Source organism: Nymphaea colorata, chromosome 5 (assembly GCF_008831285.2).
Source record: "Nymphaea colorata isolate Beijing-Zhang1983 chromosome 5, ASM883128v2, whole genome shotgun sequence".
NCBI classification, from domain to species: domain Eukaryota; kingdom Viridiplantae; phylum Streptophyta; class Magnoliopsida; order Nymphaeales; family Nymphaeaceae; genus Nymphaea; species Nymphaea colorata.
In genome coordinates, this window is record NC_045142.1 from 10570183 (window position 1) to 10641123 (window position 70941).

Here is a 70941-nt window from a genome sequence, read left to right on the forward strand (position 1 = left end):
TAAGTTTCAAATTCTCTTAGATTTAACTTTATATCCAAAGGAATAAAAGTAAGCATGGTGCTCTTGAAGGAGGGGATAAAGGAGGGGATAAGGATAAAATAGTCTTCGTACTCATCCTAAGCATTATCTTCAAAAAGACTAGAATATGTATTTGGGAAATAATTCATACTTGTGGAAAAAATGCTACTTACAATGAAATTAAATAATATGAAAAACACGAAAGTTCAGGATAATTTAATAGCGTGGATATGAAGGTTGACCCAATCCAAGTCTTTGAATAAAGTAGAAGACTAGAAGCTTCAACAGCAGCAACTGCTGGGTGCATTCTAGGAACATGGAGTGGAGTTAAGAGGGATTGGGCATCCCCTCAGATTTTTTGAAAAAAAAAAAAAAATTATTGCATTTTTTTTATCAAAATTTTGAAATTGTCCTCTGTAAAAGTTTTGAAAACATTGTTATGTCCCCCATTTCTACAAAACAAATTTGAAAACAGAAAAAAAGAGCACTAAGGTGCTCAAAGAATAGCAAGTTCTCCTTTTTAAGGAAACATTAGACAACGTCCAATTTTGATTCTAGAATTAGAATTCTAAAAACAAAATTCTACTTCAAATTGGAAATTGAAATCAAAAGTCCAAAACTAAGTTTCTTTTATGTTTCATAGGCTCTGGAATTTTGATTTTACAATTGAAAATGACATGTTTGATAAATAAGACTTCACATTATAGAATTGACGAACCAAAACATTGGTGACACATGCCCTAAAGAGCGATGAAAATTTCTAAAACTTTAGAACCATAATTCCACCTCTAGGGTAGAATCACAGTTTCAGAATTCTTATTTAAGAATGAGCCGATAATTCTGGAATCAAAATTCTTTGTTTGATAATACAACTCATTAAACATGCAACCCATTTCAAGGTCATTACCTTTTGAGGTTTCTTTAGTAATAATTTGAGTAGAAGAGTTTGTTTGTTATGGCATTTCAACTGCGATGGTATAATATGTTTGAACACGTAAATTACCTTTTAATTCTAATTTGAGAACTAAGATTTTTATCTCGATTCATAACAATCACCTATACCTGCTTAAACTTGCCTATTCTGATAGCACCCTCCTTGACCAAATTTTTTTTACTCTTAACGTTTTCTGATTTTGTTAGAACTCCTTGGGCTTAAAAATTGGTCAGCTTAAAAAACGTGAATATATTATAAGTTGGATCTCCTGATATATTTTTCGATTGAAAATGATTATAAAACTATTTTTTCTGAAGCATTCAAACTTATGCTAAACGACAATGATAAAAAAAACAAGCCCATATTGATTATTCGCATATGCATGGGATGTACGTGACTTTAAAATAGAGAATATGTCACCAGAATATGCTGAACTTCTTAATAAAAAAACAAAATAAATGATAATTAGCCACTTGAATTAAGGTTCATATTGTGAAAAATAGGCGGTGATTTGAAAATCTACGGAAAATTGAATTTTTTTCTGGTATTTTACTGAAATCTAGCCCTACTTGTGTAAATAAATTATATTTTTAAAAATAACAAAATCAATTCTAAAATTGCAGTTAAGAGAAAAAGAGAATCCATTTTCACTAGAATTGATGAGTGCAATAATAAACAGACGTTCTTTTAGGCAGAAAAGCGAGCCGTGTACTGGAAATAAATTGTCGATCGGTTTTGTGTCAAATGACGAGTTTGCCCCCAAGCCAACATAGATGTCCTTTGATCTAATGTCTTGGGGTAAAATGGACCTTTGACAAGCATGAAATCCCAGAAAGCGCGCCTACTTTCTATGCATCGTGGCGCGTCCTATATAGAGCCAAACCTCCACTCATCGCCTCACTCTTCGCTTCCGCTTCCTCCTTCGCACAGATCTTTCTGCCACAGAAAGACGAATTTCTCTCTCCCTTCCTCTTTCCCGGGAAAGTTAGGGTTGGTTATTTGCCTTTGGAGGATCAGAGCCACGTCTTGCGCTTCTCCTCGTGAGGCTCTTTCTTTTTCCTCTGCGGAATCGGCTTTTTTCTGCATGTTTTATTCGTCGACTCTCTTTTCTCCCCTGTTCATCAAACCTCGCGTTTCAAGGATTCTAATCGGACTTTGCTTCTTCAAGTGCTTTTCTCGATTGCGTCATGCGTAATCATCTCCGTAGCGGCATCGTGGAATAGTTAAGTAGCACTCTTGGCGGATCGTCTTCCGTTTATGTACGAGATCCCGATGCTTGATCCAATTAGCAACTGTTCTACGATTTTTTAGTTCAAATCGGGAAATTATTATTTAGAGAAAGAGATTATTTTGGTTAAATTTGCTCAAGGTCTTGCTTTTGCTTGGATCCTAAGCAGAATTCTTAGCGGAGGGGTCTGCATTTTGTGTTTCGGGGCTAGATCCGCAGAACGGGCTCCATTCTTTTGGTGGAATGAAGTCTCCCGGAAGAATTGTTGATTCTTTGTAGTATGGAGGGTTTTCTGATAACAATCTCGGTAAAATCGGCCCTTTTAACTCCAAGATTCTGAAGGTTAAAATTCTTGATTTTTTTTCTCTCCAACTGGACGGTAGAATCTGGAACTATAATTTTTTGACACTTTTTCTTTTTGTATTTGTATTGAAAATTCGAAATCCGCACCTTGTGCTTCTTAGGAAACTAATAATCTCGAAATAAGGTATGTCAGCAGCTTCTTGACGAAGCTTTAATTCCCCTGCACGAGAGACGGAGGGAGGCATTCCTTGCTCGAATTTGCGGCAAACGACTTTTTCCGTCTACGTTCAGAATGATTTTGCGAGGTAACTTGAGTGAGGGATAATGGTATATCGCCGTACCTTGCACAAGAGCGCTAATCTAGTATCCACCCCCACTGTGTTAACTTTGTAGCGGTTCCCTGGGCCTATGACGCAAAGTATTTACAGGTTCGATTTCATGTCGAGATTTAAACTGTGGGAACCCTGTAATAAATACGGCGAACACGCCCTGTCTGCAGTTGGATGCAACTGAGCAATTTGCCCGTACTGTCGTTTTCTGAATTCTATAATGGCAGGCTATAGCAACACGGAATCCCGAAAATAAAGGTTTTAATATTTGGATGGCTGGTTTTAAGAGAAGAAGGTGGGGGCGGGGGGTGGTAGACTTTTATATGCTGAAATAATCCTGGTCATTGAGAGCCAGGAAGATCTTTATCCTTTTTTTGAAGCCTTTAGTTGTGTTTCAAACGTCCAGAACCCCGCCGCGTACTTAACACCCGCAGAATTCCCGTGAAAACTTTTGTTTGGTTTCACGTGGGCGTTAAGTGTAATTTTCCCGTCATGGCCTTACTGTGGTGTGCTAGTTTTGCTGTTGCCTGATTCTTTTCTTCTTCTTCTGATGTGCAGTCGTTTGTTCTTTTATGGTCTTTCTGATTTGAGTCTTATAATATATTTTCCGTTAGTTGATGATCTTGTCTAACTTGCATCTTTACGTTAATCGCCAACGTCAGCTTACGATTTTGTCTAATTCTCATATTTAGATTAATCGCCATCATCAGCTTCCAGCGTCTCCAGATTGACTGCATTGCTTGCTGTAGTGGCGATGATGGGCGTATCTCAAATCCATCCTTCAAGGGGTCGACCATGCGATTTGTCCGTGAATCTCCAGCCGAGTCATGGGCTGAAGCACAGGGTGGCCACCGCTTTTCTGGGGGCTGGAAACTTGGCATGGGGAAAGAGTGAGGTGACAGGTTCCCAATTGAAGATGCCCTTCCAGAATAGGGGGAGAAAAAGAAGTCCCAAAAACATGACGGTTACGTCGGTGCTTGCTGATGTTACCAAAGAGCTAATGGTAACCGACTCTCTCTATCTCTAATTTGTCCTTTATAGTTGCTCACAAGGTGTTCTACTGTTGGTTGTTTTTAGCTACAAGTTTTTTGTCATTAAAATTAATGTAGTACGGAGATTTTCATAAACTTCGAGGTCCACATTTTATTGGCAGATTTCTTGTCTTTCCCCAATCTCCCTTATTTCTGTAGCTATTAGCGGAAACCGTTACAGGCGACCTTCTCTCTTAAGCTTCCGTACCTAGTGCTGGTTTCTATATATCTCAATTATGCTCGCTTTCCTAAAGGAGCGAAGGTCAGGATCCAGCAGAACTATGTTCGGACACGCTGTTCAGGCTTCAGGCCAAATGTTGTTAAGCCTTGTTCTCATGAATAGCCGAAGATGTATTTGGCCTGGTTAGTAAGCTTTCACAGTTTTGTTTAGAAGAATTATGAAATAACCGAGGCCCAAAAGTGGGGAAGGTGATGACAGAGTACCCGGCGAGTGATATTCAAGTCGGTTCTTCTTCAGGTGCTGGATCTAATCTAATTGCTCCGCGAAATCTATACATGTCAGCGCTTATTACCTTCCTAATCTAATACTTCGTTTCTGTCAAAACTAGGCTATCCAACGATTCCCTAGCTGTAGCCTGACTTTCTTCTACTGTGGAAACGGGAGAAAGAAGCTTCTCTGTGAGGAATACTCCCCTCTTCTTTAGAAGTTCGGACAGGTGGAGAAAATAGTGGATAATGTTTTCCATTGTCCGTTCTACTGTAAGGTCTTTATTGGCCATTCTCGATTCCAACAAGTGAACGTTGTAGTGATGGAGTTTGAACAGTTATAAAACCTATCTGCAGTCATTCGCACTATTCACTTTGCTCGATAGGGTATCTGCACAATACCCCTTCTTACTGTCCAGTTTGACTGTGATTCTCAGCAGGCATACAAGAAGACAATGGAGTCGCCACATGCCCTAAAAGGACAAAAGAAAAACTGAAAATTGTGACTAATGTAGTTGTCTTATAGTTAGTGGTTGCGACGGGATATTATTCAGTATTGATTTGGTGTTTCTGCAAAATTCTGATGGTCAATTCGTGGAGATAAGTATTTTTTGTCATAGTATTTTTTTTGTTATGATTTATGAAACAACGTTCAAAAAACAGATAAGTATTTTTTGTCATAGTATTTTTTTTGTTATGATTTATGAATAAGTATTTTTTGTCATGACTTAGCAACAATGTATATTATTCTGTATTTAATTGGTGTTTCAGCAAAGTTCTGATGGCAAATTCATGGACAGAGAACCTTACATGGTATTTTTTTTGTTATGATTTATGAAACAACGATAAAAAAACAGGAGTATTTTTTGTCATGACTTAGCAACAACGTTGAAAGAACATGTGAGTTCAGTAAGGGCAAAGCCCATACTAGAAAATATTGTGATAACATTGCTGATGGCAGCTATGACAAGTAAATGTAAAACATTGCAGTAATAGTTTCTTTCAAGAACGTATCATAGTAATGATATCTTTCTGGAAGGCTTCTGGAAAAGGTTTCAAAATTTTTGCTTCAATAAGAAACTCTCAGGAACTCAGAAAGCCAAAAAAATATAAAGAATAATAAAGAATTTGAAACTATGAACTTTTTCCACTAACATATACAAGGAAAATAATTAAAAGAACATGAAATTTTGAGTTTTCAGTTAATTTTCTTACCAAAAAATTACAAACATTCAGAATAATTTTTTAAAATTCTAAGAGAAACAAAAATAAAAAAGAAAAAGAAAATATACACTTAAACTACATGTAGAGGAGGGCTTATATGGATAGGAAACTGTGGATCATAATCCATCAAAAGCCGGTCTCCTTAGTAGGTAGCTGAACCAAATGCTGTGTGGGTCATAATCCATCAAAAGCTGATTAGTCTTCTTAATGGATAGCTGAATCAAATGATCTGCATGCAACTGTTGCTCTCTTCAAATTCTTTTAGATACTCATAGCAAGAAATAGCTTATGATAGCTTTCACATTATAAAATGCTTGGCTTATACTTGAAATCAGAACATTCATGCCTTTAAGAAAGGTGACAGTTGATTTGTCTCAGATATCTACCTGCTACAAAAGGAACTGGGGTCTCATATGGAAAGCTTGTCTTGAGGGGGTCTACCTACTACAAAATAGACAGCAGAAATTTATAGTCAGCATTATCTTCATGGATCACTTGATCTTGTCTTGATATGGTGATGTCAAAATAAAAAGCCAGATCCTCTAGAAAAAGAAAGAAATCTTTCTGCTGTGGGGTTTAGTTTACGTCCAATTAAGATAAGGAAACTGATTTGGCCCGTATGAGAGAAGATCCTATTGGAGTTGGGATCTAATGATTACTGTCCTTTGGTCTACAGAATTATGAAAATGTCCTGGGTCACAATCAAGCTTACCTGTCGGCTGTCATTGATAAACAAATAGAGAACTGATTTGGCCTGTAGGAGAGAAGATCCTGTTGGAGTTGGGAACTAATTGTTACTGTCCATTCTCATGGTCTACAGAATTATGAAAATGTATGAAAATGTCCTGGGTGACAATCAAGCTTACCTGTTGTTGATAAACAAAATATGGGAGCCAGTAAAATATCTTGCCATCAAGAAGTCCAACGATGTGCAGGTCTGTTTCTTCAGCTCCATGTACGTCAGCAGACGAGGTTGTTTACTCTGGTGCAGGTTAATTAGAAAAGCAATTTAACCATGATACTCGACTAAGATGAAATATAAAGCTCACTATTAAAAATTATACATGTTTACTGAGTTTGAATTCCATTGAAGTAAGATGCTGGATTAACTATTCTTCTTGACATTTTCCTTGCACGGTCTATTTGAAGTAACATTTCTCATTGGTTAGAGTAGCAGTTATAAGCTTGCAAAAATCTATGCCTTATGGCTTTGTGATGGCATTCTTAGCTTTTGTTTCAGATTTTTCCTTGAAACTGGTCTTTGCATAACGCAGCAAGAAAACATTAAATTAAGAATGTGTATCCACAGTAAATGAAATTTATCTCAACCTGATCACTAAGATACCAGGATGCTCATTGTTGCAGTTACAGTGAAAGAGAAAAAAGATTGTCTTGTCCCTGATTTGTAGAGGCTTGTAAAAAGGTGTTATAGTTCATCCAGCATCCAGCAAGCTATATGCTTTGATTTTTCTATTTCTCTAAACTACTTGGGATATGATTCTGCAACCTGGCCATGTATTGCGTACTTTAAGGTCAATTTGGGTACATATCATAGAAGTAGCTTTTCACAAAACATAATTATGTAGGAAACTTTGTATTGTAACAGAGGTGTTGAGAAAGCAAAAACAAGTTTTTTTTTTTTTGCTCGATCTGAAAGCCTCATTTTTTGATTTATGTGCTTCACTTTTGTTTGGATGATGATAACTAGGCTCTTTGGTAATTTAATCAACTTGATGAATGAGACAGAACATGTTAAAAATTTGGTTTGTTTTCAATTCCGAAAAACTGAATTTTCGTTCTGCAGAAGATCGGGTTGAACAGGTTTTTTGTCTTTGCTTGCACTTTGGTTTTCTCCAAACCAGATTCCACACTTAGTGTTTTTGTTTGATTGACAATAACTAGGTCCTTTGGGAATTAAATAAACTTGATGAATGAGATGAACAATTTTAAAACTGTTTATTTTCAGTTCTCAAAAACTAAACTTTCATTACACAGAACCTGGGGTTGGATAGATTCTTTGTTTCTACTTGAAATTTGGTTTCCTCCAAACCAGGTTTCTGAGAAACTCAGTCTGAGGCATCTCCGAAACATACCCCAAACCAGGTTACCTTTTGTAACTCGGTTTTTCACCCAAACTCAGTTTATAAGTGATTATGTGGATCAGGGCCCATTTGGATGGCACATGATACACCCTGATTCAGATGACAATCTTTCAACTTGGTTTTGACTGTAGAAAATCAGAAACTTAGTTGGGGGATGAAAAAGCTGCTTTCACCCATTTTTTTGAGAACTGAGTTTAAAGCTTTAAAGCCACTTTTGTTAATATTTTAGTGTTGCCAAAACTTGATCTCATTTCATCTAAACAGGCACAAAACCCAGCTTTAGTTTTAAATCTGGATTTTGCCATCAAAACTGGGTTTTTAAGCAGGTTTTGGTATCCAAACAGAGCCGAATTGCTTTCTAATGAGGATGATAGGCTAAAGAAAAGATGAAAAATAAGCTTAAAAGCGAGACACGTAATTAAATTAAACAACAGGTAACAGTCCATGACTGTAATCAAGAGAGGAATAGGACATATATCTTTATCAAACTATCCAGTCCAAAATTTGCTGGATAACAAAATATCACTCAAATGCCAGAAGCGAATGAATAGCAACTTTTCTGATAAATAATTAACTCAATCACAAGAAATTCGAAAAAATTAAATGTTCTATGTCATTTACTTGTTTCATTCTTCTTCATAAATTTTATCTACCTGCATTTGGTAGAAACCTTAAGTTATTTTAGGATTGAATGCATGAATTTTCTTCCCTTTATCTTTTGCCTGTTAGCACTTTTCTTCTTGTCTTTCCTGTTGAACAAGTTATTCTTTGTTTTTGTGCACGTGACTGAAGAACTTCCAAGCACCAATATTTGGAAAGCAACAGGCAGACCCGAAGACAGTTGCTTCGGTAATACTAGGTGGAGGAGCTGGAACTCGTCTTTTTCCTCTAACTCGTCGAAGAGCAAAACCTGCTGTAAGGAAGTACCCTGTGCCCATCTTGTAATTGTCTGGTTGTCTCGGTATTCTTTGGTTCGTTTTTAAATTTCATACACTGAGGCAACAGTTGGTTATGCAGGCAAAGTTTTAAATGATTCTGTCTCAGGTGGCTGAAATGTTTGGTTCTTGAAATTGTACCTCTTAGTTGTTTTTCTCTGTCATATGAGTGCTGTAGATAGGCTAGTGCAGCTGAGTTGGGTGCACACCACGTGCTCTGTTCCCACAGACCTTTCACCCCTTGGAAAAAAGTGGTCAGCACAAGGCAATTTTCCTATATAGGAGCGCCTCCATCCACACCCTGAACCCGCCACCTGCACTTGTGTGACATATCTTTTTTTCTGCAATACCATCTCGTAACAAAAAAAGAGATTGCTAAGATGGTACTGTCACAAAATCCTACAAGATGAAAACTTTGCTTGTTCTTGAAGCATAAATCCGCAAAAATTGTATGATAGTTGAGATCTAACCATGGGTTCCCCCTGATATGGACATTTTCTGTATTGTTCTTAGGTGCCAATTGGTGGGTGCTACAGGCTTATTGATGTTCCAATGAGTAATTGTATTAACAGTGGAATTAATAAAATCTATATATTGACCCAATTCAATTCCCAATCACTGAATCGGCATCTTGCTCGTATATACAACTTTGGGAATGGCGTAAACTTTGGTGATGGATTTGTTGAGGTACGCCTTATTCAGACAATGTTAGTTGTAAAGTGGCATGACCCATGCTACTTTAAGATATTTCACCAGTTTGAGAGAATTTAATTTTCTAATTTTATTGGTTTATTCTACGTTGTTTTTCCTTTATATGATTAAGGTCCTAGCAGCTACTCAGACACCAGGTGAATCGGGTAAAAGGTGGTTTCAAGGAACTGCAGATGCCGTAAGGCAATTCGTTTGGCTCTTTGAGGTGTGTACTGTATATAGTCTATACATACTACATAGTATCTACTACAAGCATGTGCTCATAGTATCTACTACAAGCATGTGCATGTCCATGCCCTTAAAGGCATACTTGGCATGTATTAATATTTAGATCTCTGAACATGGTACCTTTTAATGCTTTGGAGGTCATTGCAGGACGTTAAGAATCGACACATAGAGAACATTTTGATACTTTGCGGCGATCATCTTTATCGGATGGATTACATGGAGTTTGTGCAGGTTGTGTGGATGCTCATCAATACCCATATGTGAATCCTGTTTGATTTATTCTGTTATTTTTTTTTGTACTTTGGGTTGACATTAATTCTTCTTGACATGACTTTCTTTGCAGAATCACATTGACAGTGGTGCTGATATATCAGTTTCTTGTGTTCCCATGGATGAGACGTAAGCAATCAAGATGCTAGCATGTGACTGAATCCCATCATGTTTATCTATTTAACATTCCACTTTTCCTGCAGTCGTGCTTCAGATTTTGGATTGATGAAAATTAATGAGACAGGACAAATTCAGAAATTTTGTGAAAAACCAAAAGGGGACGATTTGACGGCCATGGTATTCAATATGCTTAATATATCCTTTCTTTTTAGCTATCTTAAATCCATACTGCTTATAGATTGGGATTTCAATATTTCATTTTCACAAGGATCTTTCTTGATGCAGCAAGTGGACACAACTGTTCTTGGGTTGTCTCCTGAGGATGCAAAGCAATCTCCTTATATTGCATCTATGGGTATATATTTGTTTAAAACAGATGTTCTGCTAAAGTTGCTGAGGTGAATCTCTTGTTAATATTTCTATTTATATGTATGAAAAGGATTTATCATTTAAGTATTCTTGCCTGATTCTGCTAGAGATGCCAAGTACAATTGATGCATATCAAATAAGAAGGATGAGCACAACTAATGCAGCTAAGCATGCACCAGAAAGTTAAATTTTGAATGATCTTAGTGACCTTAACACACATGCATGATCGTGCAGCTGAAATGGTGGAAAGTTAAAAGTGTTGTTGTGAAGGAACACCAATATCGTTCTTTTCTAAGTGAAGTCATATTCTTGTTACAGAATGATTATTATGTCCCTGGAGCTCTTAATTGGTGCCATGAGGGTACAAAATGTGCAAAAGATGATGAAAAATTGTCGGTGAGCATTGGGCACAAGCGGTAGTTCTTCCAAGATATTCTGAGTGAAGAGAAATATTTGATGTCAGTATTAAGGAATGTGCCCTAGTTTCAGATGTTGCTAGCTGCTTGTTGAGGGGCTTACATGAGTACATTTTTCTAGTGGACCCTCTTCTTCTTCAACTGCTTGGATTGGATTGTTATAAACAACTCATGTCTGAATTCTTCAAGACAACTTTAACAAGCAAGACCTGATCTTGCATACATGACTGAAGTTACAGGAATATTACCACTTTTAAATGAGGTTCATGGATTGTCCCCGTGACAAACACAAGGATTTTTTGGAGCGAGGGACAATGTAGTTGAGAAAGAGAGAGAGAGAGAGAGAGAGGGAGGGAGAGTGCTGAACCAGTAAATATGAGCTTGCTACCTGTGTCTTTGTCGTAGTTCTTAATTTGGTTATCCATACAAAGACACATGATTTCAATGATCAATCATGAATATGCTTGTAAAGATTATTAGATTAAAATTAATCATGGAGCTGTTAAAATGGACATGGGACCCTACTGAGATGGTTACGTCTTCTCCTGTGATTGAGCCATATGAGTGTGCACGATTGGTATGACCAAGTTGTTGTAAAGGAAGCTTTTTGTATGACCTGCTGACTCCAAAATCTTATCATATGTTGTTTTGGATCCTGAGAATTTCCTGTTCCTATCTAAATGAACTGCCTTTTGAAGTGATATGTTTTATATTTATCATAATAAACATGGCCGTTGTCTTTGTATCCATTTGATGCAACACTAGCAGCGATTCTATGGTAAGATAACATGTATTTTTTTCTCCAGGTGGCGATATCCAACTGCAAATGACTTCGGATCTGAAATCATTCCTATGGCTACTAAAGAATACCATGTGCAGGTAACTGATTCTGCAAACTCTTTTGTGCTGCTTGCTTTTTGCAATGGCTGAGTATTTTCATATTCACAAAAAAGGTAGCTTTTGGTTATAGGGATAGTTTTTTCCTCTCTTCTGCAGGCATACTTGTTTAATGATTACTGGGAAGATATTGGGACCATACGATCTTTCTTTGATGCAAATTTGGCATTGACAGATCAGGTTCTTCATCCTATGTCTGTTTATCATTTTTCTTTTTTTCTTTTTCTTTTAATGTATGAGTTGACAGTTTTTCTTCTTCTGATCAGCCTCCTAAATTTCACTTCTATGATCCTCTTAAGCCGATCTTCACTTCCCCTCGATACCTACCACCAACCAAAATAGAGAAGTGCAGGGTATGGCTGATTGTTGTATTTTTGGAAATTTTGGTTTAAGTATATCTGTGTTTATGTGATTAATTAAAAGCATCTGCAGGTTCTGAACTCCATCATTTCACATGGATGCTTCTTAAGGGAATGCAGTGTTGAACATTCAGTTGTTGGTGTGCGTTCAAGACTGGAATATGGAGTTGAGCTGAAAGTGAGCTTGCCAATATCAGTGCTATTTTTTTTTTTGCATTTTTTTTTCATTTATGTGTGTCGTGCCTGAATTTGAATGTGCAAGATTATCTGATATGCGTAGTGAATGACAGAAGCACGTTGAATCACCTTCAATGGAATATATTTTGCTGCCTTCATATTTAATCTTGGCTGTCGAGAATTTTTATGTAACTTCATTCAATTGTCCTACCCAGTCCTGTGGTCTTGAGCAGCTTGTTGTCCTAGCCAGTCCTGTGGTCTTGAGCAGCTTGTTTTTTTAGACTGTTCAGAAATACTAAGTTGATCGCCCCTTCTTTTCCTTTATTCTGCTATACCCAGTCTGGGAGTTATTCTTTTGTTTCCAGAATTAGCTCTTGATTTTCAAATTTGACATAATTTCTAATGGTAATTCATACTTAGGCTGTACTTTTTCCTAGCCATATGTCTGTCTGTTATTTATTCTAATGGTATTTTAAATGTACTTCAGGATACAATGATGATGGGTGCAGATTATTATGACACTGAAGCTGAAAGAGCATCTGCTCTAGCTGAGGGCACTGTTCCTCTTGGTGTAGGAGAGAACACCAAAATCAGGTTCTGTGGTCAATATTTAGTTAGTGAACTTGGCATGTGGTCTGTTATTTGGCATCTTATAACTTATTTCTTTCTTTTGTTCGTTTCAGAAACTGTATCATTGATAAGAATGCAAGAATTGGAAAGAATGTCGTCATTGCCAATACTGATGTAATCTCTCTCTCTCTCTCTCTCTCTCTCTCTAACTGTAGCCTGTGTCATAAAGCAGATTCAACATGGTTAAATTTGATTTCAGTTAGTGTTGGAAAAAGATATACATTTTCGTCCAGCATCATGCCACAAAGAAAATCATATAGTGTGTTCATGTCTATATGCAGTTCACAATAGAAACTTCAACAATTGAAAGATAAACCCATCAATGTTCTTGTTTGCTTGATCCGATTTTAGCATTCAAGACCTGTTTTACTCTGTCTAAAATTTGGTTGCTTTTTCCAATTGAAGTCTGCTTCAATAATTGAAATATTTGATCCATAATATAATGAAAAGTTGTCATGCATAATTGCATGTGCCCATGCCCCATGGGCGGCGCAATATGGTATATTGCAGCGTTTAGATGATGCTACAACATAAAGTTTAATTCTGATATTATTTGAATTTCGTTTACGACAATGCAGAATGTTCAGGAGGCAGATAGGCCAGCAGAAGGTTTCTACATACGCTCAGGGATCACTGTGGTGCTGAAGAACTCTACCATCGCCAATGGAACCGTCATCTAGATGTGGCCAAAAATGGGGAACGTGATGTCTCTCTCTCTCTCTCTCTCTCTCTCTCTCTCTCTCTCTCTCTGTAGCATTGAGATATTATATATCGAAGGATAATATTGTATGTACAGAAATTGCAAATAAAGGTGGCATCGTATTGCTTTCCCCCTCCGCCCCCCGCGTCACCACCACTCCTCTCTCTCCTGTATTTGTTGTCTTCCCCAAGCGGGTGCAAACACCTCAGCTTGTCGTAACAGGCCACCCTCCTTGACTAAAATGTCCAGGCTCAGTTGATACGGTGAGATGATATTTGAAAAGTAAGCAGGCTGCCTTTAGCATGGCTTGCTAAATCAAGCTTGCCAGCATATGCGCATAGAATGGGCGTGATTCACCGTGAAAGAGCACCTATTTACTGGCAGCCTCTTGGATGGTTCAGCAATCTGAGACACCGCCAATTTCATGACAGGACCACTTCATTGTCATAAATTAGCTGAACCAGGGCATCCATTGTTTGATTCGTCTAGCTTGCTTCTCAAGCCTACAGTGTGCAAACGCCTCTTTGCCTAATCGTTCAGCCCTCACTACCAAACTGTCTTATTTTCTCATGTTCGCAAGCTATAATCATTTAGAATCTTCGCATTTCGTTGAACGTTTTGAGCTCAAATCAGGTCAAGGATGCTCCTGCGAGCGAACTATCAGGGACCCAATTTTCAGATGTTTTTTTGTGCTGGAGATTATTAGTCAAATATAACCATAAAGCTAGTTTTTAGACACCCTTTGACTTGTTCATTCATGACAGCATATATTGAATGTCATGACGTCATTTTGTTTCATGTGTCCGTAGCCTTATGATAGAAACAGAATTAAAGAACAAACTACACAATGAGGGCACCAATTCAATTCTGAGTTAGAAACTATGATATACGTCTCGGAGGGTCTTTTTATCTTCATCCTATGGTCATGAGTTCTCTAATCGAACCAGCGAAGATCTTGAAGTCCTCGGCAGACCTCCTAAGGACAGCCTATCCTAGTCACAACACTAAATAAGATGAACTTATACTAGGTTAATCATCTACTATCAATGCCTAATGACACTAACTTAAACTATTCTAAAATGTGACAATGATAAAGAAATAGAAACACAACTAAATCCTATATAATAAAACGACACAATATGCAATATGGGACACAGCACCTAATTTTTATATGAAACCTACTCTAGAGTGCATGTAATTAACCAAAACTCTAAATAACAGCCAAAATTAACTAACTAAATGAGCACCAATAAACAATGAAGAAAATCACATAAAATGACTATGCAAGTATAAATACAATCTTGCCAATAGAAGTAAGACTCAAACCTTCTACTATATAAATTTTAAATAAAAGTTAATAATTTATGTGCAATGGCTAGGTAGATCTCGGCTTGGAACCAAAGGCTGCTTATCATGTTAGATTTCACAAAAACCTAATTTTACTGATCCCAAAATTCCAGCGTTCAGCCTTATCGAAATTTCATATTGCCAGCCAGCCCAATTGTGTTCTTAGCTTCAAAAGAAATCCAAACACATAACCATGCTCAGTTCTCCCTCATACATAACCATGCAAAATTCTTCAACATGTGAACGTGTAATTCATGCCTAATTTTATTATGCTTGTTGATTGGAGTTTCGTTTTAGAATTAGGAGTCAAGATTGAATGTAGTGACCAGCCAGTTCAGGGTAGTTCTCCAGTAGGCAGATTTGCTTTAGGTTTGTTGGTTTTGATAGGTTTCTCTTGTCTTAGTTTCAGTTCGTGATTTCACATAGTTCTATCCATGCTTTCGTTTCCTTCCATGAAGCGGATGCAACCTTATTCATATCACAATAGAATTCCAAGGTTTTGTATTTCTATGCATGTATATTGCTAGAATTTTCAAGCCTCCATGGAATCCGGGCCGTGGAGGTTCTCGTGCATGGCTGGAGACCACTGGAATATCAAGGGCATATGTAGAATTGTGGTATTAGGAAGATTTGCGTAGGTATTATTGGAGTTAGAATGTTAAAGTTTTTTCTAAAATATAGATGGAGTTTGTTAGGAAATTACCACATATTAGGATTTTAACTTGTGGTTGATTTATCTTAGAAGAGGTCGATTTTCCTAAGTTTAATTTTTATTAAACCTCTCTAAGGTGGTAGCGAACCTATGCATCCCACATGCCGCATTCTTAGTTAGGTTTGCATCAGTGGTGGAGTAGAAAGTTTTAGTTGAGGGACACTGATCCATCTTATTATTGCAATAGATTGGGTGCATGTAAAACTACAAGGCACTAGCCTGGGTCTAGTGTGGGTGGTGCATATAGCTAGGCCTGAGTCGAGCATCATGATAATAAAACTTTTACAAAGGTTTGCACAGGTTGTGCTGGGCAGTTACCCACACCGGCCCCATGATAGCTCCGCTACTGGTTTGCATTAATTCATTCATTATTCAAATTAGCTAAGTAATTTATCTCACATATTGCATTTAGGGTTTTGATTTTCTTTATATCATTTAGAGAGTTCACTCAAAAAGGTGAGTTCCAAAGACTCCTCTTCGTATCACGCCAGCTATAGTGATATTTTCATTAGATTGTTTCCTAATTTTTATGATATGTTAGTTTTAAGAAGTCTTAGAATAGATTTGATAAGTTCAATTTAGGTAAAAGTCTAGATTAGGATACAGACATGGTCAAAGAAGTCTCCTGGTCTAACGAGGAAGCTAATTGTTGACATCTAGAGGAATCTTCTAGAGGTCAACCGATTTGGAAGCCAATTTAGATAGGACATAATTTGACTTTGATGATTAATTTATTCAATAATTATTTAGGATAATTACCATAGTGAATGGATTAGGGTTTTTAACTTTTACCTTAGGTAAAATGGGATAGGCATTTGTAGTAGTTAGACCGCACTTGAGATGGTGTGTCTTCATTTAAGGAACTCTTCAGGACCCACCCAATCCTAGGTGGCATCCTTAGTTATTCAGTTCTTATCTCATTTAATTAAATTAAGATTAGATAAGTAGTTAACTAACATAGGATCATATCATATAAACCACATACAAGCGTTCATATGGGATAGATGACTAATACACATTGTAGATTGGAAATCCATATCATTTATGCATATCATTAATATTATCATGCATTTTTCATGTTACATAGGTGTCAAGCAACCTATCCCATGTCATTCAATGTCATCCATATTAGCACATCATGCATGCATAACATCATATCTTACATACCATTTGCATACCATATCATCATGTAGCCTATATATTATATATGTGTAACTTCATCATTTCATGTTCTCATGTCATCATCATCCATCATCGCTTGCTCATAGTGCTTATTGCCTTAGGGACCCATATCACATGTAACCGTAGCTTTAATATGGACAAGGTTTGGGAATTGATCAGTATCATTCTTTGATTGCACCTCTCAAGGTTTTCGTCATCGCTCTTCTAAAATTTCTCGGAGAACTAAGCATTTTCTGAAGGGATTTGATTTGATCGCCTCTGATGTTTTGTTGGCTGTCCATGGGCTAAGTTTAAGCCTTAAGGGAAGGTCCTGGCATTTGTTTTCTGGATTTATTTAAAGAAAATTGAGTGGTTACACTAAATCAAGAACAGTTCAGGTCTACATGTTCTATACTAGCACAAAGAGGACAATTTAGGTCTGCATGTTCTAGAAAGCAAGCACACATGCTGCTTTGGGGACTATCATGAAATAAGATACTCCATTCATGTCATTTGTGGATAGAGCTTCTCTAGTTTGTTACTTAAATTTAGGGATGACCCTATTTCATATCTTCATCCCTTCCTAGGTAGTGACAAAGCCAAAAACTTTTTAGTTGAGAAGCATTATTTCATGAATTTTCATTCCCTAAGAGGCATTAGCATATATAAACCGGGCCATATATAGGTGGGGACTCAATGGGGCATTCGCGTATGCCCCACGGAGCCTATTCTCTGAAATCTTAATTAGTGGTTGAACGTAGGTAGATCTGGGTTCAGTTATATAGGAGAACCTCACGAGACCCGAGCCACTGCCCCGTAGCCAATTGAAATTTTGTTAACTATATGTTTAGTGGCCCATGGAAAAAAAAAATTCTGACTCTGCCCCTTAGTATAAATAAACAAATAGTTGAATGCACCTATATGTAAATAAAAAAAAAACTTGAGGGCTGGTTTAGGCAACTGCCCACATCAGCCAATATGTGGCTCTGCAACGTTCTAGGTCCACCACTTGCTAGTGCCACACGGTATGCTCCTCTTGACTATGAGGCATGGTGCATAAAATTTTCAAAGCTTTCAAACAAGGGCCATGCCTCATCCTTGCTTTCATCATGGATCAAGCCATCTTTAGGGTGATTTGCTAGCATTTCTCTTCAAGGTGCATATTATCACACTTTACCGTCGTAGGGGCCAAAATATAGTTTCAAAATTTTAACAGGAACCGAAATAAAAATTTTCAAATTTTTTTGTATATACTAAACTATTTTTTTTATTTAAACGTAAATTTTTAAAATTTTTAAAATCTGATGTGAGGGGAGGCACAGGGGCCCCTGCCCACCCCTCCTAGCCGCAACACTGGCTCTAGGGTTTGTTCTAAAAATAGATTTGTGGTCTTCAAAGGCCTGCATGAGCTCGGGGTCTTGCAAACATTGCCCCTGCATCTGTCGAGATTGGTTTTGTGTGAGTTCTAATAACCTAAATGGTTCTTTACCCACATGCCTAACCTGCACCCGTGATCGAACCTCAAATTGTGCATACAAGTTTTATCTAAAGATTGCTTGTTGTGGCTACAACTAGCAATAAAAAGTTAAAAAAAAAAAGCAAAATAATTAATGGAAAGACCCCCTTTAATTTTTTATGAAACTAGAAACCTTAGAGCATGTCATACTTACTAGATCAGTCTTCCCTAAATTTTGAGAGAGAAGAAGGACCCCAAAATCGAATGAAAAATCTAATTCTAAAACAGACTCTACAAGGAAAGCACCTAAAAAATTTTGTGAAAATTGTTAGAGATTAAACATTAGACAAGAAGGCCCAAATTCTAAAAATTAAAGCAAAGTTCTGTACTTCAGAAAAAAAAAAGGGAAGGTTTAAAAATCAATAAGTTTTCAACAACAATTCTGAAAATCCTAAAATTCTGTGGTTAGTCTCTAGACTTGAAAATCAATTCGGTGTTCAGTCCCCAAACCCTAGAGAGGGAGAGAGTCAACCATTTTTTGCCTTGAAAAAGGGGAACAAATTCTTTTGTTCGATGTGTTTTGAAAGATGGATCAAAACAGAGGCTTTTAACAACAAATTTTTTGGTCGAACTAAACTAGTCTTGCTCTATGGATATTGCCGATACTGCATGCCAAAAATAAAAATTTTTGAGAAAGGTTTGACAATTTAAATTGAATTTTGAAATTTTATAATCTTCTGACAGAAAGGTAGAAAACGTGACTAGCTTTGTAAGCTTGAACCTACAATCAATGAAGAAAAACAAATATCATACGCATACAAAATACTAAGGTAATTTATCTAAACATGCAATATTCAATCAAAAATGAAATCATACAATAAAAAATAAATAAAAATTATCATATCTACTCTACCATAACCTTGTTTATCTTGTTGCTCCCTCCACTCTTTGAACGCACTATCATAATGGAGAAGAAAAAACTAAACAACAATGCATGCAAATAAAAACACTGCCGCTACATTTACTAAGTTAATGCCTAGAAGTCGCGCCAGGTCTGCTGGCAAATATTGTGGCGCGTATAATAGCTCATGGCTTGTGCATGATAGCAAGACCTGCCAGTATAAGTACAATTTTTCTAAGGTAATCCCATTCTTGTCATATGTGTTTTTAAGCTGTGATCTGCATATTAATTAACCGTTTAGTATAATCAACTGTTTACAGAAGTTATACGATTCTGTATATTTTTTTTATTATTTAAATCAAACTTGAACTAATAACTGATATCTTGTTGTCGGTGCCTCATTCTTCGTTTGCCTTCTTACTAGCTCAGGCCAACCTCGCTTGACAAGTAAACAGCATTTCGAGTCCGAAGTTGAATGCTGCATCAGTTTACGTATCTCTTCAATTTGTTGTAATGTGAAGAAGTGGGGTCTAATCAGAGTCTCCATCAGATATTGAATAAACATAAAGATCCCACTTGCAGAACAAGTCTTGGAAAAACCCTGCATCTAAGCCATTGACTTGAACAAGCAAGACGAGTTCTGTATATCTTACGCGGCTTTGGGATGGGCCACTGTAAGAGACTATATAATGTCGCCCGACAAGACAAAAGAACATAAGGTCCTGAAAGATATGATGTGAAATGAAAGGTCTGCAAGATTGATAGTAGCTTTGTATGAAGTTTCTTTTATTAGAAGTAACCAGATATACCTATTACAATTTCTTCGTTAACATCTTGAGCTCTGCAGTTGTTACACAAAGCAGAGCGTCAACAATCCCCACAAAACAGAAACTATTTAAGAAACTAAGGGTTATATTGGTGCTGAAGATCCTCCTTTTTAATGAACAAGGCCCTTCATTTTTCTATTAGCCGTCATCCTTGCAAACATACGGTTAAGTCCCGATAGTTTGTGCGATTGCTCTGCAATCAAATTTGCAGTAGTTGGGTCTTCATTCACTATGATTTCATATCCATCTCTAAGGTCATCCATGCCTTCAGCCAACATTTGCCAGAACAGTGCACCACCTCCAGCACCACCACTTCTTGCAGAGGTATAAATACTGTTGTAGACACTTTGATAGAGGTTCTCCCTCTCTGTCTGCGTGAAGCCTGAGTCCTTTGAAGACTTACCAAATTCTGTAAAGAGAAGTGGCTTTCTAAGTTCATAGTTTGAGTCGTCAATGTGTGACTGCACCCAGTTGTATAAGAAATTGAGCTGATCTTGTTCACTTGAACTCCCAGAAAGCCTGTAAAACAAAAGAAGGGAATAATTATGCCCTTCTGAAAAATATAAAAACTGTAGCAGTTTACTTTCTGAAAAAAAATCGGTCAGGAAGAATTGCTCAGTTAATGCAGCTCTACTGCCTAGTCTGTATATGAAAAGGAATTTAGAAGAAAATAGGAAGTTGCACATGCAGCTGATCTTTTTCCACATATGCTGCATCTTTGGTGGGGAGGAAAATGCTACTGAATTTCTGAGAAATTGTTAATATAAATAAAAGAAAGTGCATTTCATGAAAAACTTGTGAAAAGGGCTGCAGAAAAATCGTGAAGAAAAAATGATGTTAAAGAATGTTTAAACTGGTGTGTTCAAAAGTCTAAAGGCACATTACTAGCATGAAAGATGAAGAATTAAACCGAGGTAAAAGGCTCCTGTTGCTTGTTTAGAAGATCATGGAAAGGCTACATATGATTGAAAAGGTCAATTTCACGTGGATGGCAATCTAAAAAGCATTCTGCCATGGAAAATAACAAGAAAAAATTGTGGTAATTACCATTGATCTGGATATGCATGGATGGTAGCAAAATCAATCCCTGCTACTTGATTGTTAGTGATGAAGTCGGTTCCAACTCCATAACCTGGATTATACTGCTTCCTTGAAGGTGTTGATTCGCCATAGAAACCTTCTAGGCCCACTTCTAGTAGATGTTTACTGTCTATGGACTTCAAGTAATCAGCCATTTCTTCGATCCAACCCTGGATATTTTCCATCGAGGAAAAAGAAAGTGCACTCTCAGATTCTTCCATAAAACAAGACTATCTGCAAAATTTTAGATGCCAAGAATTTTGGTAATATTTTCGTACCTGAAGTGTCCTGCCAGAGAGGTCACTCTGGCATCGAGGCTCATTTATGAGCTCCCATGAAAAAATGGTGGGATCGTCCTTATATGCTATGCCAGTGAATGAATTCACTCGGGTAAGAATAGCCTGCCAAATAAAAGAAAGTTTGATTTTAGTTAAAGTCCATCATGAGAAATCAATGAAGGACCACAAATATGAAACAGTAACCAACGAATAAAAGAGCCAAGGTGAAATGGAAGAAAACACAAGGTAACAACATATTCTCACACAGAGTGAGAGAGATACTTTGATATGGTTCTTATAGTAGCCTTTGACAACTGGGTTTGTGTAGAAATCATCATCGGAGCTCAAATACTGTCCCTGATCTCTTGCCCATTGCACATATTGATGCCTTCCACCATAATTTTCGTAGTTATTGGCTAGGCTCAGTATGAGGTAGATCCCATATTTTTTGGCTTCAGAGACAACAAAGTCTAGCCCCTGCAAAATCCACCAAGTTCTGTTTAGAAATTCAATATTTTGGAATGCAGCACATGTACAACCCCCAAAGCAAAAAAATGTCACTGACTTGAAAGAAAATGGTAAAACATAATCACCTTGAACATTTCCTCATTATAGGAGCCAGGTGAATACTGCAATGCTCTATAGCCACCATCACTAAAAGCCCAAGTACGAGCCACAGTTAAACCGTAGCTAGAAGCCTGTTTGAAAACAGAGCTCACTTTGTCTCTCTGTGAAGGATCAGAAGCCATGTACATTAACCAGTAGGCATTGAAACCATTCACATAAATTGGATTCCCATTCAGAACAAAATGGCTCCCACTGGTTCCAACAAAACCAGCTTGAGCAGCAACATGACCTCCCATGTGGAAGGCTAGGAATCCAATGAAAAGAGCAACCGCAGACTGCATTCTCTCCATGCCCAAACCCTTGGATCCCGAAAGACAAGCTCAATAAACAAAAATGGAAGAAGAAATGGTGATTCACCAAATCCCACCAAATGTGGCTTTTCTTTATTTGAAGTAGCAAGTGGAGAAACTAATGAACTGCTACCAATATGTGATGTTGGCTTACCCAAAAGCCAGAACCAGGCCTTCAAAGAAGTAACAGCTCACTTCAAGAAGTTGGATGTCGCATACTTTGTCAGGAAATCTGGATTTTGTGGCTCAAAAACCTGTTTAACCTAGAAGCCACCAGAGGACATGACCAACAGGACGTTCTTCTAACTGCAACACTGGAGAAAGTGACAGAAAAGGCTGATGCTTGAGATGGTGCCTCTCTTTGCTTGGATGACATGGAGCTTCAGATCAGGCATTATATAGCCTTCGGGTGCCTGCAACAGAACAGAGTTACTCCCTGCTTTTCTTGCTGATTACCTGCGAGCAGACACAGATGACAGCAGCAGACTGAGGAGAAATGATGAAACCTCGATGTGTGCCTAGAATGAAGGACCGTGTAGTTTCAATGGCGATCTTTTTCCTCTCTTAAGAAAGGATATTTCAGTTGGGTTCTGTTTCCTAGCCCAGAATTTCTGTTGGGTAGTTAATGAAAGAAGAAGGATCTTCTCCATCACCACTCTTCTGTCATTGCACTCTCACTCGCTCCCTGTTGGCGGCCCATCCTAACATCTTGTGCTCTTCCTGCCATAATATTATCTCTGACTTCCTCACCGGAATTTCTCATAACTGATCAGATGTGACAACCAACCTCGGTGTGGCTATCACATTGGATTAGTTGTTGGCAATCATCCAAATTCCAGAAGCACCTTCAATACTTTTCTTTCTTTAATCATTTCTTTCAGCTTTTTGTATTTTCACCGAACTGTTTTTCTTCTTCGTTTTCTTCCCACGCAAAGACAATGAGACGAAATCGGTGAAAACCTTCTCTCTCTCTTCTTCCTTTTTTACCAACCAATAGAAATCCTTAAACCGGGGGACAGAGGAGAAAAGGCACCAAAAGTAGGGGGCAGTTAGGAGGAATGTGGTTGGTTGAGCTTTTCCCTCGAGTACTTTATTGAATATTTGGCAATCCACGAGGCACCCATGACTTTTGTTCGACCAGTTATTATTATTATTGTGGTTGATATTATCATCATTAGGATTAATTCTCTTATTGATTGCGACACTAATTGCATGTTGTATATGAATCTTCCATACTAAAGATCCGCCATTACCCACTAAATTTAAAAAACTTGTGTGAAAAATGATGTTGCACAAAGTTGAGTTAGAAGCAAGTGTCCGCTTCTCAGTCAAAAGAATTTTTTGGATGGGCACTCATTCACAGATTTCTATGTTCGAAGAGCAATCGTACTTGTAATAGAGCAAATATTTCAAAATGTTGGTGTGAAAATAAAGGAACATTGAGGAGCTGGTGTGGTTAGCTCAGCTGTTTATATGTGGCTCCACCATTGATGCTTGGGCAGGTAAAAGTCTGACGTGCTTGTTAAGAATTAGAGGAATGAACTAGAAACAGCTACCCGATAGAAAATAACATACTTAATTAAAGGTTTCTTTTTTCTACCAATAACAAATTCAAAACATTTTACCAAATGTATTTTTTGTGTATGTTTTTCTATAAATATCTTAGCATCATAAAGCTACTTATGTTTTTTATAAATATCTTAATATTTGTGGCAGAAAGATTCTCCACTCACTTTGCCTGTGGATGGTCCTCGAGACCTCGACCATTTACATGCCAATGGTTTTCCAACTTCAGTCTCATTGTTCAGGTGAAAAGATACTCTACAGATACGACAGGCCAGAGGATCAAGTTTGGAGCAGAGCATATGACAGTCGATCTCCACCATCAAAATCTTTGCAATGGATGGTTCATTTTTCTCAGCTCATTTGTACATGAACAGCTCTTTTCCATTTGGTGAATAAACTAGCTTAATAAATTGTCAGGACCATATTAATGGGCATTATTCCTGTTGCTTAGCACTGTTGTTGTTTATAAAAGAAAATACAATCGCTGTAGCCAACTTGCCATCGTTCTAACTTTTTCTTTTACTTGATAGTTTAAGCAAACTTCTTCCCTCGAGTGCAGATCTGTTTGTCTGTTGTCTTTGTTTGTTAACATGAAACCAGTACTGGAGCCACCATGTGACTGGACCAGGCCGCTGTTTACACCAGCCCATAAAAGCTTTCACTGGGACGCGCAGGACCAGGGTTCAGCCATGTGCAGTGCCCACGTTAGTCCAAGCCAGAGACCAATAAGTGCCCTTCGCCCAAAATTTTCTGGCTCCAACTACTGTATGAAACAAAAGTCGCATTTTTCAGTTGATGCACCATCATCAGTAAGAAAACTCTTAAGTGATAATAATTGGTTTGAGTTTCTTTTTTTTTTTTTTTCCAATAGTTATTCGTACTTGAAGTCTGATCCAAACGTGAAGATAAACTGTGGCAAGTTCAGGTGGTAAAGCAGCTACAATTAAAAGAGATATACCACGAAGAGGCTAAAGCTCAAACCCTTTTCTCTCCTTCTTTTGAGTTTAGAACTGCTTTGGAGCTTTACTTCTTTCAACTAAAGCCAACTAAAGACTAGCAATTGTCGCTATTGTTGGTTGCAAAGGAAAGGCATGCAAATTTCTTGAGTGGTTTCCCCTTTAACGTGGTGACATTTACAAGTGGCTTTTGCTAGATGAGCTGCTACTGTTATGGTCGTTAATAACTAATCTGCAGTAATGTCCATTACTGCTATCAATAAGGTTATTATGCACTAAGATTGTTGCTAGTGGCGATGTTCGTTAATTAACAGACGGTGCCAACCGTTGGTTAATATTGTGGTCACACGGCAGAAAGGGAAAGTTCCCAAAATTGTGAGGCGAGAAACTGTGGTGACGCGACGGCGGATGCCAAAAACCATCTCGTGTTGCGAACCACAAATCAGCTGCACGTGACTTTCGTCACGAGATTATGTACATGGGGAATTGGGCCCGCTTTCTTTGGGTCACGGCAAGTTCTGGACAAAAAAAATAAATTTTGAAATCCCACGAAGCTTGCGTAATTGGTAAACCCAACTATTTGTAACAGATTGTGTGAGAACGATGATTGGCCGGCTTTTCTTCTTCTTCTTTTTGTTTTTTTTTTTATTCACACATCATGTACTTGAGCTATGAGAGGCCGGAAAATTCTTCTAGCGGTTGGTCTAATCTAATTTTATATTAAGTTTGGACAAAATTTTTTTTGCCTTTTCATAACATACAGTTTGATGCATTGCATGAGAACGGCTGTAATTGGATAAAACTAAAAAAAAAGAACACTTATTGGAATTATCGTGACTATTTACTTTAAGAAAATCATATGACAAATATGAAATTGAAAAAAAAGTCTTTGTATTTTTAAGAGATTGAAATACCCCTTGAATAATGAAAAATATTTCAATTAAGGAAACTCATTTGTTTATTCCATTGAGAAAAATTTCAGTCTTGAAAATATAACAAAATTTTTATCTTTCAACTTAATTTTCACCGTTGGATCTTCTTAAAATCAAAGGCTCAAACAATTTTCATCAAATACGGCTTATAAATGTATGCTATGTACGTGATATATATTCTAACAACTACCAATCTTGTTTTCTAATGAAACATATTTCTTTCCTTCATTCTTCCGGCAAAATGTGGTAGAACATGTGGAGAGGTGAGGAGAGCGATGGCTAAAAGGTCAAGTTATATATGAAAGAAAATTTGATCCTTCCACCATGACTCTGATTCACTGAGTCTATTTCTATAAACCATTCACTGAGAGCAACAGGTTTATTTATTATACTCATATTTAGAAGTCACTTTTTTATGTAAGTAGAAGCCATCTGGCCAGAGCCACTCAAGGCAATGTATGCATGCACCGGAGGTGCTGTGCCTATGAAATGCATCAGGCAGCCTTGCTCAAAGGAGATCCATCCTGGCCTTCCTCATCTCCTTTGATCAAGTTGTGTCCCTTAGAGAGACGAAGGCCTAGATGCATCTCCTTTGAGCAAGGCTGTCTCTTTTTACACAGCACCAAAATTCACTTAGAGACGAAGGCCAGGATGGGGATATCCCCTTTGATCAGAGGCTGCCTGATGCATTTCGTAGGCGACCTCTTTTTACACGGCACTCCGACGCAATGCATACGTTGCCTTCGAGTGGCTGTGATTGGACGGAGTGCAGGTCTTTGTAGATCAGATTTTACGATCAATAGCTTCAAATTCTCCTCAACCGGAGTTCCTTTTTACAAGAAAAAAACGTGGTGCAAGTATGCAGGCTATGCAAGCACGTCCACATTTACAAAGAACTTCATGTGGGTACACATCTCTCTCCCTCTCACTCTCTCTATATAAACGAAAAATTCACAATATTACACCTTCGAATTGCAGAAAATGACTGAAACTAACTCAAGCATGAAAAACATATGTTGGAGGCACATGCAAACTGATCTCTTTCCCTTCAATGAGCAGTAAAACAAGCAGATGTGACATGATAGACATACACCACCGCAGGCCAAAGATGGGCCATCTACAGAAGAAGCTTTAAGTGGCATAGCATATCTGGTGTGTTATTATCGGCTTGTTGTCAGTTTGATTTTTACGGGTAATATGCTCCTAGTCCTTAGTGTGGCACCAAGTTGATGGTGCATTGTCTCTACTTTCAAACCCTTTAGGGGGCATTTGATGGTTTGGAATTGTTGTGCATCAATAAAACTTTCAAAATCAAATAACAATTCCTCCTCAAACCGGAATGGAATCAAAATTCCAAGTTTTAATTTTCCCAATTTATTAAAAAATGAGCATTCTGATTCTAAAATTCCATAGTTCTGGTACATCAAATGCTCCATAAAGCAGCCCTACACCTCAAAGCAATGTGCAAATGAGGGGCTCCCACTCATCCAAAGTTGCCTATCTATTAAGAAATGAAGGTCTAGCTATGAAGATCATAATAAGTAGTAAGAAACTGAACAAAATATGAAAGTCCAGTATGTCTGGGTCAAGGTTTTAAAACTCATTGACTTGGGGACTCAACTCAGAGTAAATTGACACGTGACTCGTCGAGTCAACTCAGGCACTTGGCCTGGTTTTGGTAACTTCATATTGTCAACTCAGGCACTTTGCCTGGTTTTGGTAACTTCATATTGTCAACTCAGGCACTTTGCCTGGTTTTGGTAACTTCATATTTTGCATAAAATAGTACATTTGATTCATTATAAGACTGATATATTCTACATAACATGTACAATAATGTGCATGGATATATAATATACAGCTTTAGATGTATAATTGTAGTACCTATATTACTAAAGCTTCCATATTATATATGCATGTACATTATTCACATATCTTTTATATGCACTGCATTGAAAATTTGAAATAACATCTGGTTTTCATATCATCTATAAGTACATTTGTATATATAATATGCACACTTAGATCATATCCGTAGATGGGTCGGTTAAACCCACCTTTGACTCGGCCTAGTCATTATAATTCCTTTTTACCAGATTGAGAACTGAGTCACCAAGTTCAGTAAGTGAACTCCGTCGATCACTATACCGAATCAACCTGGTAAAACTGATTACATCGTTTGCTTTCATAATATAACGTGGATCCCACAAATCAAGGGAATCTAATTATCTCGTTTGCTTTCATATATAATATAACATGAATATTGCAAATGAGAAACTTCTCACTGGGATAAAACTGATCTCTTATTTTTGCATTTTTTAAATTTCCATTTCACACAACGGAATCCAAACCATTTGACAAAAATCGGGATACAACTGATTAAAATATATTTTCTATTTTCCGGGTAGACCAGAATCTCTATAGTTGAATAAACTATTCAACAAGTTTCACGGCCGACCGTTTCTTGCACCGCACAATGGAACGGTGCAGTCCAATTCGCTGGTAGAAACTATAGCATACGACTTAATATAGATGTATAATGAGTTGAGCGAACTCGGGCTTCACTCGAACTCGTTTGTCTCAACTTATTTAGTAAATGAATCAAACTCGAGCTTGAGTTAAAACTCGAGTTATAAACGAGTCGAGGTCGAGTTTCACAAGCTTGACTTTGCTCGTGTCTGAGTTACACAAGCTTGACTTTGCTCGTGTCTTCCCTGTTTGTTAAAATTTAGGGGCATGTTAGTAATTTTTAAGAAATTGTAACATCTTTTTTATGGTTTTAGTTTTCATTTAACGAAAAAAAAAATATATGAATCAAGTAACACGAGCTTAAACGACTCAAGGTCGAGCTTGCCTCATAAAGCTTGACTTGAACTCGGGTAAGAATGTACATCGAGCTTGGCTCGTTCGATGTACATTCCTAACCAGCTGCTGTAGACAAAGGAGACAAAGAAAAATGGCATAGAACAGAAGCACAAGATATTACACGTAAAACCCCAAATTTTTTTAGTAAAAGACCACATGGCAAGAGAAGCCGCTGTTCAAAATGGAAAGCCAATACACCAGCAATAGTTCCTCCACAAGTTTTCAACGCTAATAGCAATCACAACAGGTAAAAATCTCCCGTCTCTTTTTCTGTCAAAAAGTTCAAGAAAAGCATGAAAGAAGCACCCAATTTACAAGAATAGAACCCCAAATAGTGCTGCTGTGATTTCCTCTTTTTACTCTCTGCACCTTCTTCCCTGCCTTTTCTCTTTTTTCTTATTACCCTGATTCTCATTCTTTCTCCTTTCACCATGAAAAAAAGGTCCTCATAATTGAAGGCCCCACCTAATGTCACCTGAACCCAAGCCCTACGCAGAAGGCTTCGCAGAAATGACTTTTATGGCGCCTTAGAAGGCCTGCCGCGAAAGGTCTATGGTCCTTAGTGTCAACTGCAGAGTACGCTTAAATTTTTCTTTTCCTCTTAATGTCCAGGATCCATACTAATTACTAATCCACCTATATTTGCACCTACTTTTGCCTATATACATGACGAAACCTGTATGATTTGGTGAACCTGTTCACCTTTAATGCCGGACATTGTTGTTCAGTCATATGTCACGTCATGAGATCCAAATCCACTAGTTTAAGAGTGCTACATTTTTCTTATTCTGGTTGATACCATGTGACCTTTTAGGTTTATTTTGGTTGTATACGAACTCTTTATTATGCATGTGAGGGCATATTCAAAGATGTGGAATGGATCTTAGGCTACTCAATTTCCAAAATCAGTTTAGAGAAACGGGGTCCGAATTCGAGACTGAATCTGAATTTGATTATGTGAACTGATAATGTCAAGTTCTGCAGAGGTTGGATCCGACCCAAATCCAAACTATTTACATACATAACACAAGGACTGTGAAGCTTGGTGACGCTAGAAGCAGACACAATGAGATTTGAATTTATAAGTAGCAACGTGCTAGTCGTGGACTTTCTAGGACTGCGAACACCTCTTGGATCATTTTCTAGCATGATAATTAGTAAAGTTACCCAATGTAGCGGAGTCCACAAGGGCTTCACACATAGCATAAAGCCTTCAGGTTGAAGGTGGTTTAGAATTCAATTCAGATCTTTTGCCATAAGATTGAAGCAGGTGAAGAATGAAGTACATCACCCCTTCTAAACAGTGTGTAAGTGGCCTTTCCTGCATTAAGAAATAGAGGAAAAAGAAAGAAACAGAAAAAGACTTGTGGGGGTCCAGGTGACGAGGGTTTCCTAGCACCCTCCACCCCACTCCTCATCTCCTTCGGGTAGAAGACATGTTTTTGGTGCCTCAAAGTGTCACTCCTACCCTACCGCACTTCAACTTGCGTGTTAGTGGCCCTCTTTTGCATCTTAGAAAGTTGATGCCCCAAGAATTTGGGGTGGTGACTGGCTGCTTAGAGATTAGCTGCCTGCCAGCTAACCGCCCCATCCTAAGAGGCTTTTTTTTTTGGTGGGGCAGGTGTGGAAGGTGTCGATTGACCCACACCAGCCTCACAAGATTAGTTTAATAAAAATGTTGATGTTTTGATATATTTGATTGTTATACCTGTAAGTGTCCTAAAGAAATTAAAGTTATTGAATGAATGCGCCCACCAGAAAAAATTTCTGGCTCCGCTAATGCTCGGAGAAGTAGAATCCCACCACCAGTGGTTCTGTTCACCTTTGGCTTTACCACAAGCAGTTATTGCCATTGCTTAAAAACTTGGCAAGGGACTTGCATCACAGTCATGTTGTTCCCAACCTGTGACTCATGTTAGGGACAAATTATTCTACTTTGTGTGAAATCTTGTTTGACGTCATGCCCTAGGGCGCTTGTGTGTTGTTCAAACCCTTTGAAAGTGTTGTATAAGTCTGTTATTGGGACTTAACCTTGTGAACTAAAAGGATGCATTTGTTTTACCACCGATCTCAGATCAGCAGTGATCTGAGATCACAAGGATCATACATCCATGGATTCAAGGTCGGACACTCTCTCATCCACCCCTAAAATCCATGGTTATTTATATGTAGATTTAAAATCCACAATATTAAGATATCGGTTTGTTTAAACTAAGGATTTTACAAGGCACACCCTTTAATGTAGTCACGGATTTGAGACCCAAGGCTATCACACATTACATAAGTAAAGTGTATATTAAATTATGTTACATGTAAAAAACCATGGTTTTAAGGTTGGATTGAGAGGGTCCAGCCTTAAATGTGCAGTTCTAAGACCCCAGTGATCTCGTATCACTGTGAATATGAGATTGACTGTCATTTGATGGCTATAGGACACGTGAAACAGGACACACGTGTCCCGTCTAATCAAATTTTTCATCAAACGATGTCCACATGACAAGTTGGACACGGTTAACAACTAGATACAAATATAAATTATTTTTTTGTTTCATTCCGTTCCGAGCTAACCCTCGGAATAGACAAGACAGAAGACTCTTCCTCTCCCACCCCCAACGACCACGAGTCCCGACCCCGAGCCCTTGACACCATCTCCTTCTCCTCCATCTCCGCCCCCATCTATGCTGCTTTTCTCCTCGCCTCCACCCCCCAGCTGCCTTTCTCCTCCATCTCTGCCCTCGTCTCCGCCCCCGAGCTGCCCTAGCCCTTCTTGTTTCTTTCCTTCTCCTCCATCGCCCGAGCTGCCCTAGCCCTTTCTATTTATCTCCTTCTCGATGGTGACCATTGCAGCATCGCTTGCAGCTTCTCAGTGGGCGTCCTTGAGCAGCTCCTCAACAGGGCATCTTCCAGCAGCTCCTGGGCAACGGCTTTCAGCAAGGTAGGGTGACCTTCTGCTTTCCAGGTACCAATCTATTCCCATCTCTCTCTCTCTCTCTTTCTCTCTCTTTTTCTTTCCTCTCTCTATTGTTTGATTCTATTGTGAATGGTAGCTAAAGCCCTTTTGCATTTGTTGCAAATGGCAACGATTGGGATACTGGATTTGGGTTTTTTACTATTGAATGGAAGATGCTCCCAAAATGTTTGTGGAAAAGCTTGACCGAAATCTTGTATCGTGATCAGCATAGTGTGCACAGTGAAATGTCTGTGCACAAATGTTTGTGGAAAAGCTTGACCGAAATCTTGTATCGTGATCAGCATAGTGTGCACAGTGAAATGTCTGTGCACATGTATGTTGTATATTTATTTGAGTCTATCATCAACGAGATCACCTTTTGCTTCCAAGATCTCAGTATTGCAAAGAATTTGCTATTATTTGCTGACCCCATGGCCAGCACTCTGTCTGCAGTTTCCAAAGCTTTTCTTGAATATCCACTTAGGCCAAGCAGGCCTAAAATCCAAGCCTAACATGACACAATGTCATCATGAACCATCTTCACAATTAAAGAGTTGTCTCTGTCAAATACAATATCATTATAGTGCCTTCAGATTTCTGCATGTAACATGGCATATAATACTCTTGGTGGTCATCCAAATAATCATTCTTTTGGTTATTGAAAAATTGTGCATGATGTGTACCTCAAGTCATCCTTTTCCTGTTTAAATATGGATTTGACCTTCTTTGTAAAGTTTAAGTTGTTTCTTTGTATTGATTGCAAAAATGGTGTTCTCCTGATTGACTAATTTTATTAAAATGGTTCCCTTTATGTCTTTAATTTTGATAAATCATGCAGGTTTGTGGCACCACAGCTAGCAACTGACATAATTGTAGTTGTCGAAGAAGTGAAGTTTCATTTGCACAAGGTATTAAATTTTCTGTCTGTTTCAATAAATTTTATTGCTTTTCATATGGGCATCTATGCCAATATTGATGGTCCAATATCAATGAACATCATTATATTTTTTAAATTGCTAATGAATATGCTTGATTGTTGCTATTTTTTTACTCCTTTAGTTCTGTGCCAAAATATATCTATAAGATACTATCATTGTATTAGACCTGACCAGGGTTTAAGTAGAAGAGGCCTTGTCTCTTTATGAGTCAAATTCAGTGAGTCAGATGTCTTACTCAATATAACAGATTTGGGTCGGGTGGACTGGTTAGGACGCTGTAATAAACCCACCCAATTGTGAGGTATATATATTGAAGAAGAGATTTCATTAAACCCTAATTGCGGACATAGATACCTCTTTTAGAAGTTGGGCTTCTGAGTGCATGTGTAGAGGAGAATGTGTGTGAGTTCTGTTAGCAGAGCTAACACATTGTCAGGTCTTTTTGTAGAACAAAAGTTTCCTAGTTTGAATGTCTGCAGAAGGCCAAGTATAGTATACATGAACATAACTTTATATGGATGAGACATTAATCCAAACATAGACCTGGACCTCAAAGTTCTTTTTGAATAGATCTCTTGATTTACTAGATTATGCCGTGCTTATTATCATGGTCCAATAATATTCAATTTCATCTTTTTGTGCCCTTATGTAGATATATTGAAGATGTATATTTTTAGATCTATCCTTAACTTCGATTTTACCTGTTAGATATTTTTGGCGGTATGCGCCTGAACAAATTTAGCCTCTCTATTTGTTTGACAATGTTGTAAAGGAACTTGTAAATTGCTTGAAATTATGTGTTAGATTTGAATCATGTATCCTGTTGTTAGGACTTAAGTTATTTATTGAATACATTGCTCAAATACATCTTAATTTTGAAATAAGTGGATTGTTGGTTTGAAGAGAAAAACTGGTATGCCAAATATTGTTTCTAGCATTTATGTGTTGCACAAAGTGAAAAAGTAAAGGGAACGTGCCAATATTTAGCATGTCAATGGGGGTGAAAATAGAGTCTTCAACTTGATTAATTGTGAGGTACAGATCAATATCTTGTTTTACCAAAATCTAAAGCTGCAAGTGAAAAGTTGTTACATCCTAATCATTATGGGCTGTATTTTAAGGAATTAAGCAATCATTATGGGCTATAACCAACAAAATTTCAGCTTCTGATGCAAATAGTTGCTTTGTATGCTTTCCTATAATAGAGATTAGGTAATAGTTTATTTTTAGTTTCAAGGAAATGGTCACGATGTGCCTTATTTTTAGCTAAGGGTTGGGTAACGGTTTAGGAAAACAATTGCAATTAATTAATTGAAGGTAGCTTCTAAAACATCTAATTCGATTAGCTTCACATTCCATTGAAGGTAGCCATTATGTGTATAACATTGAAGTTACACTCATAGTTTTGTACAAATATTATATTGTAATTTGTATCGCTTGCAAATATTTCATCATTCAGCCTTTCTCCATGTTCTTTATCATCTATTACAATGCACAATTTATGTATTATAATAGATAGTAGGACACTAGATGATATTCAAATGAATGTGGATGAACAAGATGAGAATGATTTTCAGTTACCTATTTCACCAATGGATAGCAATACTCGTACTCAGGGAGAAACCTCTAATAGCATGAAGGGAAACAAAAAAGCGAGAACTTCCACAACCATGACTGATGATTTTTTTGAAACCATTGGTGAGTACATATGGCAACTTGTAGAAACTCAACCATGCAAAAGAGGAAATAGATAATCACTTGTTTTTCAAATCAGTCGATTTACTTTCTAATTTTGATAAAGCAAACACTTTTCTTATGATTTCACGTGAGTTACAGGTTACTTGATTGTACATGCAGATTGACTAAACGACATGTAATGTTTGTAACTAAGTATCATTACGGAAGTTTGTAATTATGCATTAGTTTTGATGTGTGTAACTGTTTGTAATTTGTGATATATAATAATTGTTTGTAATAGTGTATTTTTTATGTTTTAATTGTTTATAATTTGTGATATATAGTAAATTGCTATGAATTCATGCTTGCAATTATTTTTTATTTCACAATTCTTTGCAATTAAATAGTGTTTATTCTCATGAATTTATGCATTTATTATCAGTATGGATGAAATATCCAAAGTTATCTTTATTCTTATTATGTGGTTGATGATGGAACACTTGAAAGCTCAAAGTAGACCTACTAGAAATTTAGTACATACTAATAGACTAGCAGGAGCCCAATTTGTGCATGATTGTATGCACAGACATTCAAGAAATTGTTTAGACCTATTGAGGGTAGATCAATGAACATATGCATTATTATGCAATTTGTTAAAAAGTAGGGAGTTATTATGTGATGCAAAAGAAATCACAATTTAAGAACAAGTAGTGATGTTTCTCATTACCTTGGGACATGATCAACAAAATGACGAACCCGATATGATTTTCAGCACTCAGGACAAACAATTAGTAAGTACTTCAACTTAGTTTTGAAAGCAATTCTTCATGTTGCACATGAATACGTGGGACTTCGTGTTGCACATGAATGTGTGGGACGTAGAGATGATACTACACCAGCTCGAGTTAGAGGAGATCCATGTTTCTTTCCATACTTTAAGGTAAACAACTATAATTCATAATAGATACAGTCAACATTTTTATTTGTGGTAAAACATTTAGAATACTAACACATATTACGTATCAAGAGGATTGTTTGAGAGCAATTGATGGTACACACATTTCAGTATATGTCCGAAGAAATGGCCAAAATTGTTGGCAAAATAGAGAGGATTCTTATCTCAAAATGTTTTAGCAGTGGTGGGATTTCATATGCAGTTTCACTACATACTAGCCGGTTGGGAAGGAAGTGCATATGCAAGAGTATTGTACAGTGCATTGAAGATAATCTTCATCCATTAGAAATTTCACATGGTAAGAAAATTAACATTCATGATTTAAATTTACTATCATCAATTTAATTGTTTGACTGACAAAAAACATATTGTAGATTATGAAATAGGTAAATATTATCTTGTCGATGTTGGATACCAAAATATTGTCAGATTATTAACTCCATATAAAAGATGTCATACCATCTATCAGAGTTTAATGTGTCTGGATCAAGGCAAATTGAGACAAAAGAAGAATTGTACAACTATAGACATTCATCTTTGAGCACTACTGTGAAGAGCGTGTTTTGTTTGCTTAAGGCAAGGTTTTCGATTTTGAAGAATCATGTGTCATATCCAATATCCACTCAAGTTAAAATTGTACAAGCAACATGTATTCTTCATAATTTTATAATCAATCACAATCCAAATGCTGAACAATTTTTCTCTGATGATATAAATGATAGTGAAGTAAGTGAAATTATAAATGATGATGAAAATATTGAACAAACGCAAATACATGGTAGCAACAGTGAACTTCGTGAGCAGATTACTTCAACAATGTGGAATGATGATGTTTCAAGTAAGATATTAATTGTGTAACATTCTCATTATATTATATGTCATTGTTTTAATTATAATTGATTATTTTAATACTTTATGGTGATAACCTAATTATTTGTTTGTCTTTTTAATTTCTAAAATGCAGGAACCAGATGGTGATGTCACTTCTCAAGTATTACATGGATTCGATGAGAAGAGTAGTGTATAGGACAAAAGATGACTATATAGGAATCATATTTTTATGTCAATGTACTCCAACATATGGCTTTGAACAGTTGAACATTTTACACTATTTGTATTTTGTAGTTTTACTTGATACTGGTGATTATATAAATGTTTGAACATTTTACAGTAATGATGTTTTTGAAAGAGTTGATTTTTTGTAGATTGTGTTATCGAATGTATTGATTTGCATATAACATGTTATGAATTTTATTCTCGTTTTAATAGAACCTGTTAAAAAAAAAAGATATTCATGTCATCTTATAGTGGACAAAACAAATATAATAGCTAAAACTGATTAGAGAATATACAAACATCGGATAGAATAAACAGTTCAAACGAAACATAAAAACAACACCAAATAGGACAAACAGAACAGACAGATCGGACAGGACAAAAACAAACATATACGAAACAAACGCCGGACAAGAACGTAATGTTCTGTTCCTAAAGTAGTCAAATGGTGGACAAGGAACATCATTGTCCATGAGGACATGACTAGTGTAATGAACAGGACGTTCTGTTTGTCTTGTCCAAATAGATAGCAATCAAACGACCTCTAACGGCTCTTTTACAACCTTGGCCATGTTTCTCTTGACTCGATAAAAAATCAGCCACATCAATGGAGTTTCTATTTGACTTGCTGAGCTAATTAATGATCGACCAACATCCATAGTACAATTGGATATAAACTATTTTCCTTTTTACTTATGATAAGATAACTAAAATATTTTCTTTTTATATGCATCTATGTCACGGGCCGAGTTTCTCGAGCCCGCGCGGCGCCGAAGGCGTTCCCCAAAGCCTTCGGCCAGCCGACTCATCTCTTAAGCTAGCAGAAGCATTCATCTTTTCTTCGGGACTGTGGACTAGACGAGCAGTGCAAAGCACTCGACACACCATCACCCAGGTTTATCCCATTGTCGGCCATCGACAAGCCGTGGCCATGAGGCCCTGTCAGAACGTCGCCATTCCTCCAAGTGCCTATCTATATCCCTGTGAAATCTGGGTGGGGTAGACTTCCCTTGGGAGGAAGTCCTCAGCCGAAGCTAGTTGACGACTATATGTCATTAAGTAAGGTGGTCGATCATCGCCCTACTCGACGATGAGCATTCACTTGCTCACCCCCGCGTGACTCTACGCAGTTATGGAACGAAGCGTATGCGCCCACTGGGGGAATTGCCCCTAACCCACGCGCACCCCCTTGTGTATCCCCATTGTGTATCCAAACACTACGCGTGGGGAACCCATTGGATTCCCCAACGACGGACTTGCACTTCCAAAGGGACTGTTCACCTTGATGCATTGATTCGCTTCGTCGCTGCACCACTGCGATGCACATTCCACGTGCATTGCTTTTTGCTTGACTTAGCGTTCGATTGATCCCACATGCTTCCCGAGCTATGCCTAAGCTGGCCAAGTAGCATATCCATTTACTAGCTTGGTCGGGCTAGACACAGTCGGCCGACAACACTCTCCCACCGCCAAAATCGTCACTGACCTCAGTGACTTTGCCCCAAGCGAGAGAAGTTCAACAACCATTCCCTTGATTTCTTTTGAACTGAGCCTTCATCCGTTCGTCTGGTTGACGCACCTGTCACGTCGCGGCTAGCTACCTTATCGGGTGTTTTGCCTCTAGTCCATTCCTTAGCATCATCCCACTTTTCTATCACTTTTTGCACATTTCTTAGTAAAGTCCGGAACATCTCCGACGACCACTAAGTTTCAAACTTCCACGCTGTGTTGCCAACCCGTGCACATGCTCCTTTCTCGATACATGTCAATACTAAGGGCACTTGCCCTCTTGAATAATCCTTTTCCACGTCGGGTCTCACCCTATCTGTCTCAGCGAGCGGCTCTCTTGGCCCTTCTGCTCCTGATGCCCAGACACCATCTTCGAAACGTGTGATCTCCATCTAGCCAACACCAACGCGGTCACCTGAACCAGTGTCCGACGAACATGCCCAAACCCTTATGGCACCATCAACAAGTCAACATTTATCTGAACCCTTGTTTGTTATCATCGCAACATTCTCATCTTTCAAGTTCCCTTTGAGAAATCGTATGCTCTGATACCACTTGTCACGGGCCGAGTTTCTCGAGCCCGCGCGGCGCCGAAGGCGTTCTCCAAAGCCTTCGGCCAGCCGACTCATCTCTTAAGCTAGCGGAAGCATATTTTCTTCGGGACTGTGGACTAGACGATGAGTGCAAAGCACTCAGCACACCATCACCCAGGTTTATCCCATTGTCGGCCATCGGCAAGCCGTGGCCATGAAGCCCTGTCAGAACGTCGTCATTCCTCCAAGTGCCTATCTATATCCCTGCAAAATCTGGGTGGGGGTAGACTTCTCTTGGGAGGAAGTCCCCAGCCGAAGCCAGTTGACGACTATATGTCATTAAGTAAGGCGGCCGACCATCGCCCTACTCGACGATGAGCATTCACTTGCTCACCCCCGCGTGACTCTACGTGGTTGTGGAACGCAGCGTATGCACCCACTGGGGGAATTGCCCCTAACCCACGCGTACCCCCTTGTGTATCCAAACACTATGCGTGGAGAACCCATTGGATTCTCCAACGACGGACTTGCACTTTCAAATGGACTGTTCACCTTAATGCATTGATTCGCTTCGTCGCTGCACCACCACAATGCACAATCCACGTGCATTGTTTTTTGCTTGACTTAGCGTTCGATTGATCCCACATGCTTCCCAAGCTATGCCTAAGCTGGCCAATTAGCATATCCATCTACTAGCTTGACCGGACAAGACACAGTCGGTCAGCAACATCTACATTCTTTTATTAATTGAAAACCTTATCAACTCTTCTGCCTTAAACCATTTGTAACCGAACTACATTGCAGGTTAGTTTAAGTTACGAGCCACAAGTTAATTTCTCCTGAATAATCATGATGTTGACGATCCGACACCTAGGTCCCAAGAAAACGGTTGCAACTGATTTAGACTTTATATTTGCAAGTGGTCCTCCTTTTGATTACCCACGGCATAGACAATAACGGTATCTGATATTCACATCTGACGTCCAATGCCCCTAATCCCACATTTCAGAAATTTCACATAAAAAGTAATATTTTGTGAGTATCTGAAATTTACAGCAGCATCGTGCAACGTAACGCCAACAAGTATAATTTCATTTGGGTATGAACCCCCCTACCCAGCCAGGGGAACCACCAGCTTTTGAAGCCTGGCATATTTTATTTCGTAATCCAATAAAGTAACAAACAACTAAGTTACAACTTTTGATACACATAGTATGAGCTCCAAATTCATGGAACTTGTATACTCAACAGAGAAAACGGCTTTAAAATAAATGAAGAATGAAGGCTTGCTGCAGACGTCATGCAGATGCTTCAGCAATCTGGCTTAATGACTAGGTTAATTATGCGATTTTGATTGGGAAAAATCATATCTATCATGGTGATGAATGATGAATTATATCTGTAGTCTGAGGAAAGAAATCACGCAGCCGACTCATGCAAAATTCTAGTATCACTGTCTCCAAACTCATACTGCTCATACAACTGATATAACAATTCCCTGCAAGGCACCACAGCACGAAGCTTGATGCACGCCAAGAAAGCACCAGATAGCTTTCGATGCAGGCTGTATGCTTCATCAGGCGGTGGGGTAAGCCTATGCTTCAGCATTGTAGCTCCAAGGTGAGATATACTCTGTGTAATGTTCGAGGACCCAAAATCATAGTCCCCAGGTCTCGCAAATGGCAAACCAACAATAAAAGCAGCCTGCACATGTGCTTCCAGCATTATCTCCGACTCCATTCCAGTAAGGAACCCAAGTCTCTTGGACATGTCAATGACGACATCCCTATCACTATTTGCACAGGCAACAACCTAATCATAGTAAAAAGACAAAAGCAATACGTCAGTAAAATGCAAACACGGAGAATGCAAATAACTATATAGAGAAGACATCGGCTTTATCATGGCATGAAATACAATTGACCAGATGAATAAACCTCGATAATCACTACTCATGGATAAAACTTGGAAAATCATTAAGTTCCAAAAAGATCACATACAGACGATTTAGTTCATTTCCATTCTGGATACTAGACAAGCAACAAAAGGAACAAACTATCTGCTAAATATGGAAAAAGTAATCGGTAAGTAAAACATTACTAACCATGCCATGGAATTCAAGTCAGTGGGATACATTGATGAGCAACGAATGTTCTTTAGATATGGCTCTTTGGAAGGCAAACCAATTTTCTGGTGTTATTAACGCTGGTAAACAGCTGAACAAACTGAATAGACCTTGTTTGGACTTGTCCTAAAGGGACTGTCAGTTAGGCTGAATGGAGTTTCTCACCTCATATGGTTGAGATGCTCTATCTCAACTGCACAAGGCATTACTCGAACATAAGATCAAGCATTTTGAGATACTCAGCCCATTTATCTCAATCTTGCATTGATATCTGTCGCACCTCTGGCAGTGCCACTGAAAATTTGAGAGATGAAGACGCCCTGTTAAAGACTAGGTGTCTCAGCTTCTCAAACATGCCTGAAGCAGAATTGGTGTTCATAAATGACATTGGTCTCTCTCTCTCTCTCACGCACACACACTCACAAAAGCACGCACATTCATAAAAGCGTGTGAATTGTGTATATAACATGTAATATATGCATAAAACATAAAACTGATCGCATAATATATGCATAGTTTGTACTGTATATAGAAAAACAGAAATGCAACAGTGTTACACCAAATATTGACCATATTATATAACTCACAATGGCTAATCGGTAGCAAGTATTAACAATACTATACAAAATGAGCACAAAAAAACAATCCTTGCCCACCCAATTAACAAGCTGTATTGGGGTTTCTTCCATCATTCATAAATTATAATGAAAAAGAAAGACACTGCTCACGAGCAATTAAAGATGAACATGGTTCATTTTCGAACACTAAATATGTGACAAAGTTTCTTTTAGTTAAACAAGTCAAGAAGTAGCCTCATCTTAAAGGGCATAAGATGCCTGTTTAACATAACTAAAAATGTCGCAATCTTTGGAATGGATTTTATGACCATTTCGCATTCCCAAACACATCGCTGGCATTTAGATAGTGAAGAGAGGACATACCATTCTCAAGTAATCATCAACAAAGACCTGGGGATATTCTCTAGCTGCCCCAAAGTCAATGAGGTTAAATGTGTTGGTAGTTTCATCATATAGGAAGTTGCTCCAATTAGGATCAGTCTGAAAATGTTCAAATTTCAACAAACAGTTATTATTGTTTAATAATGAAGATTTTTACAGGCAGAGAACATCCAAAAGAATCTCCAAAAAAAAAAAGTAACACAACTGAGAAAATAAGATACCAAAAGAATAAGGAACCAAGGTTGCCGAGATGCTTGAATTCAGGCTAGTTACCTTAAGTGCTGATTAACCATCACTATTTAGTTTTACGTCCAAACTTGGGAAAGGACAGCCATCATCTTCAAGACAAACTTACTCATTTGGCTCAAAGCCTATCCCCAGATCTCTGACTGATAGGTAAAAAATATTCATAAAGAAAGTCTACTGAGCTTCACCAGGCATGGCGAGGTGTTTTTGTTTGATCATATTTATCTTTTCATTTAATGAATTAACAATCTGATAACTTGTTAAAACCCATCAATCATTTTTATCCAGTTCTAAAAGCTTCTACTGTTATACACTCAAGCATGCAAATAGGAGACACAATCTTGCTGTAATCAGAAACCAGAGCCTTGACAAACGGACCAGGCAACCCATGACGATGGCAGTAAAACTTCCATGCAAGGGTAATCCATATCTAAGTCTAATTCCAGCAGACACAAGCTTTGCTTCCACCATATTATAATTGTAAAAGCAGCACAGTGAAAGCATACGATAATTTCATAGATAACTGATCGTGAAGGGGGCAAAGCAACCAAAGAAAGAAAAGAAAAAACAATGAAAAGAGTGGATGACAACTTGCCTGCATAAATCGAAAAACAAATAACTCTTTTAAGGTAAGCTCTAGCAGCTTTTTGCCGACATAATTGCGAACCGCTTGGCCTAGTCCTGCCACTTTGTCAATTGGAATTCCTGCAAGTTGACGCAAGTTGCAAAATCATCAGGAAGAAAGATGAGAAGATAGTGAGCAGAGAACCTTAAATTTTGAAATCCATGACAAAGTTTCAACTTTCAGGTATTAGCTACATATTATGATATCAGACATGACCACATTTATTTGTATGACTCATTCGCACAAGGCAGAACCAGTCTACAAAAGAATGACGCTATACAAATTTTCTGGCTTCACTCCTGCACTCACAACTCAGACTGAACCTTAAAATGATGGCAGGCTCTACTTATATAGACTGCGAACACTTTGATATACTAATATATTTATACTAAATTTTGGCTCCACAGAGGAATTGCAATATGTCTACCCATAAAGCTATCCAACTGGATGTTTACATCATCTGTAAAACTACTTTGTAAATATCTTCTTTGATGTCAAATTTTCCAAATGCATGCCCTCATAATAGCATTTAGTTAACACGATCAACCCCTTTATTCTGATGTGATCACTAAACATTTGGGTCTAGGTTGTTTTGTGATACATGCCCATAATCTGTATGACAGTACAATCATCATGTAAATAAAAGCATATCATAAATGTTGCTTTACAAAGACCTCTACCACATGCTATGTGACACGGATACGGCAATCTGGGTCATGTACCGGCGTCGACAAGCCGACAAGCATATCCCAAGACGTGGACACGGCAGGATACGTTTTGGATCGGGTCTGGGTCGAACCCGATCCAAACCACTTTCATAACCCGATTTTCTTTTTAACCCTCCTTTTCTTTTTACGCTTTACCCTACCCAGACCCGATCCAAACCGCTTTCATAACCCAATTTTCTTTTTAACCCTCCTTTTCTTTTTACGCTTTACCCTCGACGGTCGACCTTCCTTTACCGTCAACGACTTGTGGCGACAGTTCGGCAATGGCGATGGCAACGACCTCCGGTGATCGACGGCGACATCCGGCGGCAGCCGGCGACAAACAGGTAAAGTGTTTTTTTTTTTCTTTTCGATATTAGAAGTTTGGGTTTCAACTTTCATTTGGGGATTTGGGGATTTTGCCTTCGTTCTTGTAAGGTGGCCGTTGCAACAGTCACTAGAATGTGTCGGACGTTGTTGCTATCATTGAGGACTGTTTTACATTATTCAGAAATAAATCTGCGACTGCATGTCTATACTTTGTCAGTTTGTTGATTGTTCTATTTCATAAATTTTATGTTCATTATAAGAGTGAATTATTAATTTCATGTTTGAGACTTTCTTTCTTATGATTTATGAGATTGTAAGAGTGAATTATTAATTTCATGTTTTTTTTATTATCATTTTTAATTTTTTTTAATATAATATTCGACGTGTCCGCGTTTCCTAAAATTTTGAAAATTGCCATGTCCGCGTACCCGTACCCATAGGATACCCATACCCGTATCCGTGTGACATAAACCACATGAAACGACTCATGCAACTCAAATTTATTGCAAACTACACAAAGATCAAAATGGGCCCCTAATAGTCACATATATCCTTATAATGTGGAAGGATGGGTATCAACTCCAATTTCACATAACATAACTTGCACATAAGTGACAGTCTCGGTCTAAGAAATAAAACAGCATGTTCAAGAAGGAACCACACTAAAAATCATATCCAAAATCTTCCAGCAAAATACATACATTATGCAGCTTTTTGATTGGATACTTAGAGTAAAAGTTATATCAAATAGGTGTCCAAGAACAATGGCAACAATCAATCTTTCATGTTATATAAAACTATAACGTGTAACAAGAGGTGTCTAAATATCCAAAGAAACAAGATCAGGAATTACATAAATTATAAATACCAGTGACAAGCTCTGTTGTAAGAACTCTCCTACTAGAGAGTTCGTCAACAACAATGGGAACATAGAAACCATCCAAATTAGATAAAAGATCACGGAAACGTTTCTGATTTGCTGCCTCCAGCTCATAATCACATTCACGTGAGAGCTCATCTTTAGCTACCTACAAATGATTAGGGAACAAATTCAGGCTTATAGTTACTCATTAGGAAGTAGAAAAGCTTCACTATGCAATCAACAGAAATTGAACAAAAGTTCAAGAGAACAAGCATAGATCTATAAACAGAAGCAAGGCAGAGGTACACTAACATTTTAGAGCCCAGGTTGGACTGTACAAATACGTCAGGATTTATGTGGTTAAGGCGTCGCCTAAGCATGGACTAAGCGTGAGTCCACACGGGTCGCCCAAGTCGTGGATTTAAGCAACAGGATATGTGTTGGCGCGTAAGCTTGCCTAGGCAGGCCTAGGCTCCAACATGCCTAGTCCATGGCAAAGTGAAAAGTCACATTCCCTTTCAATTAATGTTTCTTAAATTGCGCATATGTTGTTATGGAGTTTATGTCGTATTGATTATCTATTTTTTATGTATTGTTATGTTGATTATGCTGTCATATGTATATCGTTTTAGTCACTTAGTTGGTTATATAGTATCGGAATACCTCACACCTGTCATAACTTATATGTATACATTAGTATGGTTATATAGTATTGGAATACCTCATACCTGTTATATGTATACATAAGTATGGTTATGTTACGTTCTTATATCAAATAGTTATATGCATTGTCAATCTGTTATACCTGTTATACACTTATATGTATATACTATTATGTTAAATTGTACTGTAATACAATTTGTTATTCCTGTTATACATATTGTAATGTGTTATACGTATATATTATTATGTAAAGTCTGCTATACCTGTTATATAGTATTGTATCAACCTATTATATGTATATATTGTTAGCCTGTTAGATAATACGTAGTATTGTGATACCTGTTATATCTATAAGTTAGTATGGTTATGTACTTATAATGTATAGTTACTGTTGTGTACTTAAATATATACTATTATGTACTGTTAGTCTTTTTTATTATATTATGTCTTTTTTTAAGTACAGATGGATTGAAGCCTTCTTGCGGATTTATATTCCTTCTTCTAGAGATTAGATTTATTTTTTTTTTTCCTTGTATTAGATTACATTTAACATTAAACTTCTATTGATTTTGCATATTCAATGAAGTAAACAATTATTTTTTTATTGTTCAAGTTGATTATGCTTGTCACATTACGACTCTTACCATTTCAAATATCAGTAACAGTTAATCAAAATAACTTGACATATTAACATAACTAAAAAAAATTTTAAAAAAATTGGTCGCCTTTTTTGCCTAGGCCTCACCTAGGCCCGTCCAGGTGCTAGGTGCTGCCTGGTGCCCAGGTGCGTTTGACAACATAGGTCAGGATGGCCACACCAAAGAAGGTGTTAAAGGAAAAAATACTTGCCAAGCATTACGGAGCGAGAATAACATCACCATCTGAGTAGTCTTCAGCATATTAACACAAAAATGCAAGAGAGGATGAATGAAAAAAAAAATTGAAATATGAAAAAACAGGACATAAGGAATATTAGAAAAAAGTTTCAAAAGGAAATTGAAAGATCTAAAATAGCTATGTTTTTCTCGGAGTGGCCAATAAAATAACCATCAAAAGAGATCCAAACAACAATGTTGCAAACATTCTTCATCCACACAAGCCAAACTTGTTACACACCCAGCTTCGGTAAGGACAATTTATAGATCAAGTTTTACAACATCGAATAAACATTTGGGCAGTCAGCTTCAAGTCCACAGAGATGGCTATCTAACAGAGACATTGACCAAGTGTTACACACCCAGCTTCCTTTGTTGGATGCGTATATTCACTTGATATATCTCCCAATGATGAAATCTAACAGAGAAAGCATGAAGAAGCCTAATCTCTACGCCCTTAACTATGCTCCTACATAAAAAATTCCTTTATTCATCCAAAGTTTAAATCATATGCTACCAAATACCATGTCAACATTTCACTTGTAAATAATTTTATGGGGAAACCAATAGGACCCATATGCAGTGATAGTTATATCAGCTCTCACATTGAGATCAAGTAGAACAAGAAGAAGATACCGTTAGCACCTCTAGTTAATCAAAGTTCTGTTTAGTCAGAGAAAATTTAAATATTCATGTAGCCTGAAATTTCAGTGAATTTGCCACCATTATCATGTTAATTTATTGATAAATATGAAATGTACTTCAAAATTTCAAATGACTCTCACAAATATCATTTTTGGTTTTTTATCAGCGAGGTTTTTTCTCATGTATCAAAAGGAAAGATTTTTTTTTTTAGAAAATCTTGGAAATTAAAAAAGCTAATAATTATTAAAAGCAACAAACAAATCACTTTTCTTAATTTTCTTACAAAGACGAGCAAAATGCAACATAGATAAAAATTAAAATACTAAAAGAAAAATAAAAATTTTTAAATGTACTGAAAAAAAATCTTAAAAAAAAAGAAAAAAAATCTGGTATTTCCATGTTGGCATTTTTCCAACATATCGAAACATTTTCCGTTTCTTCGTTTTTCTTTGTCTCCCTTGTTTAAAATACTTGTGACAATAATTATTCATCCAAGTAAAAAAAAAAAAAAACTCTGGGGAACAGGTATTACCGTATTAAAAGTTCCTCTAAGCTCATTTAGAAGATAAGGTGAGGAACAGAGTTCACAAGGAGCCGTTTTGCAATTGGAACTCATTATTGTTCCATGCACCTGCCCCAAATATTGGAGCAGGTTCAAGGGACACTGAAATATGGTGTTCCATAGATCTGCCCCGATATTTGCGGGAGATCTACGGGACAATAACAATGGTGTAACCAACCTGCCCCGAAAGGCATCTTCTGTCATTACTCATCTTGGAAATGACATTTTAGAGGTTTTGTGTAAAAAGAAAGGTACTTCGGGAGAGATGAAAAAGCTTTAAAAAAAAAATGCCTCACCGCAGAATGACGATCAGGCAAAAAATGAATGCTTTCCAATCCCTTTTATTTCAGAGTTTAGCACCATGGCTAATATTCTGCATTCAGCTTCCATCATCACGTGAAACTCATACAACAGTTATACAGGACATCATCATTACGTTCATACAATACAACAATTTTCAAAAATTAAGACATGCTTGGATTGCCATATATACAAGTTAAATGCATGAACAAACACATGCACAAAAACACAAGGTGTGTGTGCATAAACACCTACATGCAAACAAACGTAAAACAAAATACAAATACCCATCAAAATTGTACATTCTATATTCTTAAGGATCTCAGGTGCAAGTCCCAATTTTAATCCATTAAGATAAACGTGTACATGAATTTCAAATTGAAATCCCATATATAACTGATGAAACAATTTATAAGGAAAATAAAGCAAGAAAATACAAAAAATACTCAAGAACACAATAAGCAATTCACTAGGTATGGCTGCAAAAATGAGGGGGTCCAGTTGTATCCAAGTGCCCTGTCACGTCAGTACATCAACACAAGATATTTCTCCAAGTGCATGCAACACAAAAAATTAACTCCAAGAAGCAACAGCAATCCCACAAGTAAAATGCATTCTGGCTAAAGACACATGTGGAGGCCCTTAAAGAAACCATTTTAAATATAGTCTTCTACCTTCATAGCTCTATCAAGAAAAAGCCCTTTTGGGAGAAGATTTGTGTAATCAAGGAGTCGTTTGACATTCTCAATGTCACTGTCAATGCTATCTGCAACACCAGGATACTGTATTTTGATCGCAACCTCCACACCATCCCTTGTTACAGCCCGGTGTACCTGAAAAATTCCAAAACATAAGATGCAGGAAAAGATGGCATTAGCATGTGCCATAATAAAATATCTGTGATGCATCGACGTGGATTAAGCTATTGAAGTTGGACATGGATATGAAGCATTAGATATGGAGAGCCTTAAAAACCAGAGAGTTGGACATAGCCTATGCCACACAGGAGTGGAATGCAGGTGCAGAGGCAAGTGCTGCTGCAGCATTTTTCAGAAAAACATGTGTGCAGGTGTGGGGTGTGTGTGTACACTGTGTATATATAGAATTAGTCAACTATATGGATTCCAATGTTGCCGGATGGCTAAAAATTAAAATCTATTGATGAAAGCAACATAGACAATTACTTAAACCACCATGAATTGTTATTGCACCAAAAAGCATTGTTAAATGTTAATGCTCCTGTGGGACTGTTTCTTAACAATGGACTTTGAATTTTTAACCTTCCAGCAAATCTGGCATCCAGAAGATTGAACTCCCCTATATATATATATATATGTGTGTGTGTGTGTGTACCATTGTCCACAAACAATAAAGCTAGCGATTAACAATTAACAAGCTATGGTTTTATTAATGATTCAATGAAAAAGAAGCAATTTGTTTGTTTCTACACCCAAGCCACACCCACACCCCAGTTCTACTCGCGTGCAACCTTTTTGAAGAGTTTGTGTCATACTTAAGAGTTAACACAATATATATATATATATATATATATATATATATATAGAGGAATGGATTCAACCAGTTCCATTTTAGAAATGGTTTTTCATTCTCTCTCTCTCCCTCTCTCTCTCTCTCTCATATATTTTCTTTCACCCCATCTTCTTTCCCACTTTTTTTCTTCCTCATGGTCATCCTCCCCACCCTAGGATTGGTGGATCCTAGAAAGGGGAAGAGACCTGAAAATCCAGTCCCCAAAATGGGACTTTATCTCCCATAAAATGACATATTAGACAAAGTTCCTTGTTCACAGATCATTTTAAACCAGTTTTCACACATATCTAAAAGAAGAAGCATAAAAACGAAAGAGAAAGAATGGCAGAAACATAAAAACAAAAAGGAAAGAAAGGCAAAAGGAAAAATTTTCCCTATGTCTCAGTTCCTAACACATTAAAATGAAAAGGAAAAAAGAAAGAAGGGCAAAAAAATGAAAGCTAAAATAAGAAAGGTAAAAAAAGAACTTTACCGGTTTACTGTATACCCCCAACACATTGAAAAGGGAATTGCTCTTTCTCTAACCCCATACCAGCAGCACAGAGAGAGAGAGAGAGAAGAAGAAGAAGAAGAAGAAAATAGGTACATTTTAGAAGCCCCAAGTCTTTCTCAAATAAACTCATTATACAGAAATGTGTACATTTAGTTTTTCCAATACTTCACGACTGAAAAATGTTTTGTCATCAATGTGCATGACAGTGTCAGTGATACTGCACGTCAAGACATGGTTTTGGATGTGTCAATATAACATAGTCAATTATTCATGAGAAATCATACTAATAAGGGTTTTGCACCAACAAATGCACAATCATGTAAATAATACATACCCCAGATAACAGGAGAAAGCCAAAGGGAATATAAGTATGGGAGGAAAATAAATATCCATGGTACTATAGGATATAGTCTGCTTTTGACATCATAACCATCACCTAGAACTCATGGAATCCATGGATTTGTTTCTTTGCCCATCTTCCTTTTTTTCTTTGGAATCAAATGAAGTTCAGACAAATGAAGTTTGGAACTTGGGAAGCATAATCCTTTTGGTTGAAAACATATTATAATTGTTACATAAAAATGCTACTTTGTGCCCACAAGTTCCCAGGTTGCCTAAACAATTCAAAATCGCCTTTTATGTTCTGTTTTTTGTAAGGAACATGGACAGATGGTAGTAAGGATGCAACTGATTTTATTAACAGACAAACGCATGGAGAGTCAGATCCTGGTAGGACTAAAGGCTATGTAACATGGACACCATTTCTGCACCCACACCCACGTCAACATGAGGTGGGTGCAGCACCAGTGCATCACTAGACAGGATCGACACACTTTCAGTGCCTCAGCTGCAGGGTGCCAGGTAAAACGTTATATACATAATAAGATGGATGAGTTAGTGGACAATTTTGTATCTTATATATGCATATATACATATGCTTGCTGCACTTCTCTGAAAATCACAGCACCTGCTCTACACGGCCATGTGACATAGACTCAAAGCAGCCACAGATCCTAGTAGGAATAGAAGCAGCCAAAAGTTGCAACCCCTCCATTACTACAATAGAACCAAATTTGCATCCATATACAATTGAGAATAACAGACTAGCGTGAAATATTCTGTTGTAGATGTGATGACATGAGATGGCATACATTAAACTAGCATGTCCAGCGTTCCTGTGGTATTTATAAATGTCTTCCTAGCTATATAATGAATATTTCAGATAAACGTCTAAAGGAATTAAAGGTCTGGCACACTGCAACATGTGATTTGTTTTGAAATTATGGCTTTACAGATTCAAAACGAATAACTATCATCTCATTTAATTTGGTAGGGATGCCTCTAGCTCTGACATGTCTCAATGGGGCCATAAGAAATCCGAGTCAAAGCTTTACATGATCATTATTAGCAATGGAATTCTGAAGCTCCTCATTCATCAGGCCAGACTGGACTGAACCAATGGAAAATGATCTTGGTTGGACCAAGTAGCAGCAAGCCCTCTGAGGCTTGCGGCATGAACCCGTCTTACAAGAAGAGCTTATTTGATGGGAGAGTGTCGGAATTCCAAAAATACCAATACAGTGGTCAAACTCATGTCCCTGTCAAACAAGAGAAACAGACATGCAGGGAAGACCCTTGTTTCATTCTTGACAATTGATTTTCATGTGTTCCAGTTTATTTAGCTCCAGTCATGGAACTGGTAGAACAGCCCTGTCCAGGAACAGGTGCACTACTCCACCAACCAAATGACCTATAAGGGAAGAACAGCGACCTGTCAAGTAGCTAGTCAGACGTCCACTTCCAGTAAAATATGGCAAGAAACAGTTTGCACATAATGTATATTATGATCCATGTGAGAACTAAATGAATGCATAATAGAACCCCCTTAAACTCAGCAATCAGCACAGATTATCAGGAGCAGCTTTTTCTGTGTTGCTTTTGTCTGAAGTTAGGAAAAAAAAAACATATAAGAATGCAAGGATGGACTGGATGAAATGAGTGTTCTCACTACTATAGCATATCGGCCAATGTGGATCATATCAGTCCACCAATGGAAAGGCACTGGACTACAATTTCTAAGAAACTGTGCATTTTTTAGTTTTTAATTGGCTTAAATTATTTTCTCATTATCTATTAAATATAAAAATAGGAAAGAGACCAATATGGACAATTGTGTATCAGCCACTATAGCCTGATTCATCACATCAATCGACAAACAAGGCATTCAGATACTGGCATCGCTTGTAGAAAGTAATCACATGCCTGCAACATTGCCATGACAACAGAAACAGAAACATTATTTCGGATGTGTATCCATCTATGTATGTTATGTGAACAAACTACAAACAAGTAGAACAGCTACTACGTGGAATCTGCTATCATTCTATGGGCCTCACTGATACCATATGACAGGGCACTCCATCTCATATCTAGAGATGAAGTATTGGTCATTTAATGGGTAAATGCTCATCTCATGTCAGTCGATAACAATATTGTGGCCCTTGATAGTTTGTGACAAGTTACATAATGTTGATCAACAAAAATTGAACTCAAAGACTGCTAAAACAAATTACATTTGCAAGGCACCTAAGAATTGCAGATAGAGGCAATAAGTTTAGTTGTGTGCAAGTTAAAGTTAGCTTCATAAACATCCATGGACAGTCGCCTAGAAAATTAAATGAAAGCAAACACCGACAAAAGGGGAATTAGATTTAAATGCAATCAGCACTGAAAAACAGAAACATAATGGTTTAAGGTGCAAACTGAAAAATTACCTGGCCTATACTTGCAGCAGCCATTGGCTCATAGTCAAAGCTCCTAAGCTTTCTTGACCAATCAGATCCCAATTCACTGTCCAGAACATGGTTTAGCTGACTTCTTGGCATGATATCGGCACCTTGACGAACAATCTCGAGAGCAGACAAAATCTGAACATAGACACAAGCAATTAAATATTGGCACTTCAAGAATGTATATACCTTGAAGAAAGAGTAAATGAACTTGTGCAGCTGCCCAGGCTTCTGGCCGGGAATTCAAACTAAAACCAAATTAGCAGTGCAACTCCTTTTTCTTTTTAGCGGACCTATTTACACACTTAACCAGCATCCTTTAAGAAGAATAGTTATATAATAACGAGTCAATGAAATCTATAAAACAATGTGAAGAAACGTCAAAAATGTTTGCCATGTTAAAATTTTTACATAGAAATTTCAAACAAGTTGATATATGGTCTGATATTTTCAGAGATAAATTTCTAAAAGGTCTCTTTGTATGGTTGAATCCCAAACCCACAACTGAAATTGAGATGCTAGTTCTGGGTTAGTCCAGTTTATGCAACTTTATTGTTTTGACTTTATAATAATTGGCAAACAACAGCCATTATTTTATTTCAATATGTTTATGTAACTATGACACGTGAGAATATACTAAAATCGTTAGAATATACATTGTACCCAAAGGATCCAAATAATGTCTGGTTTATTATCCTTTTTTCTTTTTATTTATAATTATGGAGCTATATTATTTTGATTTTAGCAAAGTATCGTTTGAGTGCTCTAATTTCACCACAAATGTAATATGTTCTAATGAAAATTGTCCTTCCAATAAATATTGTGATGCAAGGGGCCGGATTCAGTTCACATACTTGGACTGAGATCCATAGAGAATCAGAGATAAAGTTAAGGCTTAACTGTTAGACGGCAAAATCTTAAAAGTTAAAACCATCAAAGAATCCCACTGAATCTCCAAACTTTCTTATCACATTTTTTTATTTTGCCATTTTTCTGTCATCCAATGGGCTTTCCCCTGCAGTTTGAAGTTCAAACTTTGAACTTTGAAGGTAGCAGGTTGTTTTCAAGGGAAACTGATGTCTATGTGGACATGACATGTATAGAAACAAAGAGCTGTAAGCTATTTCACTGAATTTACTTAACAAGCAGTTGATTTCTCCCTCTGTGTGTGGAGACACGTAGTCTCCAAGAAAACAATCTAGATAGGATGCTCTGTGCGTGTATGTGCATAAGTGTATGTCTATATATTCATGTAGATATTATGTAATAGATAATAAAACAAATGAGTAGCATTAAGAATCCAATTGCTTATTACATTAGGAAAAGAAAGAGACTTGCATTATAGTAAAAAACACAAGCTGTTCAGTTTGAAGAAAATAAACAACTTCCCCAATAAACAAATTCCTTATAATGCATAAAGGATAAATTATTGATATGTAAAAGGTGTCTCAAATTCCTCAGACAATCCAATAAGCAATCACTCCTATATTTATGGCTACAAAACCATTAAGAAAAGTGTAACCGATGATTAGTCCAACAGAACTCTCCACATCAAAGAACATAGCTCATCCATAATTATATCAAAACTCATCAATCATTGGTTTGTTTTCCTAAAGGCAAACTCAGAAATCATTTGCTTAAAGCACTTAGATTTTTTTTCCACTGACTGCCTCCAAGGAAATTGAGAAATATTGGATCAGAGTTTATTAATATTTTTACAAGAAAAGGAAGCAGATTAGACGGTCCTTCATGGAGATTCTCTCTGCTGTGAAACTATTGACATGTATTTACTAAAATTTCTAGTTCAAAAGGTATAAACCTTATACTGATGAAATATCCCCAAAGAAATTATTATTTTTTCCAGTAAAAACCAAATATTAAAGGAGTCAGGAAATACTGGTGCCGGTATAAGTGTCTCATCTTGGATACTCAACATCTGCCCCAGCTTGAGTGCAGCACCACGCATTCTGCACAAAGCAAGGGCCAAACGTTCTGCATTTTGTTCAGACAAGAAAGGTGAAAATGCAGATTGCCCCTCTCGTCCATTTGGCATGCCAAACATAATCCTCCTTGCAGACTCTTGTATTGTGCCCCAAGCAAGTCCCGCACCAAGTCCAGCAAACCTTCAGAACAAACAACAACAGAAAGAGAATTGACAATTGGCACTGACAGATAGCATCCTGAATCCATTATATGTTTAGATTATGGTGATTATTTTTTTACCAGTGATTCCTTGATTTATTTTCCATGTCCAAGGTGATTCTTATTCAAAACCGAAGACATATTTGACACTATCGAAACCAAATTTTTGGCAGGAAAACTAATATCGCGGTAACTACTACTATGTGTCCAGTATAAGCATTTCAAATATAAGAGACACAGATATATCATGCTGATCAAATGCAAGAAGTACCCTAGAATAAATAAAAGAATTGATAATATGCATTTACAGCTGCATACCACCTTTTTCTATTTTCTTTCTTTTCGCCACCGATTCGCTAATCATAAAATACGACCGGGTCTCTGAACCCAACTATTCATTTTGCATGCCTAAATATGAATTAGACCATATACAGCAAGAAATATAGAATAATTTCGTTACGTGCATTAACTAACTAGAGACCACAATTAATTGAATCTTCTATGCCGCTGTCATCATGCTGCATCAGATGAATTGATAGCTTGGCCAATTTTCAATAGGATGCCGGTTAAAAAATGAGTTGTGCACAATCCATCATTTCGCATTAAGCAAATTTAACCAAACCTTCTGAAGCGCATCCAGACAAACCAAGAAGTCAATAACCAGTCGTGGAATTTTGGCATGAATTGTGAGCCTCACGCACTCCAGAATGCACATTCGGTGTTGCAAAACATTAAACCCGGGAAAATATCCCACCGAATCTCCAATTAATTACAAATAACGAACCGACAGAATCAAAATGCATACAAATATCATTCGCGCTTGGAATAGAAGACAGAGCCCAAGTGCGCAAAATTTTTCTCACCCCAGTGCCCTGCCTAGCGGTGTAGAAGGCACTCTCCTTTCCCGCGGCCTCCGCCTGCTCTCCGTCTTCCGGGCTTCACTGCCAACTCCATGCACCATCACAGTCCCAGAATCCTGGCCAGATTTATCCACCTCATTTCCACCCGCCGCGTCGACTCCGAGAATTTCCTCTGCGGCGGACAGCCGTCCTTCACGACTATGTCCAAGTGCATCGACTTCACCGGCATCGCCAGAATGAGAAGCCCGTCCAGATTCGACCGCCCGCAATTCGTCGCCACACTCAGACGTTCCCGTAGAAGCACTGGCCACGTCTGAGACCCTAGAATCGGGCTGATCGCGAATTTTGTCTTCGACATCCGTCAGAGGATCCGAGTCGTCGTGGGAGAAGAAGACGACAGACTCTTTCGGTCTGGGAGGGGCCGGGCGGGAGAAGGGGCGAACGGTTCCCCGGGTAAGCCCCGCGAGGTCGGTGGCAGCAAGGACGGCTCGCTCAAGGGACGAAGACACGGCTACGGTGAGATCACCGGAGCGGACGTGGTCGAGGACTCGGGATCGCCTGGTCACCTCGAGGGCGACAAGCGCCGCGCCATCGAGGACCCTCCGTAGGTCCCGAAGAGAAGCCATGGCCGGCCGGAACTCGCCGGTGACTTCCCCTCAGTCCGTCCAGTCTAGCAGTCGATGGGGTCGTGCGGAGGGAGACGGGGGAGAGAGAGAGAGAGCAGAGTCGTACGGTCCGGCGGCCACAATAACGAGACATGGAGCAACGCACCTCAGATATAGCGGTTTCCCTCATCGTTCACATGGATACGTTCTCTCGACACCGCTAAGCAAAAGTAAAGCTTGTGGTGAAAAAGAACACCATCCGGTCTCTGTGAAATATCTATCCAAATTCCAAACTCAATAAAAATTAAAGAAAAATTAGAAAAGAAGCTCCCCACATTTTTGAACGCTATGTCGTTAACATATGAAGTATAGTCCTACGTTTTATTGCAGGAGTATTTTTATTAATTTTATATAGCAATTTTTTCAAATTCTTCCTTTTGCCTGGTCTTACTATTTCATTTAGCCGATAAACACATTTTAAAATGAGTCATAACATACAGCATATTCCGCCCAACATTTAAATGTTGTGTGTGTCAAATTGGTCATTGTTTAGAAATTTGCAAGTAACTATTTGACTTTTTATATCTGATATTTTTATTGCATTTGATAGTTAAGATTTGAGGCTGTATTAAAAGGTATGTTTTGGAAAATCATCAGTTTAAACAAATGAAAAAATTATAGACTACAGTTAACTTGCTATTGTATCAACACGGAGATTATGATTTCGAAAGGTTAAGATAAGCAGACATTAACATTTCTAAAGTACCCAAAACATTGAAAACCAATATTGTTTTGATGCACGTACATATTGTTGAATTGAACCTTCTTTTTTGGTATTTTTTCATTAAAAACCCATAAAGGTCTACAGCACTTCCCACGTTACATAGATAATATGGGAACGCGTGTTTCCATTTAATTTGAAATCATATCCTAATTTGAAACCCGATTTTACAATTCAAATCTAATCCGAATCTGTTTTTTGCATTTATGTATCAATTCAAATCTGAATTTTGAATCGAATTTAACTGATTTTCAAAATGAAAGAATACTATGTATAGGACATTTGTTTAAAAGTAAATGCGATCAAAATTTGAATTTGATCTAAACATATGTATATCCAAATCTGAACTTTCCCATTTCTTAATCAGTTCAGTCAAATATCGGATCCACCTCTTCAACCGTTGGTATTTTTCAGTGGATCGTGAATAAACGCTCACGTTTTACCCGCAATCCGAACCTCTGGTCTTTTACGTGGGACCCACAACGGCGGCATCGGTTGAAATCCACGTCACCGTATACGTTGCCACTCTTAAGGTGTAAAGCTGACACGTGTCGACCACGATGCTTCCAGACGCTGCCGCCTAATGGCGGGAAACCCTCGGCGACAGTCTTGAGCATGAGCCATTGTGCCTTCTTCCTCTTGTCTCTCCGGCGACTCGCCTGATTCCGAGATGGGTATCAAGGTACGGGAACAGACCACTCTCTCTCTTCATACTCTCTCTTTTCACGTGCTGTTTCTGGTTTCGTCGTAGGGCCTGACGAAGTTGCTGTCCGACAATGCTCCGAAGGCGATGAAGCAGCGGAAGCTGGAGAGCTATTTTGGACGCAAGATTGCCATCGACGCTAGCATGAGCATCTACCAATTCCTTGTTTCCTTCTTTCTCCTTTTGCTTTCTGCCGTCGATTCGAGGTGTTCTTCAGTTTCTCCGTCTTCCGGGTGATCATTTTTCTCCTTTCTCTCGCAGATTGTGGTGGGGAGGACCGGTACCGAAACGCTCACTAACGAGGCTGGTGAAGTAACAAGGTAGGTGCGAGGTTTATCGCGAAGATTTCAGGTTTTCAATTTTGTGACAATATTTCGAAGGAAGTTTTTGTTCCATTCTGAGTTATTGTCGTTAGAAATCATATGGAAATGTTAAATTTGACTTCCATTCGTGTCCTCACGCGCCGAGTTTTTTTTTTTTTTTTTTTTTTTTTTTTTTTTTTTTTTTTTTTTGAGTTCAGCCATTTACAAGGGATGTTTTGGCGGACGATAAGGCTCCTCGAAGCTGGGTTGAAGCCAATGTGCTGTCTTTCTTCTCGCTGGCAGTAGGATTAAGTTGGAGTTCTTTATTGCTATCATTCGTAAAAATAATCTTTTTCTTCTTCTTTCATTGGAGGTGCTAGATATGTCTTCGACGGGACGCCACCAGATTTGAAGAAGCAGGAGCTTGTCAAGCGGTTAGTCTTTTTATCTTGTTTCTATAATAGCTTCCGTTTATGTACCAAAATTTTCAAAGAAGGGAACGATTTTATGTGAAGCCAACAATGCTTTGTGCAGAGGAAGATATTTTTCTCTATTATCAACACAGAATATATTATAGAGTGTACATGAGTTAGGTTATAACAGAATGGTAACAAATAAAAGAATATAGAATACATGACACCATTTCCGTTTCAACACAACATATTTCTTAATTTTTAAGCAAAAAAGAAAGAAAATCAGCATGCAAGCGAAATCCTTGACCGTAACCGACAGGGATGCGTCAGGATTTTGCATATGCCGGTGAGTACATATACGGCAACGAAAATGTCTGGTCGAGTTATGATTAGGTAAATTAACGTTCCCACCAGACGATGATACGAAAATGTCTGGTCGAGTTATGATTAAGTGAATTAACCTTTCCGCCAGACGATGATATGATGTAGGATGCTTGGGTAGATTTTTGTCTGTGCTTGTGAGAACCAGACGTTGGTCCCTGGGGATTGTCAATGGTTTAGCAGGACAGCTTCTTCAAGAAGATCAAGCTTATCCCTTGTTGTAGTAATAATATTCTGGCTTTAGATTAAGCTAGTTCAATGCCAAGAAAATATTTTAAAGCTCCCAGAGCTTTCATATGGGGCACACTGTTGAGATGGTTCTTGAACTTGCTAATGTGCTTCTCAGAAGTGCCTGCAATAATAAGATTATCAACATACGCCAGAGCAACTTCACGTTTCAAGAAAGTGAACACCGAGTAGTCTGATTTTCACTGCACGATGACTTGTATCTGTAAGGGAGACTCTTTGCCTGCAGGTTTTCCAGAAGAGTAGATGCCACCGACGACCTGGCTGAGGCAAAAGAGGTAAAAATTATCATTTTTTCGAATTTGCGTATGTTGACATTCAAGTCTTAAGCTGATTGCCTTACCAGACAGGAGTTAAAGACGATATCGAAAAGTATAGCAAAAGAACAGTCAAGGTGAGAAATAAGCATAATGAAGACTGCAAAAGACTTCTAAGACTGATGGGCGTACCAGTTGTGCAGGTGGTATTATAGTATTGATCATCTCTTTCTCGCACACACGTATGGAGTGTTTTATGTGTCTTATTTTTGTCTCATTGTTTTCTCTCATGTTTTGACGCTCATTGTTCTACCTGAGAAGCCAATAATATATTATTAACTGTTTTTTTTATTGGGGATTCAGTCTCCTTCTGAAGCAGAGGCAGATTGCGCATCACTTTGCAAAAATGGGAAGGCATGCTGACAATCTAAAAAAGCTTTATTCCATCCTGTAATGTGATTAACAATTTTATGCCTCTTATCTATATCTAATTGGAACAATTTAGGTCTATGCTGTGGCATCTGAAGATATGGATTCTCTGACCTTTGGAGCCCCAAGATTACTTCGGCACTTAATGGATCCTAGTTCAAAAAGAGTTCCTGTAATGGAGATTGAGATCGCAAAAGTGAGCATCCATTATTAGTTTTTGCAGTTTTCAGCCTTATATTCAAGCTGGGCCCTGAAAAAAATTACTAGAAAGACGAGAAAAGGAGGCAAAATTTAATGTGGTTTGGAACCTCAGTCCTACATCTAGGACAAAGATATCTCCTTAACTGCAGCATTTTTAGCATACCAACATGAGAGGGAGACACTACTATTTATCAAGTAGGTTTGTAGATTTGATCCTTGACTTTAGATCAGGTTTCCAACTTTACATTGAGGAAGGAAGTTACAAATGTGATGATTTTTATCTTCTCTTCCTTTGGACGGCCTTGTTTTATCTCTGTAAACTACTCTGTGTCGTTGATCTTTCGTGTTCCTAATTAACAGTCCCTTCTTCTGCTGTTCCCTTTGGCAGGTATTAGAGGAGTTAAATCTAAGTATGGATCAGTTCATTGATGTGTGCATCCTCTGTGGTTGTGATTATTGTGAAAACATACGAGGTATGATGGTCGTAAGATGTGGTCAGTCAGCAATGCTTTTTTTTTTAGCATTGTGTTGCATGAAACGATTTGACTAGCCTGGTACTTTGTTTGTTGATTTCCTTTGGGATGTGACATTGCTACTGGATTATCTAATGTCCATTGTAGATATGCTATTTGGGTTACATGTCATGGATGACATGAGTTAGACACATTATGTGTTTGCATGTTGACTTTCTGCTAGGAAAATGATTTTCTAGTTGTTCTAGAGCGCTTTTACTCTCTAGGCATTGAGTCAACTCAGCAGTTTTTAGAGACTAGTTTGTTATTTGTATCCTAGACCCAAATCTATGTTTAGAAATGAGGCCTCTGATCAACCAGACTTTAATAAATATAAATTATTATGATAAGGTAAATTTTTTTGGACGTACTTCATGCAGTTTCCAGGTCTGTCTGTGCTGCCCTTTTCCGGGTGGCATTTGGTTGAAACATAGATGACAATGGACAAGATTCAAGATGTAAACAAATTGCATAACGTCCAAAATTGATGATAAAGTGTCTTTGTTTAAATGGCCAGTACCGGACTCCTTTGACAAATGAAAACACCTTCTCATGGCAGTTTGTGCCTTTAGAATAAGTTAACCTTGTTTCTGATGGTTCCCTTAACCATATTGTTTAGCAGGGACGGGCACCTTTGATTAGGGAGAGTTGCTTGTCATGCTTTATGCTTTTCACTTCGGTGAATTAAATGTCCAGAATTTGCTGTTACTCTTACGTACAAGATTATGTGTCCAGGGTTATATTGTTTATTGTGGCATAACTTTTGATTTTACATTTATTCTGCTTTGTCTTATATATATTAGTATTATCATCATTATACTGTGATTTCTATATTTCTGTTCGTAGTGGCATTTCATGTCAGGATGTTTATGCACAGCTAGAAATGCTGTCATGGTTCATCATTTTTGGGAAAGAATCTAATGGCATGAAATTCTAATTTTGCGGAGGGGGAATTCTGAACAAAGTCACAAACAGAAGATAATTATGGTGTCTGCATCAACTTGCTTGCTAAAGTTTCCATAGTGAGGGTTGTCTTTGAAAACATGCATGATGTTTAGCTAATCAAAAAGGTGTCTTCTGAGATTGCTATTTTAGACCTGCTTGTGTTGCAAGTTTCTTGTCTGTTTATCATTGGGGCTTTGATCAATTTCAACACTCATGGGAAAGTGTAAGGTTAGAGTGCTATATATGCTTTAAAGCTTAATGTATCTGATGGATATGAAAGCACTGGAACTTGTGTCTGTGTACTTGCTGATAATGAGATAGGTACTGCTATGTTGATCAGCTTTCATTTAGTAGCTGAAACATCTTATAATGCATAATTGAGTGCTTCATGTCTCTTAGAATAAGGGAAGACAGTCTTTTCTTATTGGTTGGCAGTTTGAAGGCATGTTAATCGTGTATAAATCAGTTTGAGGTTTCGGCTTCTTTTCTTTGAGATTTAATTCGTTGTAGGACCCATGTGATTGGTTATGTCTTAGTGGCTTTGCATCATGTCGATGAGGACTATATTTCATGTGAATTTTCATGCTTATATGTAATAGGTATTGGAGGACAGACGGCATTGAAGCTTATTCATCAATATGGTTCCTTAGAATCTGTTTTGGAAAACATAAACAAAGAGAGGTAGTTGATTTGGAACTTGCTGTTCCTCCTTTATATCTACTGCTCTGGGTCTCGATCTTTTGCATTTATCACATTGACTAATCGATAATTTGACCATAAACTGTGCTGGCCAAATTAAGTGGTGAGCTTGTCCTGACATAGGGACTAAGATTTTGCTTATGGTATCTGTTAAATCATGAATCTTAACTTTTTACTGTCACAAGTATTGCTTATTTCTTCAAAAAATGCAGAAAAATGGGAAAATAAAGAAAAAAGAAAAACACAATGTTTTGAAAAAAAATGCCAAAATGAATATGCCATGTCTTTATTGTGCTTTTCCTTGTTTTCACCAAAAAAAATTTAATATATTTCAATTTTTTTGTGTTCTTTTAATATTTTAATAAGTTTGTTGGATTTTGATCAAATATTTTGTGAGAAAATTGATAAAAAGCTCAGATTCCATAAATTATCTATTTAAAAGTATTTTTAATTTTTTCCCAAATTTTTTGAAGAAAAGCAAAAAAGACCTCATCGATAACACCTGAAAATGATATGTATGACAAAATGATATTTATGACAATGCGTAGTACAGGTACAAGATACCAGAGAATTGGCCATATCAAGAAGCACGGACACTTTTCAAGGAGCCTATAGTGTCTCCCGTGGAAGAGCTAGATGAAGCCAAGTGGACTAGCCCAGATGAGGAGGTGAAATATTGTGTCATAAGATTTGTATCCCAAAGCTTCTGGAGGTGGATCTTTAAATTTCTTGTTTACTGAAATTCAGGGGCTCATATCATTTCTTGTGAAGGAAAACTCATTCAGCCTTGAGCGTGTATCAAAGGCATGTCCGTATTAGGTCATCCATTTCAAAATTTGACACTTTCTTGTGTTTCATTAGCACGGGCTGGACATCTGAGTTTGTTTCTGATTCTCTAGGCAATCGAGAAGATCAAAGCAGCCAAAGACAAATCATCCCAGGGCAGGTAATTAGGATCATACTTGCGAGTGAGTGCTGAACTATCAGTAGCCCATGTTTAACAAGAACTGGTTCATGTCTTCAGACTTGAATCCTTCTTTAAGACGGTTGCTCACGACCCGACACCTGGGAAATGGAAGGTTGGTACTTTGAGGAAAAACCTCTGCGTTCTTAGTCTTTCTTGTTTTAGGTTAGTAGCATTCTGTGAGAAGTTTGCTCTGGTTTTTTATTTCCAAGGTCAACTATGTTAAAAACTTAAGAGTGCGTACTTTGTTTAAAAGATCCTGAAAAATGGCGAGTACTTTATTGTTTTACATCTGTCCTATTTTTTCCTTTGTTCAAGATGCATGTCTCTGTTATGCAACTTTCTCTCTTATTTTACATTTTCCCTTCCTCTTTATATCTTGTAGAGTTTATGGCTAAATCGACCTACTTATCATTAGGTATATCTAATTTGAGACGTGGATGCACACATAAAAGACGGAATAGTTGTCATTTGAATTCTTAATCTGGTGAAGTGCCCTGCACATTCTTATGATACCCACTTTAGTAGCGACCACTTACAAACCAGAATTCTACTAGTCATTTCCATTACAATGGGAGAATAAACTAGAAATCGTGGTACATGAGCCATAACTTTGTTGACGAGGCTGGAAATAGGTATAGACATCGACAAAGTCGTATTTGGTAGAGTCAATGCATTCTATGCCCTTTCTTGTGCAACTTTGAACTAATATTGTTCTTTTAAATAAACCTTTTATTTTTTTGTATTATCCTTTTTCAAAAAATTCTTAGTAGTAAGTCATCTAATTGTTATCTTTGTTGGAAGTTTAATTCCCCTTTTACATCCTCATTTATTGATGAATCTTGTCCAAGTTGTCAAAGAGAGAGAGTTGGTGTATGTTACTTAATTAGTAAGTCATCCTCATTAATTTCTTTCTTGGGAATTAATTTGTCTATCTCTTTCTTGAAAACTCAAAATCTTTTTGGCATGGTTACTCAAAATCTTTTTGGCATGGTTATTTACTTTGGAACGTTGATTAATTATGGTGAGTTGTTGCTATCGTTTTTCCTTCTTCATTGGATCAAATTCAGTAGCATATTTCAGGGTTGTTTACTTTTGCATATTCATTTAAATTCAGTTTATGACTTAAATAGAGAAGTCCCGGGCATACTACAAATTTTAACGACTATTCTCTTTCGTCTCACTCCTGACTCCTGGAGATCCCTCCCATCAGATCTCCTGTAATGAAGGATGGGCAGTAGTCCATAGAGTTCATACCTTTCTTGAGTCCATAAATTCCTATTGCTCCTATATATACGCGTTTGTGTTTGTATATGTATACTCACACTCTCATGTGACATAACGTGGCTTCTATTAGACTTGCCATGTCCTGTCCATCTGTTAACGTACTGATCATGCCAAGTTCCGGTTGCCCGCTATAATGGTCTGCTTGATTTTCTTCCTGTCTGCATAGGTTGTTCTCAACCAAGTATCGGGGTAAATAAGGTGCCCATTATTCCTTGTTTATTCATCAATTTCGTCATCATTAGGGAAAAAACATCTGCCTGCTCGAGTTTCTGCACGTACTCTCAGTCACTTTCACATGGCTGTTTGCATTATTACATGCTAATGCTTACGACTCCTTTTCTGTTAAGAGGGGACCTGGGTGGTCTTATGTAGCCTGTCATCGAGCCTACTTGCAGCTGATCTGTACGGACTAATTCACATGGTTTCCAAGCTTTTTTTCAGGCTACCGCTTGCAAACTCCTTCGTTCTAGTACAGAGGACGAGTCCCTTCGCACTAATTCACATGGTTGCAAACTTTTTCACAGGTTAATGCTTGCAACCTCTTTTCTTTCTCGGAATGGAAGGAGGAGGACCTGGCTTCTCTGGTTTAACCTGTCACAACAATTTACCTGAGGCCAATGCTTGAACTTTTGTTTTCTAGAATAGATGGAGGACCTGGCTTCTCTGCTCTAACCTGTCTTTGTTTTGCTGAGTATAAAGTTACGGGTAAAAATTCCCTTGGAGCTCGAGAACTTTCAACCAAGTAGGTGCAGCAGCGCTCTGCCTGCAAAGGACCGCAGTGAAGCTGTGATCCATTTCCTGCTGCTCACTGACCAAAACCCCTCTCTTGCGCTAACCTGTCAGTTTCCTGCAATGCAACTTCTCACACGCACCTTGAGCATGCCGTTGTTTTTCACCTATCTTGCTATTTTCTCGAACACAACTCCTGTCGAGGAACTTGACTATTTTTGCCTAATCCCCAATACAAACTAAGGAGGTACGCCGTCCAATTTTAGCTTCTCTATTGATCTGTTGCAGAGTTCTCGTAGTGTTATGTTGAGCAAAAGGCCTTATCTTAACAAGGTCCAAATCCCTTCTGAGTGCTTTTAATTTAAGGTCACTCTTCATCTCTTGTTCCACTGAACACAGAATAAACTTTTCTTTTTGCTGTTTTGCAATTTCAGGAAGATTCAGAAATGCTTGTGAAAGAACCAACAACCAAAAGGCTCAAGCCTGCCAGCGGCAACAAGAAATAGAAAAGTGGATATGGGTGTCGGTTGATCACAGGCGATGCAGGGTTTCGCGTCTGCTACAATCTTTTTGTTTTTTCTTTCAATGTATAGATATGTAGTTCCGGCTTCTTTTTTATACTTCTTCGCTGTTCAGCTGATGTACCTTTCAGGATCTTTTTGCTACTTCTTTTGTTGTCGGTGCTATAGAAAGTTCATAGGTGGAACCTGCGGATGACCGGGTTTTCATTGCTGAATGGGCCATGGATGAGCCAATATCATGGGACCATCCTTCTATGTCGTGTATATGTCAGTTCTTAGCCTAAAAGATTTGAGGAGCCCTTTGAATTTCAATCCTTTTAGGTTGTCTCACTCAAGTTTAACCATGCATATGCGACCTATATGATTGGGTTGATAGCAATGGACCTTTTTATGATTGGGTTGATAGCAATGGACCTTTTTATTTTTTTGTGGGCATAAAATGTATTCCGATCTCAAATCATTGACTAACATGTTATAAAATCTCATGTACTTGTCTGAATTTGGCAATTCAAGGGGATTTCTTTTTTTGTTTAAGTTACTGCTTAGATTAGCTACTCTACTTAGACGTGCAGAAGATTCAGGGAGTAAATCCAGAATATATTCGGCTGTTTTAACAGTTCCAAATGTCTGCTAAGCGGTGCTCAACCAAGCTAATCCCTTGAAGCCAATTGTAGCTGTGAGCTTGGCTCGTTTAGGAAATGAGCCAAAGCCAAACATTGTTAGGAATGTGGAACTTAGCTCTTTTTGGCTCTCTTACTGAATAAGAGGAGAAGAAGACAGAGAGAAAAAGGTAGAATACACAAAGATTTGACAATGTTTTCTTATGTACACGGGCGTTACGCAGAGTAGTTTTTTACCATCATATAAGAGTACACATAAGAATACAGAATGCAAGCAAATGACAATAGATATTGTTACATGTTTTTGCAGAAACTAAGCAAGCCTGTCGAGTGTGGATCAGCTAAGCATATACAGGTTGACCTTGAGGATAAGTATAAGCATATTCCCGCAACACTCTACATACGTGCAATGGAAAGCAACGGAACACCAAGAGCACACCTCTTCGGCAACATTGTACATATTCACAACGGAAAGCAACGGAGCAACCACCAACTTGCTACAAGTGAGTTTGGAAAGCAAAGGAAGGCCAAGCGTGTTAAATGTTTGCTTCCAGTGAAACCTGAAAATGGAGATTCAAAATCTGAAAATAACCATCCACCAATCAATACGCAAGACGACAGGCATTTCAAAACCTTCTCTGTTCACATAACTGAATTGAGGTTCTAATGTTGCTAATATCCCTTTACCCATCTATCTAGAAAAGCAACCGTATTAAAAGCCAAAGCTTTCTTAAAGTGTTTGTTGCATAAATTCTTTACCGCTATATTGTTTATGCAGATGCAGGAGCTAGTTTATGTAAACAAAAACTTGCAAAACATCAAATATGAGTTGGTAGTGAAGCGAAATAATACCATTCTGAAAAACAGAAGACGATATTGCATATGTGAAAACAATAGACCGAATACTAATTTTTTGTTCAGAACTATACATTTACATTTCTTTATAACTGTTGTATTTGTTAACTGCCAAGGAAAATAAGGAATACTTTATTTGCATACTTGGATATCTAGATTGACAGAGAATCAAGTAAAAATGAAAAGAGGTAGAACCCAGTCAAATTTCATTTTATGCTTGTGGTTATACAACGAACAAGCTTGCTATGTGTTCAACACACATATATAGAATCACACATTATAGATCGGCACAAGCATAAAAGCACGTAACATGATATAAGTCATAACCATGTAAGAAGCAAAAAGCTACATGTGACAATAGCAACGGTCACAACATCGGAGTATCCATGTCTAAGAGCAATAACCACATCGTAATAGTTACTGCCGAAATCATCTGCATCTGCATGCATGAGTGGCACATGACAAGAAGAGTGACCACATCTGTTTTTCAAAATTCAAGGTTGACTATGCTGTTTATGCAATGCCCTAAGTACTTGAATAGAGCTTGCCACCAAAGTTCTATTTTGCTTTGGAGCCTGAGTAGACTCACGGTACATCCTTCAACTCAGGTGTCGCACTTGTCACTGTTTGTAGCCCAAAAGAGTAATATACCGGAGCATGACAGTGACTACGAAATTCGTATTACCTCGAACTTCTTAAATATAAGCAGCTTTGCCGCTCGTCAGGGGCAGAGCCAAAAACGATTGGGTTAAGAGCCACTAATTCTATAATTTAAATTTTTTAAGGGGCCACGTGTATGTAAATAAAAAAATGTCATGAAGTTTCACTATGAAAATAAACACTTTTCATGGACCTGTGTGGGCAATTATAAATAATGTGTTACACCTGCCTTCCCCCTTGCCACCCGGTTACACCAAAAAAATGAGTAAAACAGTTGGTTTCATGTTATTTAGCTAAGATGCTCTATTTGTCATTTTAAAATACTGATGGATTTATCGCCATCAATATATCTCATAAATATCTTTCGATGTTAGGATGTAGCAATATCGAAAGTGATAAAACAAGCGTCGTACCATTAAAGGATTCATTTACCAGCACTCATTAGTATTGTGATATAATACCTTGCCTGTTCTTAACCAAATTACATTGCAGAAGTAGTAGGCTAAGGTGATTTGAGTGTGTCCAACTACTCGAAAGCCAACTTCCCCCCCCCCCCCTCATATGCACTTTATATGTTAAAAGTGAGTGAGTGGACAGTGACTCTGTTTATCTAAAGTTACTCTATCTAAAGTTACTTTGATGCAAATAGATAGTTGAGAGAAAAATATGGAAAAAAGGTAAGAACTAATACTAGACGAAAATAACAATCACCTTTTTTTTCACTGTTTTTCTCTTAACCGTCCATCATGCTGAATCAAATGGTCTTGAATAGATGGCTGGCTGAGTCTAAAGAGCCAAAGTGACCCTCCAATTTTTGACTTGCGACCTACAAAATTCAAAGTTGACACTATTCAAGAGCATAGCTTATGCAATGCCTCAAGTACCTTAATAGTGTTTGCCACCAAAGTTCTATCTTGCTTTGGAGCTTGAGTAGACTTATGGTATATCCTTCAACTCGAGTGTCGCACTTGCCACCGTTTGTAGCCCAAAAAATATAATATATTAGAGTATGACAGTGACTATGAGATTTGAATTACCTTGGACCCCTTGAATGTAAGCTGCTTTGAATGTAAGCAGCTTTGCCGCCCGGCAGGGGCAGAGCAAAAAAAAATTGGGTTAAGAGTCATTAATTCTATAATTTAAAATTTTTAAGGAGTCACCTATATGTAAATAAGAAAAACTGTCATGAGTTTTCAATATGAAAACAAACACTTGTTATGAAACTATGTGGGCAATTGCGAATACTGTGCTACACCTGCCTTCCCCCTTGCCACCCGGTTACACCAAAAAATGAGTAAAATAGTTGGTTTCATGTCATTTAACTAAGATGCTTTATTTGTCATTTAAAAAAATACTGATGGATTTATCGCCGCCAATATATCTCAAAAATATCTTTGGATATCAGGATGTGGTAATATCGGAAGTGATAAACCAAGTGTCGTACCGTTTACGGATTCATTTACCAGCACTCATTAATATTGTGGTGTAATACGTGTGTTCTTAACCAAATTACATTGCAGAAGTAATAGGCTAACATGATTTGAGAGAAGTAATACGGTAAGATGATTTGAGTGTGTCCAACTACTCAAAAGCCAATTTTTTCCCCCTTATATGTACTTTATATACTAAAGGCGAGTGAGTGATTGGTGACTCTGTTTATCTAGAGTTATTCTGATGCAAATGGATGGTTGAGAGAAAAACATGGAAAAAAGGTGAGAACTAATATTACACGAAAATGCCCATTACCTTTTTCTCACTGTTTTTTTTTCTTAACCGTCCATCATGCTGAATCGAATGGTCCTGAATAGATGCTTGAGTGAGTCTAAAGAGCCAGAGTCAGCCTCCAATTTTCGACTTGCCTTTTTGGAAGGCAAAATCTTGATCCCTTATGTGCAAAATCTTGATCCCTTGTGTGAGAAATCAGCAAGAAAAAATACTATTAATTATTGATAATAGCATAGCCCAAGTACTGAAATGACAAAAGAAAGCCAGAACATAGGTTACTTTATTATTTACTATGGGCTTGGTCATGATTTCGAGTCTCTCAATTATTTAGCCCCTTGCATAAGTCACCACCGTATGTATTTATACATCAACGAATTTTGCCCTTTTCTCTAAAAAAATGACAATAATGTGTATGTAACGATGCCCGAGGACCAACTCATTTTTCTATTCGTGATATTGAATATGATGGCATGCGACTTTAAACAAACTTGGCCCCAGGGGGCGTTTGATGGGCTTTGAATTTTTATTCTAAAGTCAAAATTATAGAAGCAAAATTCTAGCTCAAACTGTTATTGGAATGAAAATTTCAGTTCTAATTTGCCTTTGTGTTTAATAGTTGGAGTTTTGATTTCAGAATTGAAAATGATGTGTTTGAGAAAACATAAATTAAAATTATAGAATTGATGAATCAAAATCATTATGGCTTATACCTTAAAGAGAGAAAAAAATTCCAAAATTCTGGAATCGTAATTCCACCCCCTAAGGTAGAATCAGAATTTCAGAATTTTGATTCAAATGTGTGCTAATGATTTCGGAATCAAATTTCTTTGTTTGATAACATAATCCTCTTTTCAACAAAAATAAGAATTTTAATTATAGATTTTAAAAATTCCCGCCACATCAAACACCCCCCAAAAAAGCAGATGAACACCAGCGATTTATATGCTACGATGATTGCCCATATCAGAAATTGTATGTGCAATGCCATTGTCCAAAGACTGTATAGCTACGCTTCAAAAAATGGATTTTTTTAGAGCTTTCTCTTTTACAAATTATGGTTAGATGAACATAATCTAAGTTCTTTAAGATCTACACATAACCTCTCCAATGAATTTGCTTAGAAGTGTAAATAACATATTGGTGGAAAAGAAGATTTGTAAGGTTTCAATGACAGTATCAAACTTATGCCATTACAAGAAATAGAGGTTCATGTATGGCAGATGATTCTTCAAACTCTTGGAGTTGTATAAATAAGTATAATGTTTCTAATTTTGCCTGAAATTTTTATAGAACTTGGCATCTTGATAAGGGTTGTGGACTTGGTTTTGGTTACAGATCTGATCCAAAGACCTGGTTTGGCGTTTTTGGATCTAGATTTCCCTGCAGATTTATATATAAAAAAAAGAGTACTAAGATGCTTAGTTTATCAGTTTTAAAGTATGCTAATGATTGTTACTCACCCTAGAAGATCTCGTGAATACAAACTTACCTGGATATTAGGGTGCTATGTCTTGCCTTACTAGGACCGACATACCAAGCCTCAATAGCATTTAAGAAATCCTTCACTACTGTGCATTGTGACATAATACGTGATATGTCCGACCCACTTTAGATTGCAAAAGTTATAGGCTAAGACCATTTGAATGCTTAAACTTCTCAAACCAACTCTTCTTCTCTCACTTGTGCTTCGTAATGTTAAGGCAATAGGTGCGTCGATTTGCAGGCCAAACCTTGATTCCATCTATCAATGAGAATATCTAATCGCTAGAACTTTTAGGTGAGCACAAGGTTAACAATTTACTGTTTGGTAAAGAGGCTTGAAGACCAGGGGTGGGCATCGGGCTAGGTAACCGACTGGTTCAGGCTCTATAAAACCAGCCCGAGTTGGTTTGACGGGCACAATTTAGCTTGGTAAGTTATTTAATATTATTTTTATTTTATTAATAATATATATTTTATTATTAAAAATATATTTTATATTAAAAATTTATTTTATATTTAACTTTTTTATTTTAACTGGGCTGGGCTGGGCTAAGCCGAGCCGGGTCCAGGCTTGGGTTTCGGGCATCGGGCTGACCTGAGCATGATGCCCTACTACTCAAGACACCCCCATTCTCCATGCCCCGTTTCTTTGTTCACCTGTCAAACAAGTGCACATAATAGAGGTCATTTGGTATGAAAAACATTATGTGAGTGACACATGAATCTGTGCTTCAGAAACAAGACAGATTCATGGAAAAATGGAACTAACATCTCATGAATATACCCTAATTTTGGAAACATATTCATGGGACACTCTCATATAGTCATATTGTCCCTTCTGCCAAA

General features: G+C 37.6%; 5 protein-coding genes and 1 long non-coding RNA gene across 17 annotated transcripts; 4 read left to right on the forward strand and 2 right to left on the reverse strand.

Annotated features, from left to right (window-relative positions):
- Window positions 1-1849: 1849 nt before the first annotated feature.
- On the forward strand, window positions 1850-13564 carry LOC116254485 (glucose-1-phosphate adenylyltransferase large subunit 1-like). Its single transcript, XM_031629896.2, has 16 exons — window positions 1850-1992; window positions 3505-3815; window positions 8409-8531; window positions 9065-9238; window positions 9375-9467; window positions 9638-9721; window positions 9834-9889; window positions 9964-10057; window positions 10166-10278; window positions 11472-11544; window positions 11662-11742; window positions 11829-11915; window positions 11995-12099; window positions 12586-12692; window positions 12782-12842; window positions 13307-13564. Exons 2-16 carry the CDS (start codon window positions 3567-3569, stop codon window positions 13406-13408), a joined length of 1602 nt encoding a protein of 533 aa, XP_031485756.1. The 5' UTR covers window positions 1850-1992; window positions 3505-3566; the 3' UTR covers window positions 13409-13564.
- Window positions 3824-7163, forward strand: LOC126410077 (uncharacterized). Its single transcript, XR_007573451.1, has 2 exons — window positions 3824-4321; window positions 4413-7163. It is a non-coding gene; the product is annotated as an uncharacterized LOC126410077 (long non-coding RNA).
- Window positions 13565-19774: 6210 nt separating the features above from the next.
- On the reverse strand, window positions 19775-23078 carry LOC116253861 (mannan endo-1,4-beta-mannosidase 1-like). 2 transcript variants are annotated; one of them, XM_031628828.2, is made up of 6 exons: window positions 22614-23078; window positions 21784-22520; window positions 21473-21667; window positions 21191-21313; window positions 20880-21082; window positions 19775-20351 (listed from the first exon to the last, which is right to left on the reverse strand). In XM_031628828.2, the coding sequence occupies exons 2-6, from the start codon at window positions 22105-22107 to the stop codon at window positions 19943-19945; spliced, it is 1254 nt and encodes a 417-aa protein (XP_031484688.1). In that variant the 5' UTR covers window positions 22108-22520; window positions 22614-23078; the 3' UTR covers window positions 19775-19942. The 2 variants fall into 2 exon arrangements, with proteins under 2 accessions (XP_031484688.1, XP_031484687.1); XM_031628827.2 differs by having other exon boundaries at window positions 21784-23078.
- Window positions 23079-31042: 7964 nt separating this feature from the next.
- Window positions 31043-36107, forward strand: LOC116255020 (uncharacterized). 5 transcript variants are annotated; one of them, XM_031630721.2, is made up of 4 exons: window positions 31043-31361; window positions 32215-32284; window positions 33892-34012; window positions 35911-36107. In XM_031630721.2, the coding sequence occupies exons 1-4, from the start codon at window positions 31258-31260 to the stop codon at window positions 35922-35924; spliced, it is 309 nt and encodes a 102-aa protein (XP_031486581.1). In that variant the 5' UTR covers window positions 31043-31257; the 3' UTR covers window positions 35925-36107. The 5 variants fall into 5 exon arrangements, 4 of the variants coding, with proteins under 4 accessions (XP_031486581.1, XP_031486582.1, XP_031486583.1 ...); XM_031630722.2 differs by having other exon boundaries at window positions 33931-34012; XR_004172802.2 differs by lacking the exon at window positions 33892-34012 and having other exon boundaries at window positions 31043-31385.
- A 3026-nt stretch (window positions 36108-39133) lies between these two features.
- On the reverse strand, window positions 39134-55536 carry LOC116254255 (protein ABC transporter 1, mitochondrial). The gene is made up of 8 exons (XM_031629503.2): window positions 54782-55536; window positions 53674-53899; window positions 51762-51914; window positions 47618-47776; window positions 43905-44064; window positions 41970-42079; window positions 41111-41227; window positions 39134-39856 (listed from the first exon to the last, which is right to left on the reverse strand). Exons 1-8 carry the CDS (start codon window positions 55402-55404, stop codon window positions 39464-39466), a joined length of 1941 nt encoding a protein of 646 aa, XP_031485363.1. The 5' UTR covers window positions 55405-55536; the 3' UTR covers window positions 39134-39463.
- A 1174-nt stretch (window positions 55537-56710) lies between these two features.
- Window positions 56711-65210, forward strand: LOC116253839 (flap endonuclease 1-A-like). 7 transcript variants are annotated; one of them, XM_031628792.1, is made up of 17 exons: window positions 56711-56846; window positions 56916-57032; window positions 57129-57187; window positions 57388-57447; window positions 57550-57603; window positions 58439-58487; window positions 58556-58669; window positions 58830-58880; window positions 58972-59091; window positions 59485-59569; window positions 61153-61234; window positions 61806-61920; window positions 62000-62056; window positions 62152-62198; window positions 62277-62331; window positions 64521-64565; window positions 64667-65210. In XM_031628792.1, the coding sequence occupies exons 1-17, from the start codon at window positions 56835-56837 to the stop codon at window positions 64736-64738; spliced, it is 1194 nt and encodes a 397-aa protein (XP_031484652.1). In that variant the 5' UTR covers window positions 56711-56834; the 3' UTR covers window positions 64739-65210. The 7 variants fall into 7 exon arrangements, with proteins under 7 accessions (XP_031484652.1, XP_031484655.1, XP_031484657.1 ...); XM_031628795.1 differs by lacking the exon at window positions 64521-64565; XM_031628797.2 differs by lacking the exon at window positions 64521-64565 and having other exon boundaries at window positions 62000-62060; window positions 64667-64759.
- Window positions 65211-70941: the final 5731 nt, after the last annotated feature.

Excerpts from the sequence above, each read along its gene's own strand:
- LOC116255020 (XM_031630720.2), top strand. The coding sequence starts at position 31,258 with ATGGTGACCATTGCAGCATCGCTTGCAGCTTCTCAGTGGGCGTCCTTG. Across the intron at positions 31,362-32,214 it reads GGGCAACGGCTTTCAGCAAG|GTTTGTGGCACCACAGCTAG; the intron begins GTAGGGTGACCT and ends TAAATCATGCAG.
- LOC116253861 (XM_031628828.2), bottom strand. The coding sequence starts at position 22,107 with ATGGAGAGAATGCAGTCTGCGGTTGCTCTTTTCATTGGATTCCTAGCC. Across the intron at positions 21,314-21,472 it reads ACTATAAGAACCATATCAAA|GCTATTCTTACCCGAGTGAA; the intron begins GTATCTCTCTCA and ends TTTATTTGGCAG. Across the intron at positions 20,352-20,879 it reads CATGCATATCCAGATCAATG|GCTTTCTGGGAGTTCAAGTG; the intron begins GTAATTACCACA and ends TTTGTTTTACAG.
- LOC116254485 (XM_031629896.2), top strand. The coding sequence starts at position 3,567 with ATGATGGGCGTATCTCAAATCCATCCTTCAAGGGGTCGACCATGCGAT. Across the intron at positions 9,468-9,637 it reads AATTCGTTTGGCTCTTTGAG|GACGTTAAGAATCGACACAT; the intron begins GTGTGTACTGTA and ends AGGTCATTGCAG. Across the intron at positions 12,100-12,585 it reads AATATGGAGTTGAGCTGAAA|GATACAATGATGATGGGTGC; the intron begins GTGAGCTTGCCA and ends AATGTACTTCAG.
- LOC116253839 (XM_031628792.1), top strand. Across the intron at positions 57,188-57,387 it reads GAGGCTGGTGAAGTAACAAG|CCATTTACAAGGGATGTTTT; the intron begins GTAGGTGCGAGG and ends TTTTGAGTTCAG. Across the intron at positions 61,921-61,999 it reads GGACTAGCCCAGATGAGGAG|GGGCTCATATCATTTCTTGT; the intron begins GTGAAATATTGT and ends ACTGAAATTCAG.
- LOC116254255 (XM_031629503.2), bottom strand. The coding sequence starts at position 55,404 with ATGGCTTCTCTTCGGGACCTACGGAGGGTCCTCGATGGCGCGGCGCTT. Across the intron at positions 44,065-47,617 it reads TTCTTGATAGAGCTATGAAG|GTAGCTAAAGATGAGCTCTC; the intron begins GTAGAAGACTAT and ends AATCATTTGTAG. Across the intron at positions 41,228-41,969 it reads TTGTTTTTCGATTTATGCAG|ACTGATCCTAATTGGAGCAA; the intron begins GCAAGTTGTCAT and ends GAACATTTTCAG.